At 43.0% G+C, this 72,089-nt stretch overlaps 1 protein-coding gene across 1 annotated transcript; it reads left to right on the top strand.

Moving 5' to 3' along the window:
- The first annotated feature begins 15,251 nt into the window (after positions 1 to 15,251).
- On the top strand, positions 15,252 to 43,205 carry LOC126557751 (homeobox protein B-H2-like). Its single transcript, XM_050213629.1, has 3 exons — positions 15,252 to 16,463; positions 42,637 to 42,815; positions 42,922 to 43,205. Exons 1-3 carry the CDS (start codon positions 15,266 to 15,268, stop codon positions 43,099 to 43,101), a joined length of 1,557 nt encoding a protein of 518 aa, XP_050069586.1. The 5' UTR covers positions 15,252 to 15,265; the 3' UTR covers positions 43,102 to 43,205.
- The last annotated feature ends 28,884 nt before the right edge of the window (positions 43,206 to 72,089 follow it).

Consider the following 72,089-nt stretch of genomic DNA (forward strand, 5'->3'; position numbering starts at 1 on the left):
GGAATTGGAATAATTCTATTGGATTTCCGTTCTTAGTAAATCCTAACCGAGCGTCAAAGTCGAAGTTCTCAGTTTGATTTTCTCGTCTACCCAACAATAACGTGGATCAAAAACCTACCTTCCTTATAGGAGACCGTAAGTTTCATAACAACAACAAGTCTAGACTTGCCGATACCACGTAGTAAGACAGTCAGTCCTCAACTACGGGTGTAGGGCCCTGATTGGGCTCACCTGATTTTACAAAACCCAAATAATACAATCGATAACACTGCTTTGCTGTTTTGAGCGTTGCATTCGTTGTAATATAGCGGAGCTTTTTACAGGAAAAATAGGATTAGTGTACGTTTAAACATTCTTGACAGAAAAACTTATCTGCGATCGTTTGATCCTAGGAACGAAACGAACTTAATAAGTTCGGAATGAAATCATCGTCACTTATTAGTACTCACTACTGAGAAACAGTTCAAATGGAATTGAGCCCCGATTCGGTCGTGAGAAGTCCAGCGCCGCTAATGCCTTAACCACCATATTGTCAAATATTTATTTAACACGTTGAACAGGTCATGTCACCCAAAAGTGGGTGACAGCAACATCTTGAACGGGTAATGTAACCCACTTTTTGGGTGACAACAAAACTGCTCCTCTCTTCGTGTACCATAGGCACTATTACTATGAATTTTCTGATACGGATGACTCTCGGAAACAAATTGCGCTAGGTTCTGCTCTATTTTATCTTACCTTATCTGTTCGGTTTTAAAAAAGCAACGAGATAATAATTCAAATGTATAGTTTATTAAAAATGTGCCTAATTGAAAGAACAAGTATGACTGGGGCCATTGCTCAGTCGTATACGATTTGATCGCACAATTATGTATGACTTTCGACAGAGCAGGTCATACGACAGTTTCTGTCATACGACCAAAAAAACAAAAAAAGATTGTCCAAAAACTGATCAACTGAATAATGATACCTGCCTAAAACCAGTATAAGAATATCAAAAGTGTAATTCTTCCTTTTTTATTTCAGCACAAAGCTCTTGCTTGATTGCTCACAAATCATACATCTGACCTGTCATATTTTTAAACGTCAAAGTGACACACAAGATCAATTTAACTAGCTATACTTGACAAGGTAGCATAAACTAGCGTTTACAAAAGTATGTTAGTAAGCGGCGTCCGCTCTTGGGCAATTACCGTGACCTGACGAAGAATTTTGCTTAAAATGGCTTGGCAGTCAACGTGTAAAATAAGCAGCGTCAACTTTCGTAAGAATAGCTAAATCCGTTTCAAGATTTCAAGAAGTGAGCTTGTAAAATAAGGTTATAGAATAGGACTTCACTGTATTGAGCGTTTCTAATATCATCGGATTGAAGCAGCTCGGTGGTGTAGGCGACATCGGCGCCAGTCTTCAAACGCCAGGACCGAGGTTCAAATCCCATCCGGATCGTCCTCCTGTAGGTCACTATTCAACTAATATGGTATCCGGCAAGTCTAGTAAGCCATTCGATGGACGGGCGTGACTTAGTAATTCGTTAAGTCTAAAAGAGGAAGATGGTAATCTCATCGGGTCCTTTCCAAAGGAACTGTCGATCCTTAAAGTGTACACTTTTCTGCTTCCAGTGACTTAAAATTTTAATAATACACGATTTTTAACACAGGTAAATACACCTACCTCGTGGAACTGGCGTCTGGACTGATGTTTAAAGCGCAATAGGACAAAACAACAACAAAGGATTGATGAACAAGAAGTTATTTAAACTTCGTCTGGTTCGATGAGGTACAAGTTGAATCAATTATGATACACTAAGATAAAATTTATCCATAGTCTCTGTTACATTTTTTGAAATGCTCTTGTTTTTCCGATTTTTTTATCAATTATGCTAGGTTAATTGATTTTTTGTTCAAACAAAGTAAAAAAAACTTTCTTTAAAGAAGGTTGAGTCATGAAATTATGTTGTTTTTTATCGCAAATTCACCGCCACAAGGACAATTTTACAAATCGTTCTTGTTTTGCTTCACTTGAAATGAAAAACTTTATTTTCATAGATCAGACTTTTTGGCTGCAAGTGACCGCATTTAATGTCTGGTGCAGCACAAAACGGTACTTTAGAAGCGATCGTCTAAACCAACGAATCAATGTTCATTCCCGCACACTAAGAACGAATTATCGTATTTAAAAGTATCATGATTGTACTTCATTTGAACGTTCAGAAATCATTTTCTTGATTAGCATATGGAAGAAAGCGGAAATCGTCCATCCGGTTCCCCTGCGCAAGGAAACACCTGTTGTAAACCACCAGCAAAAACAACAGCCAGAACATGTTCATCTACAAACTAAGCCCTCCTAAGTAGAATGCCTTGGGAAAGATTACATTTGCCTTGCTACAAGTACCAGCTGTGCCATCAATTGGGTAACATTAGTAAGCTTCGCTCAAAATACAGTTTTAACATAAATTATCGTAATGTTTGCATGCCGCGAAAAAAACACCAAAACGGTTTGCTTTATTTCATTTCACTTCAGATTCTACATAAAGTACTCATAAACATGCGCCGACTTGCCGTAAGGATTAGATTGCGATTACATGCATTAGGACGGCATAAAACTAACTCAATTAGAGTAAATTATATCTTTTTTTTTCCTTTCGCGAGCCTCTTATGACCACTTTTCGCACATTTTTGCTGCGTTTTTTTGATACATGTATGGAAATGGGCGCTTGTACAGATTTGTACTAGTTTGCAGCAAAGCTAATAATGTGAGAGCATGCTATGCTTCATTCCACATAATTAATCTTCATTATGCTGAGTTTGCTTGCTATTACATATGAGGAAAATTGGAATTTCATTTAATATTTTTGGTAAATGATAAAGTTTAATGAGAAATGAAGTGTTACTTATCGGTTTTGTATTACTAAGTATTTTGTTAAATAAGCTATCTTAAATATTTATATTTCTTTGCATGAGCGAGATAACGTCACAAACTAAGAGAAAATGCCTTGATAAACATTTAAAAAATCAGCACAAGACTAGCTCCAAAATCATCAGGCCGTAAAAAAAACAAAAAACATTTTTCTATAAATGTTAAAACTGCAATAACAATGCGATCATGCCGTTCTAGCGGAACAAAAAAAAAACGGAAAAAGTTGTGCAGAAATGCATGAACACACCCTAAATCAATTTACTATTTCAGCGCCTATTAACCAACTGCTTCATATTTTTGCATGCTCTTGAAGTTGAAAAAATATCTGATGAAAAGCAAAAAGCATATTACGAGATAAGTTAGGAAGTGGCCTTCCGTAGGTACGCTTTTCGCTACATGCTGACTCCCACCTGAACCTGCATTAATGCACGTAATGCCAATTTTGCAATTAACATCAATCTAAAATATCACTAATTAGTTCACTTTTCTTAACCTCAAATTTCCACTCGGTGCAAAGCTTTCGCTCGCTCTTTCCCTCCTTTTCTGCATTTATTGCTTTAGATTTTTCATCCATAACCCTCCAAGCTCCATGCTTGCTGCACTCGCCTGTCTCAGCCTGCAAAACCGTCAGTAAAAAAAAAATGTTTTTTTTGGTCCACCGCAAGAAGGCCAGGAAAAAGCTCCTCCTTGAAAGCTTGCCCATCATACAATCGGTTAGGCCAAGCAGACAGGACGCGACACGGCGATGACTGCGGTTATGATTGCCTCCGTCTGCTCCCCATTGTCGCACTTACCTGCAAATGTTAAGTCACAGCTATTAGAGAACGACAGTTCTTTAGCACGGTGCACCCTACACCCTGCAAGTTTCATCTGCCCTTTCCGAATCCCCTGTACATAAACCTCGTTCGTCGGCCATCGTTCGTAGGAAGAAATTTCAGCACCAGTGAACCACCTATTCAGTAAAGATGGATCTAACTCCATTCCAACTCAGCCCTCCACTCTGGCAACCCACTACGTACGGGGCAGCAGTTCAAATGGTTGTTTCCGATCGTAGCGGCCGTCGAAGTCGTTGCTCCCCAGATTCCGGCACCAGCGCCGTTTGCCCCTTTTAGCCGCAACACAGGATAGACACAGCATTGCCTGGTTAAAAATCGATACTTTGCCTTCTCAACGCAGCCGCAACGTTGTCGGCAAAGATCAAAGAGCAGCGATCGGAGGAATGAGCGATGCCCGTTTTGTAGTTAATGCTATAACACACCTTCTTTGCCAACCTGGCGTTTTGGACAAAACGGTTTCGCCCGGTGTTATAAGTGAAATGAGAGAAGCGATACGACGAAATATTAGCGACCCTGCAGTATTTCAGGAGAGTGGGATGAAGTGAGAGTCAGCGTGGAATCAGTGTCCTAGTGTCAGAAGATCATCGTAATGATGTTGCAGAAAATGAGACGCTGTGTGGACGGACGCATTGGGCTTTGGAGGTAAAGACAAATGCTTGTTCCAATCTCGAGGCGAGAGACATTTAAGTGAATTTCAATGAACATACACCGATGCAATAAGACAATCTATGTGTTTGTGCCATTCTGAATTGTCTTTTTTATATAAAATTTACAATTGTCTCCTTTTTTTAAACAATACAACGAGTAAAATGACATAATATTACAATTATATAAAATTGAAAGCACAAACATACACACACACAACATTTAGCGCAATAAAGCCATCCGCCTTTTAATTTCTCTTTGCCGACTCCCGTCACACCTTCTTCACTAATTTTCATTTTGACATTACATTGTTGGGATACCAAAATAAGCACTTGTATGTGTAATAAGCACGCTGGTGGTCGTTTAGCATACGTGTCATTTAGAAAGCAAAAGCGGTACGTCAAAAGTCATGAGGATGTGTAAAACATGTTGCGCATGAACAGATGTGGATATTGCTTTCGAGGTTATAATAAGTATGGATCTGAACTATTGATATTTGGTAATCAAAATTGCAAACTGGAGTTAGCAAAATCAAGAGCACAGCGTGAAATGTATAAAATTTCTTGGGTATTGATTAAATACTTTTCATAAGCAATTCAATCAGGCCTTTCTAACAGAAAAAATAGCTTCTTCTTCTTCTTCTTCTCGGTCTGCTCAAGATTGAGCTCTTGGCGTCGATATGGCCAGGTCTCCAATCAGTTTCAGGAACCTCGGTCTAGGGCTGCAGTCCGCCATCCACGGCTGCATCCGATCTCCGACAGGTTAGACTCCACTTGATCCAGCCAACAAGCTCGCTGTAATCCTTTACGCCTCATGCCGAACGGGTCGCTGACGAGCACCTTCTTGTTGGGGCATGAGCCCGGCATCTTCATCACGTGCCCCAGCCAACGTATCATTCCGGCTTTGACTACCGTCAGGATATCAGCACCGCCAAACAGCTCAGCTAGCTCGTGGTTCATACTCCTTCGCCACACGCCCTGCTCGCACACACGGCCGAAGATAGTCCTTAGCACCCGCCGTTCGAAAATGGCGTCCTCCGTCAGTATATTCCAAGACTCGTACGCGTAGAGGACTACTGAACGTGCGGTAAATCGTGCATTTAATGTGTTGTTGGAGTCTTCTGGATCGCAGGAGTTTGTGGAGTCCGTAGTAGGCACGATTGTTGTCCGAAGTTACGATCGTACCAAGGTAGCAGAACTTCTCTACCACCTCGAAATCGTCGCCGTCAACTGATACTCTGCCTCCGAGTTGGTTTCTATCACGGTCAGCAGGTATTTTGTCTTCGTCGCATTGATGCTCAATCCAATTCTATTGGCCTCGCGTTTCAGTCGGGTGTACGCCTCGCGCACCGCCGCAGTTGTTCGTCCGATGATGTCGATGTCATCCGTGAAGACAAGGAATTGGAGAGATCGGGTGGAAATCGTGAGATTCGAACGATTCCGACAGCATGCTCGAAACTCTCACCTTGCACTGCACCCCGTCCATAGTGGCTTTAGCAGCCGTACCAGCTTCCCAGGGAATCCGTACTGCTGCATGGTGTTCCATAGTTCGGTTCGATCTATGGTATCGTAGGCCGCCTTGTAGTCAATGAACAGGTGGTGCGTAGGGAATAGGCACTCCCGGCATTTTTGGAGGATCTGCCGGTTGTCGATTTGCCTCCAACAAATCCAGCTTGGTAGCTTCCGACGAAATCTGTAGCAAGGGGCTCCAGTCTGCAGAAAAGTATTTGGGACTGGATCTTATAGGCAGCATTCAGGACTCTGATGGCCCGGAAGTTAGCACAGTCCATCCTGTCGCCCTTTTTGTACACCGGATGTATGACACCCAGTTTCCATTCGTCAGGTAGTTCTTTCTGATCCCAAATCTTAACAAAAAATCCTTCCTTCGAAAATCTTAACTTGCGGAAATCCTTTCCGGACCCATCTTGAACAGTTCGGCCACCAGTCCATCGCTGCCAGTTGATTTGTTACATTTCAGCTTTTTGATGGCACTAATGATTTCGTCCAGGGATGGCTGGGGTACCTCGTCATCGTCATGCTGGCTGTCGTAGTTCTGCACTCCTCTGCTTCCTGCGCCTGGTTCGGTATCTCTTGTATTTGCATTTTAAGATGTATTTTGTATTTTAAGATGTCTGTCGAAGTAGCGCTTCCACCTGTTGATCACCTCTCGCTCGTCCGACAGGATTTATCCTTCCTCATTCATCCTTATTCATCCTTTGCATATTCATCCTTTAGAACATGCGAGTTTCTCTCGACTGGGATAACTGCTGCATCAGTTGTAGTTGCAGCCGGATCAGATACCTCCTCAGTCGTCTGTAGTGTTCCACGTTCTGCCGGGCCTTGTGCTCTTCTCGGATAGTGCTCGCCTGCACTCATCATCAAACTATTCCTTCCTCTGGTTACGAGTCACGCGGCCAATTGTTCGCTCGGCTGTGTTGTTCATGGCTTGCTCCACCATACGCCAGTGGTCATTGAGGGACATCGCCTCGGTGGTGGTGTCCTCCGGCAGCGCTTCCCCAAGCGCGTTTGCGAAGCTCCTCACCACATCAGCTTGCCTCAGCCGATCTATGTTGAGCCTTGGGGTAGGCTGATAGCGCGTCTTATTGCCGACGCTCAGTTTTTGATGTAACTTAACCATAACCAGGAAATGATCTGATTCGATGTTTGCTCTGTAGGTCCGTTCGTCGATAATATCCGAGAAATGACTTCCATCGATGAGATGGTGGTCAATCTGGGAATATGTCTGATGTGGAGATCTTCAGGTGTAACTGATACCAGGTAGTTAGGATAGTCAGGTCTCACAACGGGGATAAGGACCCTGATCAATGCTGTCGCTTCTACCACCAATTCACCCCCAGCTATAAAATGTTTTCCTTAAAAACCCCTCACACACACACTTAACACACACAGAAACAAAGGCTTATTACTGTTCCCTCTGAAAAGGCCACACGGGTAGATTTTGCTGTCTGTTTTGCTCCTGGTCACACTCCATCAAATTTCCTACCACCTGCAAAAAAAAGGAAAAAAGATCAATAAAAAGCTCTGCAAGCATTTCAAATGAAGGAAAGATGGTGTGCCTTGAAAATAACATGACCGTTATCCCATCGTTACACACTAAGCACAAATCAAACTGTTCACGAAATTGAATGACGCTCTTGAACGAAGGAAGAGGGACGGGTGAGTCAATTTGACGAGGATAGTGTTACCAAGCGGCCACCACCAACAACATTGGCCCAAAGTTAGCCAAACGTAAGCCAGCAACACTGGAAGTATCGGAACGTGTTGAAGTGCCAATGGAAATTGTTCAATTACTTATTCACTTTAATTAGTTGCGGTCCATTGTTTCGCCCCCTCAGGGTCTACCATCCTGCCGCATCAAACGCAATTCTTTTTGCATTGCACACCCGTTGGAATGATCCTTGTTTTCTTGCTTTCTTTTGACGTGCGAGAGGCCCTACTGCTTATCGGACTGAGCCAAATTCGTAAAGTCATCGCCAGGGCAGCTGAACTAAGGCACTGCGTTCGATTTGTTGTCCCGTGCTGCTCTACAGTCGGCCTGTCGGTCTGATTGAAGCCACGGTCATGGATATTAAGTTCTCGTTTAATTTCCACTCAGTCTCAGGCAGTGTTTAGGGGTTTGGAGAATTCTGGGTAAATGTCACAAATACAATTGAAAGGCTTGGCTACGGAGCTGGGACGGTTTTCGGTGGGTTCGATCGGTATATTTGATGCAGTTCGAAAAAGGGTAATTGTACACAAAACACTGTAGGACAATAACTATTTACACATAAATTAGAATAGCTTCAGACATCGAAGAAGGTAACCATTCCTAAAAAATACAGATAAAATTCAAGTTCTGGGTGTTCTTGCGAAGGACGTGATTGATTCTCAGGTACACCGAACCAATCGAGTGTATTTTTATTGGTAGAAAAACAAAAGAATATTATTGTTGTTTGTAGCAAACATCACATCTCAAAACCAGAAGCCATTTCTACAGTGAAACGTTTTCCCCGACCGGAACGGTAGCAATGTTGGTGCACTATTCACTTAGCACTATTCTCACGTGCCTTCCAATAAAAGACGCTCTGTGCCGCTCGGCGACGGCAATGCACGCTTGAACCGTAGTGCTCAAGGGTGCTGTAAAATCCCCAGATGCCCAGGTGATGGTCGTACGAACCTGCGCCTGGGCCTGGGCAATGCAAACAAAGCAAGGAAAAGGAGCCGCTCGGCAATTCTCATTAAACGGGTTAACCATCCTGGGCCCGAACGAATCGTTGACCGATCCCGTTGCCCACCACATGCACAAACGATCGCCGACTGGAACGCGGCACCGATCAGGTGAGGAGGAGGAGGAGGAGGGGGGGGGGACCGATATTTGCTCTTTGCCACCAACTACATTCAATTAGCATCCAACAGTAGCTTCCGTTTCGATGGTTGGCCATCAGTCCGCTGCAGTAACACCCTAGCCCTGGTTTGGCGCGCCCTCGTAAACCAGCCCAGAAGAAGAGCGGGAATCCATCCTAGCAGCCAAAATTAAGCCATCCAAAGCGCATGCTTTCGTATGTGTACGGTGGCGGCATCGGCCGCACTCAATAAAAGCCAAATCAAAGCCCAAAACGGTAGCCACGGTAGCCAATAGGGAAACGATTTTCTAATCATTACCCTTGTGTAAACGGGTGTAACCGGGCGTAACGTAGCCGGTGCCTTTGTTCTTGTGTCGGCTTTGTGGAAGTAGAAGAATCGCTTCTTATTTTCTTTTGGTTCGTTTGTATGTTGTTCCTAAGATCCAATTTACCTCTTTAAACGATCAGCATTTAAGTCTTGTCTTTATGTACGTATATTACATTAAATGGTTTGCATTCTTCGTAAATGCGTTTCCTATCTGCGCTTCTCGTTGATTGTGAGAAACAGTTCCGATACTTTCGAATTACCGCTTTCATTTAATCTTAAAATCAATTCGGAATTTAATTGTACGATTGATTTTCGATTACACATCTCCAAAGAACGCTGTATAAAGCGTGAATCGATCATCGAAAGGATGTAGATTCTTCAGAGAATTTGACGTAATAAAGGAATGACTCTACTGCAACCACAAATAAAAATCAATTTCCTACTAATAATAGTCCTACCCTGACAAAAATTCGCAAAAAGATAAGCCTCGGAGTTGCACAGAGTTAGAATTCCTTCTTTATGTCAACGGTTTACTTTTCAAAAGGCCATAAAGCAATGCTGCACACATTCCGTGTTCGGTAGAATGGCTTCATTAGGCATCCGGAACGAAAGCGAGGATGGTAGGACAACTTCATCAACCGCAGCAGAGCCACACACACACACATACACACAACCAGATCCACATTAGTTCCTTCTTTTTTTATTGCACTGCTCCTTTTCTACCTCAACAAGCAATGAATACGCGGTGGCTGTGCATATCGTTGTGTTTCGAAATTGGTTCTGGGCTTTCGATCATTTTCCATGAGGGCTCGTATACGCACCCGACCGGAACTGATTTGCAATTAGATCGACATTCAGCCGGAATGGCTTACCACGGTTTGCTGGCCCAAGCTAGCAAAGGCTTGGTTGGACAAGCGGTGCAGCGGCAGCTACTGGTCGAAAAACCTACTCAACGTTTGTCAACCAGATGCATTATGAACCGTGACTGACGACAGTGCGACAGGAGCCGTAGCATCAAATTGGGAACGAGGAGGCCTTAGAATACTTCATCAATTGGTGATTTATTCGGGATTGCTGACGCTCTCGACATTGTGTCGACCAACGTGAGGAACAAATTATCGTCATCACTGTCAACATCATGGCATGATTGATGGGAAAAGAGAAAGTGTCCATTTTGGGCGATACTAGAAAGCTCAACGGACGTAGTTTGAGAATACGATTATCCAAAAGATGCATTTTATTCATTGACTTTGGGGCATTTATTTGAATCAGCTTTTTCTGTAGAATGAAATTAATCAACAAAACAATTGTTGATTTTTTTTTTTTGAAGCGTGATCATAGGCATTTTCTAGAAGCATACACATTTATTAACTTTGCATAACGTGCATGGTTGCTAGCAGCTTTAAGTTTATTAGATTTTGTATGGAATGATTTCGCAATTACCCTTGATACATTGCTCATCGACAGCAATTTCTCGTGCACCATTCATCACACTGTAATAATCGCTAGAAATTTCAAATGACCCCAAACATTACAGGTGATTTTCTGCAGACAAACATGCATCGTTTGCCATCATGTCTGCTGTGCTGTTCCCTTGAACGCACTGTTGTTCGTGTTGTGTTGTTGAGTTTATTTTTTAATTTTCCTACCCAAATGAGTGAGGAATGATTGCGTTGGAGTGTTCAATTTAATTAAGCGATACTTTCCACTTGCAGATGGGCCACTAATGCGCCACCGCCACCGTGTGTTCACGCAACTTCAATCTCCATCATAGTCGTCGTTTGATAAGCGTCCCCAGTGCTGTACGAATGTAGACGGAGTGCGATCAAACCTTCATCATGCAACAGTCAATAGGAAGCCACCAATCGGTTGCTTTTGATCTACTATCGCGCAGCGAAATAAAACGGAAGGGCGAATTGATTCCGGCCGGATTGATTGTACCGTACACTCGATCAACCACCATTAATTCGTTCGCTAATGATTGCTACACTGGGCGCAGTGTCAATCGCGATGATACCAGGACGAAACCCGATTCAATCGATGCACTTTTCATTACATTACATTTTAAAATCTCTCTCTCATACACACACACACACAAATTACTGTAATCAGCGAAAATGTGCGACGACAGTACAGCTAACCATCAGTTCATCCGGATGACATCCGTTCAGTGCACTTTCCAACGATGGTTTCAAGCCCGAGTGGGTGGGGAAAGAACTTTTTCAATGATGAACATATTTTGTTAGCCGCTCAGTTGCTTCGTTTCAGGTTTTGCAATGAATGTTAAATGCACAGTTTATCGATTGAATGACAGTTTTGTGCGATGAATGATTAAGCTGTTGCTGTGTTGCTTCACAACTAACTCCTGTACGGTGGCTAGACTGTGAGGAGACGTCAATCAAGCATATTTATGAGACGTTTCATTCGTATGCATTCTCTCTCTCTCCATCTTACTTGCCAACAGACAAATGAAAAGTATACATTTTTTATTTTAATTTTATTCTAAGCCTCTTACTTTGTAGTAGAGTGGTATTAAAAGCTAACTTTCTGATGGAGCATTGTGATGTTGAATTATTAAAATGATTTTGTAATATTTTGCTTCGACATTTGCTGTATTTACACCATGTTCTTAATAATTTTGTCCACGAAACGAATAATAAATAGTCCAACCAAGTACTCCTCAGTCATTTAACATAGCTCCAATTTTATAAGCAGTTGAAGAACTTCAACTCATTGGCTGGAGCTTTATATTTTGTTGCTCTGGCGACCGGAAATTGTTCTACGATAGTATCGCGATGAATGAGGCCGCTTGTTGTTAGCGTTTGTGGCTAAAATACAGTTTTAAAAAAACGTTAGAGGTTTCTTGCTGTACACAATTATTATCAACGCAGATTGGCCTGTCCCAACTCTATGGAAAGAGGAACCATTTTGTCGCATAAATGAGCAGTTCAGATTCAAACGGATACGCAAAAGTGATTAGACAGGGTGTTTTAATTGACCCACACATTAATGACAGCTGGCAATACAAGCACACCATTGAGTAATTAGATCGAATGAATCATTTCCTTTGATTATTTGGTTTCATCAATCCGAAGAATAATGATGTCAAGAGTAGATAAATTTTGTGAAGATATTTTCAACTGAAAAGTTTTAAGGTTTTGTTTTTACCAACCAATTTACCAATATTTGAATTTACTTTCATTTTTTAAGTATTTTTATTTCTCCAAATACTTAAGTTTCACATTGCAATTATCTTTTTACATAAGTTTTTGATTTACTTTAGAATTAAAGCTTTATTTTTTCACAAAATAATTAAAAAAGATCCATAAACTCACAGAAACAAACAAACAAACACACAAATGTATTGAATAAAATTGTCTAAACACGTAATATAGCAATTAAGTTCTGATGACCAACTTGTTACAGCAATGGTTTTACAAAACAGTCCCATAAGGTCAAATTTGAGAAAACGGTCCTCTGTCTCTCCAAGAAAGGAGTGATTATAAAGTCATTTCCGCTCCTTTCTTTTTCGTGTAACTTATAGCTTGTTTGATTATTTTGGAAAGACCGTAATTAAGGAAGTCTATCGTTGTTGTATGATTTCGACATCAAAAACCCTCATTTTGTTGTTTGGTCTATATCGTTTTACTAACATGTATCGTTCGGTGAATTACTGACACATGATGGATTGAAATGACTTTTTAATCTCACGATTGCCACATGCTTATGTTGTTGGTTTTAGGAATAGGGTAAGTGTACCAATTGTTGTGCTATCATAGGAAAAATGAAAAATATAGCAAAACCCTAGCGATTTGCTGCCCCAAATTAATTTATTAACATAATCTATCATGTTTGCTAATTTTTCCATTAGTTTCATGAATTTTGGAAGCCTAAATTTTCATTCTTGGTGTCAAAAAGTCATCCATTCCTTACCGATTTGTTAAGAAAGGATTTTGTTTTTTGTTTCAATTTACTATATTAAAACTAGAGCGCACAGTCACTGAAAAATGATTAGAAAAATTCGTTTATCATTCATTCAAACTCCAGCAACATCGTTTTCGGTGGTGCAAGGAAAACCGACAGGAAAATTGTTTTGCTATGCTTATGCTTGCAGCTTGATCCGTCATATTAAATGTCAAAGCTTGATTTGTCAAGCCAAGACAAAAGATTTTAATTTATTATATGTTTTGCACTAAAATTAATAAATAATTCTATATTTATAATGTACATGAAAATTGCATATTTTATTTTAAACTTGCAACTGACTGCACAATTTGCTGTCATTTTGTATCAAATCGAACCAAAATTTGTCGCTCAAAACCATGATCTTAAATCGGTGAAAAATGTGTTTTTTAAATTATTTTTGGTTGATACTAGCATATGATAATTCCTAAAAAGAATTATTCTTTTGGTTAAAGTTCAATGTTTTGAGAGAAATTGATTCTAAATGTGATGTTTGAATAGCACAACAATCGGTACATCGAAGGGGTTTAGGAAACTGTCTGTAACATTCGTAAAACTTGCTCAAATTACAAAATGTAAACGGGAAAATACGTGGAAAATATGTGTCTACGAAATAAACCTTTGTTTGTTAATGTTTGTGGTGTAACAGTTTTGTCACAATCGTTGTTTTTGTGAAAACGCTGTACAAACTCGTTCATAATTGGTACACTTACCATAATTATTTTTGGAATTATTTACAGTTGTTTTACTCGATCGTTCATTTTGGTAGAGGCAAAATAATTGTTTGTTTTCGAAAGACAAAATTGTTTATAATGTTTCAAAAAAGAGAAGCATTCATATCTTCAACTCAAGTGACTGATTATGTTGTTGCTGTCAACAATGTGTTATTCAATTATCCGATTTTTATTCCACAAAAAGAAAGAAGTATAAATCCCTCAATAAAACCGATGAGCAGATTTGTTTTAAACAATATCAAACAAATACAAAGATGGTAAAATTTCAATTTAATAAGTGTCTCCTGTTAATCTTAAAAAGTTAGCTGTAAATGATGAGCAACATTCGTTAAGATTTCGTATAACATAGAAAATGCTTTGTTCGTCGGCAGCAACCATCGCAAAACGAAGACAGCAAGTGGCGTAAATAGATTGAAGTAAATCGATAAAGACCCGGTGGCTTAGAACAGCTGGCAATCCTTCAATCTCATTTGTAACAAGAAGAAATAACGCTCTAATGCAAACCACCTAAGGCTAAACAAAGCGAAACATTCAGAAAGACCCCAAGCCAAGCCAAGTAACTTGGAGGAAAGTAAATCACTGTCAGAGCACAAAACGAGCGAGAAAGAGCCCGGCACAGGCAAGCAAAGGACGGAGCAACGATGGAAATGCTCTCTGGCGCGCAATAAATAATACATTTAACTTCTAAAACACTTTTGCACTTAGTCTCCTAACTACATGCGCTCAAAAGTCAATTAACCAACTTAACAAATTAGCCACCGGAACCGGAAGGCAACACGGGGAACGGTGCCCTCCGATTGGCGGACAAGCGTCGAAGCACCGCCTACTTTTTGTACGCGCAGCGACGAAAAAAAAATGCCGGCCTTACGCAAACCACGCAAACGCAAACGCGGACCCGTGGCGATGCTGCCGGTCGCACAGTACGAACAAGTTTCACTCGAACCGGCAAAGCGAACGCCTCGTGGTCCGGCACGTTTCGAAGTCGTGCTCGTCGCAAACAAGTGCGTGGGTTACGTTGCGTCATTATAGCCGTGTGTGCGTGCGTGTTTTTGTTGTGTTGTAGCTCCCGGGTTTTGTTTATGTAGCGCGCGTTGGCAAGGTGCGTTTTCGTTTCGTAGTGTTTTGTCCGTGTGTGAAGCAAAACCGGGGTGCAACTGTGTGCTAATGATCCGCGTTGTGTCACGTAACAATCTGTACGGAAAAGGCAAATTTATGATACAGTGCGTGCGAGTTTTCCAATCCAGAAAGAAGAAAGAAAAAGTTGTCCAACTTTGGTAAAGTATTTTACGATTTTCAAGTGCAAAGAAAGAGTTTTTGGTGAAGTAAAAGTGTGCGCCGCTTGTAAAGACGCAGTGGAATGTACCTGTGTGTTGAGTGACAGCTTGTAGGCAAAAGTTTGTTTCGTCGGCCTCCTCCCAGACCGTGATCTCATCCCGTTGAAGTTGTTCGGGTTGTTTGTGTTGTAATTGTGACGATAAATTTTAATTCGCACGGCCGCCCGATGCTTGAAGAAGCTGATTTACGCTCGGGAAAGATGTTGTGTCGGACGAGCAGTCCTCCGCCGCCGAGTAGCAGTCCGGCTGGGTCGGAAATTTCGGTCGGTTCCCCAAGTCCACCGCCCATTGGCAGTGACTCGCATCCTACCCACCTGCCCCATCCACATCCCTTGGCCGTCACACATCTGGTTCACCATCATCCACTCATTCACCCGCACCATCCACACCATCCGGCGCTACACGCCCATGCTGCCGTAAGCGCGCTGCAAGCTCGTGCAGAAGATTACTTCACACCTCTCAAGCGATTGCGCATGGTGGAGGGTGGCAGCGGTGTTGAGCTGGGAAGTCCTCCCGGTGGCAGCCCGAAAGAGTCCACCAGCCGGGGCTCTAGTCCCACGACGCCTGTTAACAGTGCGAGCAGTACAAACACCATCACCAGCACACCTAATAACAGCGCCACATCTACCACCACTACCACCAGCACAACCAAATCGTCCACTGGCACGACCGCTGCCGAAGGAGTCAAGTCGTTTTCAATCGCCGATATCCTGGGCCGCGATGCGGAGGCCAACAGCCGTGAGGCACGGGAACCAAGTCCTCCGCCGATGAATCCCGCCTTGCACCATGCTTCCCACCACCACCATCACCTGCATCTGGCGGCTCATCATCCCGGTGCACATCTGGCGGCTGCCCATCATCATCACCACCATCACAGCAGCAGTACGTTGCAGCAGGCGGCCTCCAAAATCGTACGACCCTGGGACCATCTCCGTGGTCCAATCCCGGTGAGGCCGTTCCTGCCACCGGCCTTGCTACACTATGAGCATCGGCTAGCGCTGGACTACCATCAGCAGCTGCAGGAACATTTCCGGGCTCAGGCCCAGCTGCTGCGGCACATGAGCATGGACATTATCCCGTCGGAGAGTGGGTCGGAGCGGTCCAGTTCGGCGGCGAGTGATTGCTGTTCGCCGGAAATCGGACGTGGATCAGACCACCAGAGCCATCAATCGTCACAGTCGTCGTCATCGGGGGTGGGTGGTGGATCAGCCGGGGGTGCCGGTGATGGAAGTGGACGAAGTGGTATCAATGGCGGTGCTAGTGGGCCCAACAAATCTAGCGGCAAAACGGCGCCGAATGGTACACCGCTCGATGCGCTGTTTCAGATGACCAATAAGAATTTCGATGAATCGAATGAAGACAGTGGTGAGTAGAAGCGAACTCTCTTACTTGAGCTTTAAGCTTGAAAAGACTGTGTTTTACTGAAACAGTATTCAAACTATAATTTGGCCATCGATTGGTATTGATCTTTACTGAGTCATACGTATGAAGAGAACTCCTTTACAAGAGGAACAATGTTTTTCTTTGTCTCTGGGACATTGACGCGTCTCAGGGATTTCCCACAAACAAACATAAACAAACATACTGGTTTCAAAGTTGTTTGTGGAGCAATTTAATGTACAAACACATCTGCAGTAGTTGCGATTGCTCAAATATTAGCATTGTCTAGAGGCTAATAGTTGCGAAAAAGGAGATGCAAATAAGCAAAACAAATAGATGTCAGGGACTTAACCATAGGATTGTAGCAAGGAGGACTTTAAGCAAAATGGCTATGTAATAGTAAGACAAATAGCCGCCATTTTTTTTATCTTTGTACTTTTGAGCTTTTGCTGTCAATGTTGAAATGTCAAAAATTAAATCAATTATCAAATACTAGCAAAATAAAATATCTACTGATGTCCTGCACGTTGCAGAAGACATACTTGAAATTAACTAGACTTATCTGCCAGCTTGTGCTTCCCATGCTCATGCCTTTTAGCGACTTTTTCATTCCCCGCCGTAAGCGTGTGGACCACGATGGAAAGCGTTTGATAATTTATGATATCTACTCATGCAACATTCATGATAAGCGCCGACTTTAGCTAACCAACCGGTGCGCGCATAATGTTAGCCGTACGAGCGAGTATCTGGACCGCTTGTTACCCTCTCTACTAGCGACTGGTGAGTTGGAATTAAAATTAGATTACCAAGAGACTTACAAATGAGATCCGATTACCATTTCTCCAACCTCCGGATGCACGCTCGGTGGTTCGGTAAACGATGTTCGTGTTCGTTGTTGTTTTAGAGTTTGTTGGTATTTTTGTTGCGTCCCTTCCCTTCTGAATTGTTCCCCAACCCGAATGGGCATCCACCTCACAGCACACACCAGTCGTCCATCATCAAGTGGGAGCGACGCTGTTGCGACGCTGATGCGCGATTGTAACACGATTAAACGCAATAGACTACGCAATGGCGTTGAAGAGTTGGCCCTAGCATTTGGGAGCTGCATGCATGGCAGCGGCTGCGGAAAGGCTGAGATTGTCCATTGTTTCTGCATGGGGAGCTTGCTAACAGTATGCGGAGCATAAATGTACAACGAATTATCCTTTTCTTTTTTGTGCCACGCCGCGACAGTCAGACTCGTTTGTTAAGCTAACGAGCAATTTTCATCGTCAGTTCGGTGAGTTCCGGGTGGGGTAGGGGTAGTAGCTCTTCGTACAGTGAGGGTCTAAGATTTACTAGTCTCAGCCCTGGTAAGCAAGTTTCACTTCCGTCACAATCGCACTGTAGCGTGTTATCGAGGATCGCTATTTTTGAAGAGCTGCAGACTGATTAACTAACAAGATGCTGCTTAATCAACGACACGACCATGGTGCCTCTATGTCTAAGGTTTAATTACTGCTGTGTGTGGTTTTATTTGCATTGCTTTTCAGCCTGAATTCGTTTGCTACTTGAGCATTATTTTATTTTATTTATTCACTTGAAACATTATTCCGCTATTGCAAAGGTTGTTCATAAGTAAAGTTGTAGCAAATCGAACTTGACGTTTGGGCAAAGCTAAGGCACAATAATACCAACTGCCAAATTACCAAACAATTTCACTACAAATTGTCCATGAATAAAACCTCGAATGATCGTGATTTAATCGAAATTATGGTTTCTCAAAACAAAACCAAAGGCCATCCATAACACACACTGATGCTGATCAAAACGGTGGCCTTGAACGTGAGAAACAGCATCATGTTCGCCGTGTTTGAATCAATACTGCTCCGAAGCTTCTGGGTATCGGCGACTCGGAAACCAGTTTTCAGAAGTGTGCAATAAATCAAAATCCAATTACCAAAATGTTTTTCGACCAAGGTTCGGCAAGGTGAAGCTAGTGTTGCGTTTAGAGAATGCCGCAGGATCAATTTGAACGCTACCGCAGCTGACCCAAACGATCAATGTGTAATCAACGATACTGAGCTCCCAAAATTTCCGAACGCTCCAAATTGGTACCACAAATAAGCTTTGCAATCGGTAATTCAATGTTGCGGTTATTTTGTTATTGATTCACTAAGCACTCGGCTGAGAATGATGGGATTCATGCGTGGGAATTTTTTTACAATGACAAATTGGATTTTATTGCATTTGTTTGCGTTTCACTAACGAGGTTCTAGGAGGAAGCTTGGGAATTGAAAATCAGACATACAAAAAATATTTGTATAAATAAGTTGCATCGAAAGCAGAAGCATACACAAAGTACAAATCATTTCTCCTCTGCTCCAGCTCATTAAATGTTTTGATGGTTTTGCAAAAGGATCAGCACAAGATATTCCAACTGCTCTCTCAGCAAATCACGAAAAAAAAGTGTTGGGTAAGGTGAAAGAAAATAATACGTTATGTGCAATTGGCCACGCTCGATTTAGACCGATCCAACAATTATGTTATTGTCGGATGGAAACGACGTGTTTTTATCTTTTCCTTTTCCAGACACCTTTTTTTGTTGTTTGGTTGATGTTGTTGATAGCTCTCGACCCAGGGTAAAGGCCACTTGTTCGCCAGCCGCCGAACCAAACACTAATCAGGTGCATCCTGTTCCTAACGCTCCAGGTGAATCACTCAAAGCAGCGCAGGAGAATCAAACAGGTCGACCGCATCGACGTCGGCGAATAGCACAAAATCCTGCGCGAGTGCGTGATGAATCGATTGATTCGTTATGGCGCAGTCTACTGAGCGGAGAAACGAAAATGTGAAGAAAACAACAAAAAAAAAACCTCCCGAAAAGACTCCCGGTTCGCCGCAAACCAAAGGTTTGGTGCGGCTGTGATGGAACGAATCGAAGGTAACCTCGGTGCGATCTCCGATCACGATCGTAGCCCGATGATCGCTTATTGTCGCCACCAGCTCAACAACTTGCAACTGCTCCCCTAAGCACGTCCACCTTGAACATTTCACTGTTTCGATGGCAGCTGACAGTAAGCGGGTTTGTTAAATTTGTGCTGATCGGGAAGCACAAATTCGAAGATCGAGAGAGTTGCAGTTGATCTGCTTGTAAAGTGCCACTTTAAATTATCACGTTCCGGATGTCAAGCCGTACCTTCCCGATGTATTCTTCTTCCAATGGTACACCTTCAAAGCAACAGCGGCCAAAACCAGCGGCTACCTTGCAGCCGAATCGGCGACCGATCGGCTCGTCCGACCCTTAAATTTGGGCTGACTGCACTGACACTAATGGTGAAGCGACCAACGCTCGGCTGGCTCGGATGTTGTTGGCTGTCGCTTTAATTGTTTTGCCCCGTCGGCAGTTGTTTCCTGGTGGCCAAATTAAACGGACGCGTCGTTCGGTTTGAGATGCAAATATGTAATTTTGCTAACGGGCGATAGGCCGATCCATCGGTTTCTGTACAGAAAAGCCACATGTGTATCGTGTGTGCTTTTTCACTATGCCAAATCGTTTGTATTCTGGAAGTGGAAGTTCTCAATAAAAATGCTTGGGTAAGAAAAAGGATATTTTCAGAGTAAACTCTTGCACTTTGGTATATTAGCGACTTTTAGAACGGTCACATCGGGCCGGACTGGTGGTGTAGGCGACAGCGGCGGCGGTCTTCAAACGGCGGGACCGTGGTTCAAATCCCATCCAGACCGTCCCCCCGTAGTGAGGTCTGACTAACCAACTACGTGGTATCGGCAGTCTAGAAAGCCATTTTCGATGGCCGGCATGTTAGAGGCCGTTAAGAGCCAAGAAGAAGAAGAACGGAAACAAAAAAAATCAGATCTATTCCCTCCAGAAACAGGTGTCTATAAACCTGAAAGTAATTGAAATTGTAATGCTTTCACCACCTTCATTCAAACGCCAACATTCAACTGCATAACAGTCCATTCGAAACGGACCCATTAGCGCGATGATCACTGTATTCAGCTCAGCTTTTTCTTTGCTCATGTTGTCTTAGAACCGCTTGAAGCTCCGCATTGACTTCGACACACCGAATTCAAAAATTCTACCCAACGTACTATACTGTGGTTTTTGCTCAATAGGACAAGAGCGTCCGCTTTGATCGGCAATCCGTAGAGAAGCTTATTAGCGCTCGTTCTCCTACTTAGCTCCGCTCTGTATCTCCTTTTTTCCTTCCGTCCCTCCTTCCGCCACACCGTCTGGTGGATGGTTTGGCGTACGCGAGTTCCGTCGGCGAAGGCTCGCTCAATCGATCCGGTTTCACAATTGGTTTGAATAAAATCTCCCTTCCCCCGAATGGCGCTGCCGCTACCTGCCGCCCAGCAAGGAAAGGATACGAACCAAACCAGGGGCACGGTGTGAAAAGGGGTGGGCAAGAGGGAGAGGGGGGGGGAGGAATACAAAATGTTCGTTACATCAAAGACCGCAAGCCGACAGATCATCAATTTTTCATTGATTGACTTAATCACTTTAGTACCGGTTGATTACAGTTTTCGGTTCTTGATCTCCTTGTTATTCGTTTGGAGGGAGTAAAAAAAAAAGGGATCGCGTTGGACAAGCGCACACGCACACTACCGGGCTTGCGATCGTGCGATCGCCCTTTCGCCGACATATACCAATAAACGTTTAACTCTCCGTTCTGGCGAAGAAGACAAACATTCCTGGCCGTGGTTGACCGTCGCCCGGCAATCATAATTCTGCATCCAACAACAACAACAAAAACAGGGAAACGACGAAGCATTAATCGACACCGCTGCCCGGAGTGTGAATATCGTTGTCCAAAGCCGAAAAATGCTGGTGAGCACCAGTGAATTAAGATCGAACGAGGGACATAGAGAAAGAGAAAGAGAGAGAGAGAGAGAAGGATCCCATGCGGCGATGGTTGAAGATAAAAAAAAAACATGTGAAATGATGTCAGTATTGGCATTCATATTAACACGCAAGTTGAGGATGCATTTTAATGTGCAAAGCAGATACAATGTGGTTTGAGAGCGTCTGTGCTTCAAGGAAATCACTAGCCCTGGATGTCCGGGTGACAATTGAAATTGGTTTAATTAATTTAGTCATTAACAACAATGATTGTCGATCCATGCATGTTCTAAAGAGGCAAGATTCGTATCTTACTAAGCTTAGCTTAAAATATTTCGCTTCAAAACTCACCCTGACTGGTTTGATACAGTAGACGGTGCAAGCACCAGCCACAATCGAAATCTGTTAATAGCTATTAGCCATTGATAATTTCAACCCTCTCTTCCTAAATCATCGTTATAATGGTCACGGCGATCGAACAGGTTACAGCTCGTAGAAGCCATGTGTGTGACGCCGAATTTGTCGACAGGCTAAACTAGGCGGGTTTTTTACATCCCCACGCCGACGCAGCACCACAACCCTTAGCTCAACAGCTCCACAGATTAGCAGCACCGTCGTAACCATCAAACAGCTTGCCGCCCCCGGGGCAGCACACGGGTATTCGGATGAACAGCATCACTCATACAACTATTAGATACAACAATAAAAGTCATAATAAGCCAACAACAAGCAAACCGACCGCTGGAACTCGCAACCGTTGCGCACGAAGAAGCGAACGGTGGAAACGTGAAGCAAAGTGATTTCCATCGATGTATGGTATCGAAGACTGTATGGCCGAAGGAAGGCTGATGATGGGGTTTTGGCAGGTAGAAAATCAAGCGCATCAAACGAGATTTAAATGTGTGCCAGCGGAAACGCTCGCATATGACGAATGTTGGCAGGCACTGGGGAACCAGGAAGTGGACCGGGAACGATCTGGGGCAAGGTTTGGAGTGGGTCGAAAAAGCACAAAACATGTGATCGTACGCATCGAGATCGTCATTTTTTGCAAGCGTGTTGGTGCCCCGCAGTTCAGAGCGCTGCTGCGCGTCTTGTGTAGGATGACTGTTACAATCTCACCGTAAACTGCTAACTAATATCCTCTTAATATGAATTGTTCTTCGCCAAACGCTGGCTGCGAGATTGCTCACTCATTCGCTGGCCACCCTGCCTCGTGCCTCGCTGTGAAGACGCACACACCTTGGCTAACGTTCGGCGGAGTCAGTGCGGCTCGGCGGTTCCAATCCGGTTCTGCTGTGGCCTGGCCTGCTGGTTGCTCTCATTCCTGCCGCCGGTTGCCGGTTGCTCCCTGGCGGTGTTGATGAGTGAACAACCACCAGAAGGGGTTTCGCTATCTCGCTCGGCCCAGTCATCTTCCACGGCCATGCCGGGGCGATTCCGGCCGGGGCAGTGGTGAAGTAGCCAGAGGTTGATGATGATGATGTGTCTGCCTGTGTGTGGCGAGGCCTCCGGTATAAATGGTGGAAGCAGAAACAAGGTGATCAAAGGCCAACGCCGACCGAGCCCAAAGGTGTCGGCTGGGCTAATTGGAAGAAGATCAAAGGATGCCGCCGACTCGGCCTGGCACAATGAGCCCATGGAGCTTTTTGTGCCTCTTTGCGTTTCTTCTCGGACAGCCACCTCACACTCTCAGTATCTTTCTAAAAAAAAAAAAAAAAGGTGAGAATGAAAAGATGACACGGAGCAAGGAGATCGAGTTGAGCTGGCCTGAGGATAAAGCGAAGTGAGATGATTTTCTGATGTTGTTTCCTCTGCAGTTGCTCAAAAGCTCGCAGTCGCTGCCATCTTCGCCTAGTGGATGCTGTTTACGGTTTTCTCTCTCTTTTGCTCTCTCTCTCTCCCCCTCTCTCTTGCTCTCTTGCTCTCTCTGGAAAGACCACATTGAGCTTCATTACACTGGGGCTGGGAGTGAATTCGATACTTTTTCCATCCACAATTTTGCAGAAGATCGATGCCAGTAATAACTCTATCGGGGAGCGCTTCTGAGCTCTGCTTGGGAGGCCTCACCGTAATTTGCTACAATGAGTTTTCCACTTGCGTATTGTCGGAATCGTGCCGTTGTTGGACTGCGTGAGTATGTGTTTGATTGTACACATTTCTGACAAACATGGAAGAATGAGAGGCAAGGGTACAGTGGATAAGAGAGAACGGAAAAAAACATCTTCTCACACACCGCGTACGAACAAATTGAGTTTCAATTAATTTTCGATTTTCGCTAAACGATCATCTAGCTACTTTCATGGAGGTCTTCTTGTGCCGTGCTCTGGTTAAGGCACTTGTGTTGGTTGAAGGAGGTCGAATGTGTAGTTTTTTTTTTATGTAATATGAGATTTATAACTCAAAAATATTCTTTTTTTGTAATAGTAATGAACCAACAAATGTGCTGCGGCAATTTTTGCTTCCACAGTGAATCAGACTAAACACATTTTTTCACAACTGCGCATCTCATTAGCATCTGATGGGATAAATTTTCCATCGATTTTCAGCATAATTTCTAGAAACATGTTAATGAGTAAAGTTAATTATTTAATTTTCACAACCCTCACAATTATAACAAGACAATTATTTGCCTCTTTGTGCTTTGTCGAAATACGCATGCGAATTTTTGTTTTGCAATATTTATCAGCTAAAATGCGTCCAATTGCCACCGGCGTAGATAACCAAGATTTCTTACCATTTTGTTTCCACAACAACACCTTGTCTGTGGTAGAAAATGTTACTTCTACATCACGCACATACACAAACGCTCCGTAAATCCCCGATCCAATTAAGTCTTTAGCCGGGTGTGAATGAAAGCGAAACTCCAAATTTTCTGACAGATCCGGTCTTCAGTCTCTTTGAAGTTACATTTTTTCGATTGCGCTCTTCTTCTACCCTATCGAAAGTATCATCCATTCTGAGCCGTTGTTGTTGGTCTGCTGTTGTCACTGACTGACAACCGACAATCACAACAAACGAGACCAACGCCGTGTCTCGAGAGTGGTCCTTCACCTGAAACCTGAAGCGCTGCGTACTCGAAAACGATTTTCCAACGGCCAGCAAAGTTACGAGAAAGAATCTGGGTTCTGTACAACTTACCGCTAATCCCCGTCACTTCGTAACAAGCTCACCACTCACTCAGCTGTCAAATTAAATCACCTTCTTTCGATGCCATGTTGCTTTCGTTGGCAATCGTAGTAGTTCGGGAAGGAAGCATAGAACTTTGCCAACTATCCTATAGCACATCAATGCGGATCTGTTTAGTGGATTTGTTTCGCTATCTACTAAACATCGTTTAGCACAATTAATTCTAGTACAGCAATTTGTAGAAAATGTACCAAAAACTTGAGCATCATTTGTTTTGGTAAAGCCTTTTTATTTTCGTTAATTTTCCCACCAAAAAGATCAACTGAATGGGAGATCTTCCATCAAGAGACTTCTGAGTGTGTCTCACCGTCGGAAAAGTCCCACCCAGTAATGAATGAACAGCAATTATTGATTTGTTAATTGATTCTGGACAGGCGATATCTCCTACGGGAAGGTTCGGATGGTCATCTCTTTAAAAGCGTCTGCAGTGATTGACCGCAAGTATCATCATTACACACACACACACACACAGCCGGCCCGTTTGTCTTTGATCTTTCGAGCGCTTCCTCTTTGTTGGCCGCGGAAAACAAAAAAAAATAGCACCGCCTCATTCTGATGCTTCCTTACAAGTCGGCCTTAAAGCTTTGCCGCTCCATTCTTGTCTGACCAGAACGGATGAACGAGCGGGAGCGAGTAGGCGAACGAAGACCGGAGCGCCCTTAATTCGATAGTGGCGGCAAATGCGTGCCCTGTAATTATCGTGCCCAGCCCGAAGGAAGCTGTGAGATTTGGTGGTCCCTCCAACCAGTCTTACCCGGCTCGATCGCGCTCGGATCGAACCCGATCGCTTCTAACACCTAACACCACTGCCTCCGAAATGACCAAACAAGCCAGTGCAAGCTCCTTAACCAGTCAAACGTCATAATGATGCTCGCAAACACTCTTTCCGACTCCCACCTTCGAATCAGCTCGATCATTTCTCGCTCTTGTACACCGAGCAGTGACTCGGACCGTCAATTGAAACGTCAATTCACTTTGAGAAGGAAAGAAAAAAAACAAAGCGTGAAAAATGAGCTGCTGCACCGATTGTGCGATAAAAAAGGATCGCTGCTCCTATATCGCACGCAAGTAAACGCAAAATTGCACAAAAGCAAACAGTGTGCGTGTCTGTATCTGGGAACATGGGAGAGAAAGAAGAAAAAAAAAGCACAAAAAAAGGTTACGAAAATGAAGGAAAAACTAATGCACACACAACGAACAAAAAACCGACTGAGCCCATAATTATGTTTATTTATGATCACTTACCATTCGAGCATTGTTATGCAAATAAGAGCGCACTGCTTGCACCACTAGTGCAGCGAGAAGGAAGTGCAAAAATGAAAATGTGAAAGAAAAATGGAAAAACGCTGAAGCGCTCCGAAAAAAAAAAAGCCGAAGCGAAACAGTGAGGCTTTCAAGACCAGCTGGCAGCAGGCAGATTTTTACCAATACACGACCACCAACTTTTCACTTCCTGGGGATGTACGTTTACGCGTGTGTGCCTTGTGCCTAGTGTTGAGCGTTCATGCTTCATTAAACTATTACCAACTACGTGGAGCGGAAGTTTTGCCCGGTTACGGTTACGAGGTGAAAATCGTCTTGATACACGATCCCACGAGATGGTCCCCGGGAAGATAATCGATGACACATTGAATACGGTGCGAAGTGATGATTTTTAGTGTAAACATACGGGATGCGGTTTGAAAAATCACGTGTGACGATTAGCCGGGGAAAAATCCCCGGATGAGCATCCTTCCGGGAGCAATCTATCTTCGGTTCTGTAACGCTGCACGTACAATCACGTCTGATCCGTCGATTATTGGCTACTTAATCAAAATTGCGCTCGGGCCAAATAGAAAGTGCAAACGGACGAGAGCGCACCCTACCGGACACCGAAGTGAGCACAATTTGCAATCGATCCATCGGTGACCGTATCGAACGCCATAAATCAATTGGATCGAATTTTTGTTTTCCACATCCGCGCACGGCTTCCGTGCACCGACTCGCACCGTCCCCTCGGCGAGTCGGCGTAAAGAGGATCGATGTTTTTTTTTCTGTACAATGGCGGGAAGGAGTGATAGAGATTGTTTCATTAATCCCCTATGTAAACAACACTTGACACTTGGCAACCGTCGCAACACCCAACGACGAGCCCAAAAGTCAACGTTCCCGTTTTGCTGGCCCCGGCGGATTGGTGCTGCATGTTGCGAAGCAATAAATGCCGACTGCTTTACGACCCACGCTGAGCCATGGCCACTTCGTGTTTCCTTCGCTGCTCCTAGGGAATGTAGGAGTGCGGTGCGGTGGAGAGGACAAAAAAAAAAGCCGGGCTTCTGTTCCGCTCACAAAGATCCAAATACAGCGGCGAAACGGTGAACAAATGGAGGCGACACGAACGCCGTAACACCGAAACGATGTGATTTATGGTCGAGTGATTATTCTTCATTCCCAGCGTTTATAGTGATAGTGTGCGTGTGTGTGTCCACACGACAGAAACTTCCGACTCCGATCCCATTCCCTGGGCCCCCGGGGGTCCTTCTAGCGTCTTTATCATCAGCATCACGCATCCAGGGTGGAAGTGTGTGTGTGTGTGTGTGTGTTTTACAATTGCGTGCTGGGCCTCGATCGTTTCGCTGGGTGGCTTGTTGACATGTTTTAGTAGCATCATCACCACGAATCAACCGCCATCATTCGTAACGGTAGCGAACTATAGTGAATTTAATTTGACAGATGATAGAGTGATGGCCGTTTTATAACCACCATCATTCCTATGACAGATGACCCTTTCCATTCGACTGTTACGCTGATAACAGTTGATTACGCGCTCGCTTCTGATTGGTTCGTCTTTTGTGTTGTGCACTCATGCAGCGATGGGCAATACAATAAAACCACCCCAATAGCCGTTAGAGAATCTGCTGTTTTCGATACTTTTGTTAGGTACAGTTACTTCCCGACTTACGCGGATAATGGGGACCGGAAAAATCCGCGTCGTGTGCTTGTGCCCATGATATAAAAAAAAAAATTAAATTTATCCGTTGATTTGGAAACAATGAGTATTTTTCAAGCATTATTGCATTAAACGAGTATTTTTGGCTGATTTATTTATTAACAACAAACTATTTCATAGTTTCAACCAAGTCTTGCCATGTTTCAGAAACATTCACTATTCAATTTGTACTTTATAAGAAATTAATGATCAAAATTATTAAAAAAATAAAATAATTCAAATGGCTTTGCCACCAGTAACAAAGTAAAACTTCATAATTGTTAAAACTGAAATATTTCTAAACCGTTTGCTTGACATTTCTTTCGTATATCACTTTCATTACGGGTACTTGTCATTTTTTTTTAATTTGCAGCACTTTTGTTAAATAAGGATTAAAGGAACAAGATGCGTCCTCTTCATGAATGCTTCTAGTGACTTTTGACAATTCCCAGGTGGAGAACTTAATTTAGTATAATAAACCCAACATGCTGTCAAACATGAAAATCCGCGTACCTCCGAATCCGCGTAATTTGAGCACCGCGTAAGTAGGATATTGACTGTATACAGGGTTTCTGAGTAGAACTAGACAAGTGCGAGACATTTCTAGACAACGGCTAAGATGAACTGGACAACGGGTAGGTTGAACTGGACAACCGCCACGCTTTCTGGACAGTCGTCAAGTTGAACTGGACAAATGTTAGGTTGGTGTGGACAAACGTCAAGTAGAACTGGACAGTCATATTTGAAATGGATGATAAAACGGTTTGAAGCATATCGAAAACGCTTGACAAATGTTAAAAATAAATAAAAATAAATAATACAAATTGCTTTGCCTCCAGTAACAAAATAAATTTTCATAATTGTTAATGCTAAAATACTTAAAACAAATGTGAAATAAAATGTTAAAACTAAAACTGCTGAAATACACATTTTTTCTAATTTCTAATTTTAAATAATTTTCAAACGTACGTATGCATTCACATCGAATATAAATCATTTTAACCGAATACAATTACGAACAATCAGAATGCATAGTTTTCTTTAAAAATGTAAGGAAGTAATAAAGTATTTGCAATACTTTCAAAATTTTATCTTTTGACAGAAGATGACAGAAGAAGTTTCTGTTTATTGCCGCTGAGTTCTTGTAGCTGTTGTCATGGATATTTTATAGAATCAAAAATATAAAATTAGAAATGAGCAAATGTATTCAATACATTTGTATTGCCACTTTCAAACATGTTCAATGAACAAACTATAACAATGTTATTATTAAATGTAAATTATAGAAAATGTATAATTCAACGGCTACTTTTAAAATATTTGCTAAGCGTTTCCGAAACGCTTCAAACCGTTTCACCAACCATTTCAAATATGACTGTCCAGTTCTACTTGACGTTGGCCCACTTCAACCTAGCGTTTCTCTAGTTCAACTTGACCACTGTCGAGAAATGGCGACGGTTGTCCAGTTCATCTTAGCCGTTGTCTAGAAATTTCTCGCACTTGTCTAGTTCTACTCAGAAACCCTGTAACACTCCAATATTTGGAAAAAATATCACTAACATCCTAACGTACAATTGTATAGCGAGTAATGGATAAGTACTTTATCTGAAATACGATGTTCTAGGACTTCTTCGAACAGTGACAGGCTACATTGTACATCGAAACCGTAGCTTCGTAGTATACTCGGGAGTTATGGATTGATTCGCAGCACCTTAGTGTACATACTATAGCGATTTTCTCGAGTCTTAATTCGATATTTCACAGAAAGAGTCTGAAAGGCTTTGATTAATTGCACTATTAGACCACCGAGTAGATGATCTTGCATGTGGTCCGTTTTCAATCAATTTTCCATTCCGGCTCAACGGCATTGAATGACGACGTATGGGTTTCAGTGAGGCACAGCAAAAATGCAGCTAAATGCCAAGAAAATCTCCCACGGTAGACGATCCGCTCTTCAACTAGGTCTGGGCGGTAGGAAAATGTTAGTGAAAATAGTCGCCCACAACTGACTGGACGCGGTTTGTCCACACATGCCATCGTTCTCCGTTGGAGGTCCTACTAGTTGGGATGAATGATGCATCCGTACCGTCGGCATGCCGGAAAATGTAGCAGAGCGTGCGTTGAACATTTTTCGGGAAATGAAAATCTCCTCTTCTGCTGTGTTTTTAAATAAATTGATTGAAATCATTAATTGCTGTAAGCATGTTGATTAGACTAATTTTATACGATAAAATTACGCCGAATGGTTGTTTTGCATTTGACGGATATCTGGTTTAATATGATTCGCTCCTAAGAAATATAAAAGAAGCTATCAAACTCGAACATTTTAACGAAATAGATGGAAAGGAAACCATAACAATGGATTTACTGAAGCGTGCATGTGGACGGCCGGTGGTAACCGGTACACAAAAGCTAAAGCAAACTGATGCAATTGGGGGGGGGGGCATTACTACAAACCCCATTTTTTCTTTTTCTCCAACCGAAGTTCCAATGTGACGAAAGGGAGAAAAAAGGCCAACTAACGAGCGGGTACGGAAAACTAAACGATCGCATCGGATGCGATCGCCACGCAGTTGGACCGCGAATTCCGCGTCTTTTCCCAATGGTGAGCGTTGCTTTTGGTGAGTCCAAGCGTCGCCGACGCCATTGGTTATGGTTCGATGGTTGACAAAACGGACAGAAAGAATGAATCGTGTTAATAGACACGGGAAAGCAAAAGAACGAAAGAAAAGGAAAAAAACCAACATGAACTACCACTTTTCCCTTTTTCCTTGATTCTTCCAAACGATCAAAACATTATCTAAACTACCCAAAGTCCCCCGCATCAGTGGCCATCTTACGCGTGACAATAATAAAATTACCGACCAACCTTTACCAAGCCCAAAAGGACGAATGGGAGCATCGGGCTCATGCCGACCCGTCGCTCGTTTTTTGATTAATTTTATAAATGACTTTTAGTTTGTTTTTGTCCCCTACAGTAACTTCCAACTTCTCTGTGTTCGGAGATTGCGTGAGATTCTCCGAGGTTCTTTTTTTATTATTTCTCGCACCCGCGCTATATTTACACGGTTGAGGGCATTTCAATTTCCTGTGCACCCAAAACCGCACGCCCGACAGCGTCTAACTGCGCTACCATTCGTGGTGTTCCCCTTTCCGGTGCAAATACCCTGAACTTCTACGGCACGCAGCGACACAATTTCGTTTAATCAATTTTGTAGCGTTTGGTGTGCATCCTTCTGTACAATCCTGATGGAGTGATTGGCGGTGTAAATGGTTATGTTTTTAGCATGTCTGGGATAGTTGATCAAACGAAACAAATGAGCTCGTGTCAAAGGAACCAAGCTTGTTTGTTGTTATTATCAGCAAAAGATGGAACTGATCTTTGAAGTGTTCTTGAATGATTATTGGGCACTAAATTCAAAGAGCATTTCTTAAATTCTTTACGACATTGGGATGCTTCCATCTGCACGTCTACTACACACTCGTATTCCGTCTGTATTTTTGTCTACCGACCAGCCACAACGAACCACGCTGTTTGTCGAACTCATAGAACACATTCATCCGCCAACGTGCAGAATATGTTTCGTAAATAACCATGTCTGGGAATTCGAACGCTGCTCCGCTACGAAAGTAATGTTATGGGAAAACAAAAAAAAACAAGCACCTAGACACATCCACACCTGTACAGCGCAACGGGTTAAGCTGTGTTATGATGAACTAATTTCTTTGATCGATAGGAAACCACCGAACGGAAGTTAGGTGTTTGTTTTCCACTATTCCAAAGCAATCAGACCGTCTAGACTGCAGACGTTTTGGATCATTAGATTTTTGCAACCGATTTCACTTGTACACAATACACACCGCGTTTCGGGAGTTCATCGATCGTCTGAATGATTTAGTTTTTGCCGCAAATATCTACATGCAACTTATTTTTAGATTTCACGGAAACAATTGTACTTAAGCACATCTAGTAAGTGCGTTGACACTACCAAAACTCCGCCATTCTTGATCGAAATGAAGTACACATTGCAAGGTTCCAGACCGTAAACAAAAAGCAAAAGACACGCGTAAGAAATTCTCTGCTGCATCTTTGAATCTTTGAATGATCCGCGTGTGTACCTCTTTCGTTCTGTCGTTCGTGGTTTGCAGCACTGCATTGCTGCTGCTGTGCTGTCTTTATTACAATCATTTCCTCAACACTATTTCTCTCTGCGTCTTTTTTTGTTTCCTTTCCGATTGCGTTCATTGCTGTCTGTTGTTGGCGGCAAAGATCTAAGAGGTTGGAAAAAGCGAACACACCCTTAAGGGTTAATTTTTCTCTTCGATTCCTTCTGGAGCCAAACTTGAGCGTCGGTGTCGTATCTGGACTAACCAGCGCCACGACCAATATCACCTGGAGGTTTTTAAGTTGCAGAAATTAAATCACAATGAACTCTTTGAAGGTGTTCGAATTATGACTAGCAGAAATGTGTACTTAATGGCGTTCCAGTTTACACCAACTTATGTCACTTTGACAGCTAAAGCAGTAAGCATCTGTTTTGACATTAAATCTTTAGCTACACCAAATCCATTTACATGCTTTTGTAATGGATTACTTAAAAACTGAAGCATCCTTGCGCGACAATTCGATCATCACCAACCCTTCAACTTCTTTCGATCACACAGCCAGCTCTAGCTGAGTTGAGGGAAACTTAGAGTGAGGGAAACTCCTCATACAAAATTACCGAGACTTCGCTTACACTCCTGCCACTTCAAGCGAAACGGCTTACAGCCTGAGGCACCGACCATAACTGAACGATGACGATGATGAACGGTAACACTTTTACGAAGAATAAATGATTTTTAAATTAATAAACCTCAAAACGGCCAAGGTGGCGGTTTGTTGTTGTTGTTTTCTTCTTCTTTATTTCGCTCTTTCAAGTTATGTTTTCTTCCTCCGTGCTTCGTTGGGCACGATTAAGAAGAGAGCGCCTCGACGCTCGATAATGACCAACCAAAAATTACCCTCATCATCATTCTGCGGCTCGGGTTCCGACAAGTCCTGTTCACTCGCCTTTTACGCTGTTTGCGGATAATGGAGCAGCCTTGGGAAGTTGAACCGTGGGGGAAACCTAGACGTAAAAGTGAATTAATCACTTCTCATCAAAAACTTCCGATGCGCGTGTGCAACTGCGTACGGGGCGCATTTTCTAGCGTACCCGTTCAGCTACAAACTGCACCTGGAATGTTTCAAAGCAAGAGAGCGATTGCATGAAGATTTTCCTCCTCAGCAACTACACCCACATTTGCTGTTGCGATGGGTTCGGGTCGGTTGCACCTTTCCCTTGGCGGTATCTTCAAGTGGCTTCAAGAGAGTGACTCAAATGTTTATGTTTAACTTGAACAATCATAATTACCATCTACTTATCGTTGCACGCAGAAGATATAGCTGCCTCCCATCGTTGGCTTTGTTATCCCGTGAGTGCTACCTTAAGTAGCAACAGGGTCGGTTAAGAGCATCTTCGAGAGCATCCAGCGGCGCTCGACTGCTGGCGGAACCTTACCGTTGCTCCAAAATTGGGTACGAAGAGCAAAGGCGCCCTTGACGCGTCAACTTGGCTGAAACAAAAAGTCATTTCAACCGTTACCATCGGTACATCGGGCTCTCACCATGAACGCGCTACCCATTCGTAAGCGTATAAAACCTTTTTGCCCGTTTCCAATCGCTGCCCGAGTGCTCCAGATGGACGACACCACTTCAAGCGGTAGAGTTGTGGCGTGGAACCATCGCTCGGCTGCTAAGGATCCGCCGTTGGTGAAATGATTTTTTTTATTAATTTTATGGCTTTTAAACGATAGTAAATTGATGCTTAATATTAGCATTTATGACTGCCGCTGTCGGTGTTGCTTTGTGTTACGCCGCCTAGTTCGCCAACCGTTTGCTTCGTTCGGCGCCGTCTCTCAAGTTCTATCCAAGCCCAGGCATTCTTCCAGGCAGACGCTTGAAAGTGAACCTTCCAGCAGTCAAAGGGGGTTTGCTCAGGTGAGTATCTCCGAGCGCGCTCCGTATTCGTCTGGACGGGTGTGTTAACATTTTTTTGTCACATTTGGACATTCCAACCATCACCGTCCATTCAAAACTGGTTGCAATCTTGGCAATGATGTGAGTTTCGGTGCACTTTCTGGGCCTTTGGTTCGTACGTTTGAAAACCCAGTAAAAAGATAAATTGGTTCCAGTTGTCCATTTCATCACCAGTTGTCCATCAACGCCATTTAGTACGGTGTTGGAGAAAGGAGAGAAACGGAAAGAAACGGTGCGAAAAATACTGATTTGCATGCATAAAGCAGAGCATGATGTTAAGATTTACGACCAGCAAAGAAGCTGAATAATGAAGGAATTCTCGAGGGAAAGGAAATCATTATACAATAACCGCATCTGATCATCTTCGTGTGGAGAAGGTACGTTTATGTGTCATAAATGTTTTCGACATTCGACGAGAATTTTGATCAATTAGAATGTTGGTTCGTAGGATGATTTTGTACAGACTAGATGAAATTATTAGCAATCAGGCTGTCCCTCGCAAAATAGAAGAAAAAAAATATTAAGAATACTTTTTAGCACTTAGCACATTTAAACCAAGGAAAACAACTTCCAATATTTAAGATAACTTTTATATATACAGGGCGTTCGGGATAATTTTAACAGTCACCTACGGAGAAAGAAAAAAAATTTTATGGCAAAATGAATCATCGGAGAATTTTTTTGTTTTGTTTTAGAAATAGTAGCTTACCATGTATTTTATTCATTTTATTTAAAATATCGGCCTCCACCCGTCTTCGGAACCGGGAACAAGCCCTGGCGACAGTTTCGCGGGGTAGGGCCGCGAAAACGGACCTGAGCTCCGCCTTGGTGTTGCTGGAGGTTCTGTTGGTGTCCCGTTCCACCGCGCCCCACACGAAATAATCCATTGGATTAAGATCCGGGGAGCTGGAAGGTCGCACATTCGGCGCGGTGAAGTCGTTGAAATTGGCCGCCAACCACTTTATCGTTTTGGAGGCTGTATGGCACGGAGCGGAATCCTGCTGGAAGACGTACGGTCTGCCGTTGGCCACACTCGTGATCCAAGGCTTTACCCGTCCGCGTTCAGCCTCAGCCCCTGCCTCACCGTCTGGGAGAACTTGGTTTGCGGCACCCGTGGCACGTCCGCCGGACAGTAAGCCAGCCACCGGTTGTTCTGGGTGTTAACCGTATCGGCGGCTGTCGCATCCGGCGCGGATCATCATGATGCATGTGATCCGCTTCCACAATGTACTCTTTTTTGGCATTTTTTTATCACGGGATGTTTTCGCTGCTTGTTCCGTACGCTTTTAGCTGTCGAATGACGTATTGCTTGTTTTCCTATGCCAACTCCATCACGAGTTATAAACAAAACTGTAACTGTCAAAATGATCCCGAATGCCCTGACACTTCCCTGAAATGTCACTTCTTTCCGCATCTATTGCATGGTCAATAACGTCAACAAAGCTAAATATATCGGTGGATTTAGCTCCTCGGAGGCACTAGGCGGGATGGAAGTTGTGCTGACCGAGGGAAATCTTTGTAGATTCAGGGCCCCAAATGGCCACTCACTCCGCTTACCGTTAAACCCTCCACTGCCCAACACAAACCATCTCTAAACCTTCGCTCAAATTTGTGACCTACAATACTAACGCCAAATTACCCAGAAGTACTCGAACGTTACCCTCAACATAGTCGATAAGATAAAAAAGCACAGCTTCCCATTTCCCACACCAGCCCGTGTTGAGTGATGCCACTTCAAAATCGATCCATACGACTCCGCGCAACGAAGCCTACAACGTGTGTTTCCGGGCTGAAAGTGACGGCATGACAACACTGAGCACTGTTTTACAACCCGGTTGCACATTTGCATATATATGAGGGTTACAAAACGGTTACATGGGTTTTGGTCGGCCAAGAATCAAGAATTCGAAAGCAATCCGAGCGGCAAGGCGAAGAGAAAATTTATGACCTGTGCACTCACTCCTAATTTATTGCTTTCCAAAGTATCGACCTTTTTTTTTTTTGCTCGACCCACGCCGCTAGCACCTTCTCCCTAGACCCACTTTCTACGCCGTCGAACAGTCAAAAGTGATAAACAGCAGAAATGTAGAGCAACCTCCGATTACAACACCGAGAGTGTTTTGACAGCAAATGGTTAAATTAGTCCTGCGGTGAGAACAACTTTTTGTCAGCTTTCCGGCAAAATCTGGGGAAACAATACGCGCGCACTCGGTTTTCCCGGTTTTGTGTGTTCTTTTTTTAAACGTTGCCATGATGATGTACTTTTTTTTCTCCTACAGCTCAAATTGCAAGTTCATTACATCGGTACATGGGTGTACCAACAGTAACAGTTTCCGTTTCATGACGTCGCTGGTGGTCAAAAGACCGCCGGAGAAGAAAATCGCCCAAGCAAGTGATGGGAGTCCGATGGTTTTCGGACAGCAACAAAAAGTCTACCAAAAAATTACTTCCCATAACTGAACATTCCAACATCTTTCACAGGCTGCTCAATTCTCGATCGACGCCTATTCTTCCGCGCTTTACGTTTTCTTGTTCGTTTAAGTTAACTTTATCACGTGGCTTTAGGAAAAACAAAAAACAAAATTCGGTCGCTACCGCAGGAGGTTGCTTGCATGGGCACAAGTTTTAAGAGCTTGTTGTTCTTTGCAGTTTTGCAAGCGAAAAACAGGGGGGTTTTTATTGAAAATTAGCGCCCAATCGAACAGCAACCACGTACTTTGTGCCGCTCGTACGTGTCACGGGCGGAAGTGTACCGATTCCTGCGACTCGTAGCCAACTTAGAAGGCTCGTTAAATGTGCCAGTCACGAACTGATTTGAAAATTTCTGCCTGTGACTCAAAACGGAGGGAGCTAACAAACCACCAAAAAGAACCTACGAACAGTAGACGAGACGGTTGAAAATCGATCGATAGTTCTATTCGCACGAGCATGGACCTCCGGCTAGGCACATAAGGCACATTGGCCCGAAACAGTGGAAAACGTCGGGTAAGGGCTTTACTTTTTTTTAAACTTCAGTATCGCTCGCAGACAACTTCCAGGCGTCCAGAACGCGAAAACTTCACTTTAAAAACGAGCGACATTCACGCGAAGGGTCCACTCTCTGTGTGTGTGTCGGGGAAGTAGTATTTCGGCGTGTCATAAAAATAATTACCCTTCCTTCACATCAGCCCAACCCCTTCAGAGCGATGTGTTGTTTGCTGGTGGTCGTGCTAATTTTTTCCAACCCTCATGACTGCTTTTCACTCAGGAAAATGCACACTCACCCTGCCGAGGCAGCAAGAAGCGAAGAAAAACGATGTCCCGTTGGAAAAGCTTACAATTGCTAATGGAGGTATGGCAAAAAGGAGCACAACCGAGCCGCTCCAACTGCCGCACGTCTACATGCACGTAGAAAGTTCGATTTAATTACAGTGTTAATTGATCATTGTTTGAGGTGCGCGCTTATTGTGTTCTACCCGGCGCCCGTCGCCCGGTGCCTTGTTATTCGCTGCCTTTCGAGGCTGGCAAGATGGTAATTGATTAGCCTTCACGGTGCAGCCAAACACCAAACAGTAAAAAGAGTGTCATCGTTGCGCCTTAGATAATAGTAACAGCAAACGAATAAGTTGGACGCAATTTTGGAAGCTTTTCGCAAGCGCCTAATAGCAATCAGTTAACGTTTGCTAACGTTGGAGGAAACTAGTATTTAAATTTATGAAGGACCACAAACTCTTTCAAGGCCATCTTCGAAACGTAACACTTAGGAAAATTAGTATCCTCAAGGCAGCGCTAATTAAATTGCTCCGTCCGCTAATAGGTCGGCGTCCCGGTTGAGGATCTCCCGGTTAAGTAGATACGAAATGTGAACCAAACAAATAATGGAATTGCGTGCGCCTAACAGGATTCTCATCATGTGGACCGCGTGAAATTATTATCCTAATGGATGCCTTTTGTTTGAACAGACAATTAGAGGAGGTCCTTTTCGCTGTTCAACAACTGTGTGCCAACCGGCCTCAGCCAGTGTGACAGCGGTAGAGTGGCAGGTGGCAGCTATGGGAGGGGAAAGGGGGGGGGGGGAAGTACTATCATTATATGTAGCCTTCGTAGTCCATTTTTTGTTGTGTTTGACGAGTGACAATTTGCTTGTGGCAGTGTCTAGCATGAGGTCGTACACTACATGTGATTCTCGCTCGCCAGTACACCAACAACTGTGCAGTAGCTGCAATCGACTGCATCGTTAGCATTAGAGCAGGCACCACTCCCTGAGGCACCTCGTCGGTATAGAACGATTGGAGCGCTTTTGTGAATGACGTGGTAGCGCTACTTTGCTACTTGGCGTATGTCGTTCATCATATGCTGGGCTGGTGGTGATGGCGGAAGAATGAAATTGACGTGGGGTTGGGCACGATGTGTGGAGTGTGTAGAACTCTAACAATCACTATCCAACCAATACGCTGTCCATAATTAATTGATTAATTAGCAGCAAAATCGTTAGCGCAGCGGCGGCAACAACAGCAATAAAAGCCTTACGTCATCCTTGCCAAGCAAGCAAGTCCACCAACTCTTCAGTAATGGCCGTTTCTCTGGCTGGCGACACCTGGTAGGACGGATTCGATTGCAGATACAGCTGCTCGCCATCGCGTCACCGGCACGGTTGTTCCTTGCTGAAGTGGAGTCGCTTGTGAAATCGTGAACGAATTGTGTGGCAAAAAAAAAGAAAAAGAAATTGGTTGCAAATTAGGCACGTCTCAAGCTGGTTCCAATTATGGTTTTATTGGAACCCAAACCGGGATACAATTTTGGAGCTGTGGTTGTTGTCTGGGTAATCCTGTTGTTTGGCAGAGCAGAACTACTAAGAATTGAAAGGAGTGTGTTAATTAAGCCACTTAATAATCGAACGCTGTGGGCATTTCCACGGTTGATGGATGGTATTTTACTGTCAAAGTTTGCGTGTAAGTATTATATCGTAATAAATGTTATTTATATAACTTAAACTTATTGAAATTAAATTCCACATTTGGTACAGAAATTGCTCAATGCGACAGATAAGTTCACTGAGGAAAGAATAGAATTAGCGACGGGAAGTTTGCATCGAAATGTTCGCCAGCATAAAACATAACCTGCAAAAGACACAAGTGGCCACGGCACATTACAAAAATCGGTAACAAAGCGCCATCTCTTCCGACTAGGGCGTGGTTTTTTGGGAGCCCACATCAAAGTCGGCATCGGTAGCTCTCGCTTTTCGTTCGTTTGCGTTCGTTTGGCGCTTGCTCTGTCTTGTGAAACATTCCCAAAGCAACCATCCTCCCCACCCCTCCCCCGCTTCCCTATGTCTCCGTCTCCCACGTTATCCTCACTACTAGTCTACCCTCTGCTCATGATCAATTTATCAACTTCTTACGCACCGCAGCGCAAGCGCAACGTGTAAAAAAGTGAGCTTTTTTTTTTTGGTTTTGTTTTCGTTCCAACTGTTGGATGCGCTTTGCCCCAGCACTAGTTAGCTTCGCCACACAAATACAAACAAGCCCGATCTTTCCCTTCTAGCTGGATCGGCTCCGTTTGGTTGGTTTCATTCACTCGCAAGGGACAGTATTTGTCCAGCAGTGTTTTAGCTGTTTGTTTTACTGTTCGCCACCACTTGCTGGTGCGTGTGGTTGTGTGTCGGCTTCACGTCCGGTGGTTCCATTTGGCCGTGGTGTTTGCTCACGCGGAACGCCATCGATTCGCGGTCTTCGCCATTACTGCGGTGTTACTATTTGCCTTTGCGTTTTGTTTTCCGTGTCGCCGAAGACATCCTGAACCATTGGAGTATGTTATGTTGAAGGTGTGTGTGTGTGTGGTGCGAATGTCTTTTCTCTATCGCTTTCACCCTTGCTCACTCTTGCTCATGGCGTTTCTCATCAATTTTCGGCATTCATCTACCACGGAGCAGTGGCATCGATTTTGGTGCTACAACACTCCGGACTGCTAGCTTGGCTAAAAGTTCGCACCGAAGGAAACCCTCAAACTGAGGGAGGTCCCACACGTCAATCTGTCAATATAGTGCAAGCTCCCGTGAAACGCTTTAATGTGCCCTCGTTGGGCCTCGAAGAATCCGTCGTAAAAGGAGCACACGGTGGCAGCGAGGTGTTCTTTGTTCGTGATTTTTACGACCCTACCGGTTTTTGTGCGCTGGTGGCGGGTCCCAGGCTTGTGAGTCACAATACATGCCGGTCGGGGTAGAGAGAATTGACACCGAAGCTAATTATCAATCCCATAAAGTGATGGTCAGTTAGAGTCCCTGCAACCCTTTTCTTGCCGCTTCTTTTCGCGAATGGATGATTGAGTATGGGATTTTCGCGGAAAGCAATAAAATTCTCTCCACTCTTTCTCTTTTTCTCTCTCTATTGCACCGGCTACGGATGCTTTTTGAACGGTATCGGATAAATCTGAAAGCATCTAGAATTGAAATCTAGATGCTAAACCGAGTAAGAAATCATAAAATGGTTCGAAAGCGATTCACACAATCCACGGAGGTGGTCCTTGGGGCAGACGAGCCCAAAACGAGGGAAAGGTTAAAAAGGTACCAAGAACCATGTGTGTGTGTGTGTGGGGGGGGGGGCCTTTTGACAAGTTTATTGACAAAAACGCCAACTTATGCATCGGCCGCAGTTGATCTGCCGGTTCGTTCGCTGTTAGCAGCGGAGCTTGCCCGAAGATCAAAGAATTTGCCGAGCTGTGTCGCCGTGTTGGTGCGTTCGTCTCGCAGTTAATCGGTTCATTTAACGGGAACAGAACAGCCGCATCCAGCATGAAGGCAATTAACCACCCCGATCCTATCCAATTCGACCCGATCCCCGCCATCGTTGCCGCCCGGGGTGAGAGCTTGTGTGAGTGGGAAGCGAGCACAGAAAAAAAAAGTGGATCGACTGCACGCTTCTGAGAAGTGACGATTTGAAGCCGCGAGCCTAATTAGCTGCCGCTCGCGTTGCGGTGCGGTCAATTTGCGACGGAATCGATTTGAATGGCTTGAACCCACCGACGGCCCTAGCCGAACAAGAGCCAACCAGTTGCCAGTTGCCAATTCGTGCGCTTATGCAAAAGCGGCAAAGATGCAATCGCGCACTGCTGCGTTCTTTCTGCATCGTTTCCTTTTTGTCGCTTGTTGCCGTATGCAATTATGCTTTCACCAACACCAACACCAACTGAACTGGCAAGTAGTTGTTGCATTATGATGTTGGAAACCGCTCCGCTCCAAAGTTGTTTGATGCGGCGCACCATATTCATCAAAGCGCTTTACATGCCAACTAAATCATTATAATGTTTCGTAATTAATGTTGTACTTTGTCTCGATTTGGGGAGGGTTTAGTTGGGTGTCACATCGACGCGACTTGAAACTGCGGCAACAAGTGACTGTACAACAGCTAAATTCGTCATCACCGGTGTACGATGGTGCCAAATCACATTCAGCTAAATGCTCACTAATTATCTGTTAAAGTAATAAGTATCCGACACTTGCTTTTAAATCACAAAGAAGATTTTGGCCGTTTCGAAACCTTGTCGTTTGACATCTTTATTGTTCATCTGTGGCGTACAAATAATTTCACCGACATTTGTGCCGACTGTTCTGCCATCAACTGTCCCCTAGCTGGACCAAAGCCGGTACATCCCGACCGGAATTGAATTTTAAGAAAGTGAAAGATCTCGCAGCTGAACGTTGAACGGCGGTTCCCTTTTTTCTTTCGCCACGAAAAAAACATTCTCTTCATTTTAATTTTAATAATTTTATTGCATCGCGAACGAGCTGATCCCGTGGCGCGCGCGAATGGACATGAATGAAACAAAACATAACGAGACGAGAGAGCGCGAGAGAGAAAAATTAATAAAACGTAATAGTAATAAGCATGTCCGTGGAACATCGCATCCGCATCGTTCGTTCGAACGGGGCATTTCCACATTAATGAAAACGGCGCACTTCGGAACACTGGCTTTACGGTTTGCGTCCTTCCTTTTGCAGCCCCCCCCCTTCCCACACATCTCGTCCCTTTCATATCCGCCGCGGATCGCAAAAGGCGGCTTGTTTCGGCTAACCAAAGAAGCTAACCGAAGTGGCCACAGATCCAAGCTGGCCGAGGCCAAAAGGAATAAAAAAAAAACAGAACAAAGGGAAAAGCTTGCCGTAATATGTTATCATTTAATTTAATATTGCTTCCTTGGCATCGGTTAGCGAGTGACGATTCGTATAGCGGCGAGTCATTTCTTTTTTTTTTTTTGGTTCCTTTTCTTGTGCCGGGAACACGAATACTGGGTGTTTTCCTATTTTTTGATCATCCTCCGAAACCCATTGCCATCGATACGTTTCTCACTCGGATGTTAATTAGTGTCGTTGTCGTTTTTGGTGGTTCGCGCAGTGGTCAGATTTTGTCTGTTTTTATTTTAGAATTTTTTATAAATTCCGAAATAAGCGCAAGTTTGCTGTCGTTTATTTTGTCTACTATTTGAAACATAATTAGTTTATTTTATTGAGGGTATAATTAGTTAAAGAAAATAATAAGTTACTCTAACTTAATTTAAACTAAACAAACGAGTTTTTGATACTCCACTGCTTCAGATCAATTAAATATAAAATTAGATAACAGGCCAACAGCCAAGCTTTAAAATTTTTCCTCCTTTCCGTGCAAACTAGTTCCACCAAAATAAATAAGAAAGTGCCCTCGTCAATCGTCAATCGTCGGAATTGAGGAGGAAATTAGATCTCAATAAACTTTTATGATTTTATAGCACAGCGTTAAACGATAGTAAAAAAAAAAGAGCACAAATGAGCATGTATGCGCGTGTGTGTGTCAGTGAGTGTGTTGTGAATCCCTACACTACTGGGCGCGAGATTATTGCTGCCCGCGAACAAGCGGAAAAGCGCAATGTAAAGATCAATCGACGATCGGCCCATAATCGAACGGTGGTCGGTGTGCCTTTGATTGAAGTGAAGCCTATCCCGACCTGGAGGCCTTAGCTTTTGTTGTTTGTCTTTAATTTTAGCGTTGCAATTAACAAATTGTACTAATGTTGCCCTGACCTTTTCTCTCCTCGCGGTATTTTCCACCCGTGTGGGGGGTTTTTTTTTTTTGTTTTGTTTTATCTGTTACAGAGCAATCGCATTTAAACCTGTTCGCCAACCGACCACAGCCAAAGAAGAAAAGGAAATCACGGACAGCGTTCACCAACCATCAAATCTTCGAGCTAGAGAAACGGTTCCTGTACCAGAAGTACCTGTCACCATCGGATCGGGACGAGATAGCGGCCGCCCTGGGTCTTTCAAATGCTCAGGTAAGTTTATTGCGCGCCAGGAAACTGCCTTTTTTTGGCAAGTAATCAACGGCCAAATCCTAATGTCCACCTGTTGTTGGTGTACTTTTTCTGCCACCTCCCGCAGGTTATCACCTGGTTCCAAAACCGTCGAGCCAAGCTGAAGCGCGATATGGAGGAGCTGAAGAAGGACGTCGAAACGGTGAAGGTCCTTTCGGCACACAAAACGTTCCTGGAAAATGTTAACGATATGAACATTCTCAAGAAAAAAATCATGCACGACGATGGGGGCAGTCCACAGAAGTAAGCTTCAAATCACAACCGCAAAATTCGCAACCCATGGAACTTACCGTAGTAATTTTCCTCGCAAACAGAGCATTCTTCCTGCAGCATCCCTTCTGTCTGCAATGAGTGGCACAGTGTTGTCTTGTGTGTACGTGAAATGGTTCTACAATTTCGCAACACTTGTGCAAATAGGGTCGTTCGAATGTGCGACCGACCGACCTGGGGGCAATATTCGGTTTTAAACTATGTTTTAGATACCACGGCCACGGTCTGTATAGCTTAGTATTTATGTGCGCCAAATGAAAGTCTGCCACCGTGTGGTGGTCGCCGTCTGTGTTCACCTGGAAAACAATTAAGGAAGGATTGTTTTGGTGGGGAGTAGAGTTGTTTCCTTGCCGAGTATCTTCTATTTTTGTTTGTACATATAGTGAATAGTCAACATGTGATGTGATGTATTTTTTCGTTTGTTTGTCTAACAGAAGCAAGATGCAAGACTGCGATCAGTTTATAGGTATATGTAAATGTGTAACACCTACAGTTGTGTAATAATTTTAGCTAGAATAACGCGACCGCACTCATTCAAAGATGAAGAAAAGTATTACTATTGATCGCAACAGTGCACAACAACCTTACGTTTGCTGACCTCCTCCGATTGGGTTGTTGAGTTGTTGTGTGATAACTATCAATCAAAGATCATCTCTGCGAAGGTCCGAATACTTGTTTGTATGCCTTGAATGAGATAATAAGTACATATATTTCATATTGAAGAAGAAAACTTATGGCAAAATGTGAATCATCAGTGTTTGTCAGGAAATCGCGGAGATCAGCTCTGTCCCAACTAGGCAGCAGCAACTAGATTTATCAAGGCTACATGTTTTGGGTATATTAATTTAAACGCATTAGCAAAATATCTAGCAAAAATCCACCAACATACTAACGATAGCAAAATTACTCGCATAACGTCAGCTCAGCTTATCAAGGCCCAGTGTATTTCGTGATTGTAAATTTTAGATCTAACAAGCAGGCGTTATAGGACGGTTGAAGCAAGCGATCAACAGCTCAATATTGTTGCCGAAGTGACGAATAATTGTGACTAATGATTCTACATAACTCTGTGCAAAACCACACAAGCGCACAAGCGATTGGAAAAGAAAACATAAGAAATACATGAAAATGATCGTAAGAGCTGCCATGGCTCTAAAATTGAAACCTCTCCCACCCCCGAATGTGTACTGTTGGACGCGTGTTGTTTTCGAATTGTTTGGATCGTTGTTGTTTGGAACCAATTTCCTCCTTCTGCGTTCAAGCACGAAAGCAATGTGCAACCACGAAAGAAAGTAATGAAGTGTTGACATATCTAGGTAAGCTTCATTAAACCGCAGCGGTTGAGATGGGACGTTCGCTTTCATTATGATCGTTACATTTATTGCTTGCCGTGTAGATTGTTAATAGATTAACGCCACAAATGTTTGTGATGACATGACAATGGATTTCTTATTATGCCCAAAGGATTTCGAATTATTTTTTTTGTTTTTCTAAGATGTGAACACAATTGACAATAAAATTACCATTTTGAAGTACTTTATAAAGTGAGACTGAGATGCTACACATGTGACGCATGTAAAATGTGCTACACTTCGCATGCGTGGCCAACAGGGACGGATGTGTTTAAGAAATTTTTCCTATCCTTAGAGTAAATAAAAATCACACTTACACACAAGCACTAGAAAAAGCTACGTATTAAAACTATTAAAACTACTTAAGAGCATATAACACATGTGTCTTAATACATACTTCTTTTTATAGCTTCCTCGTCACAATAGGTTTGTGGTTGAAGGGAAGAAATTTGTATTTTAACCCGACAAGAGCGGAACAAAAAAGGGGTGACTTATCTTTCATATGATTGACTGTCCAGGCAATTTGAGGATTTCTGATGGGGATTTTCCATATTGGAACGTTAGAATTCGGTCTTGCCTTGGATAGGGGGACTCGTTAGGCTTATTGGTGGAGCAAGTCTTTTGACCGATTTTGGATATTCAGAATTCCCTGCCCTGGGTAACATATTAATAACCAATGTTTACAATAGTAGCTATAGATGAATAGCTAGCTATTATATGAAAATGCTAATTTGTTTCCTATGGGTCGCTTGCCTGTAACAAGCGAACGATCGCGGTGCAATGATCTGTCAGAATTTGTGGCAAGGAGTATCGCTTGTTTTTATGACGAATTCCTTTTTTAAATTAAACAATATTAAGATGTTTAACAGGGTGCTGCGAGTTTTACCTACTTTAGTGCGATTTTCTTTATAGAAAGTTCATTTAAGCGCTGCAAGTGTGTCTAGTCGCACAGATTGTCAAATTGATACACTTATATTCAAAATCATTGACATGAAAGTGAATCTGCCGAGACGCTTTTCAAAGTATTTTTTTTTTTTCTGGCAGAAATGTGAAAATTGGTTTAAACATGCTACTGATGAAATTCGGAAAATACCTGGGGAAGTCATAAAAATTCTTGGACTCATTTATATCCAACAAACTACTTTAGTTAGAGTAAAATAATGTATTTCTTTAAACGCTCGATCGATAGGAAAATGCTCTAATGTTATCGTTTTTGTGGCCAGGACAATGGTAGAGCCGTTACAGAGATGTAAAATGACCATAATTTTATGCAGCGAAAAAGGCTTGCCAGGCTCTGATCCACTAGTCTTGTCGTTGTACTTGTACCGGATGGCACTGTGGGGACTCAATATTAAATCCTGTCGTTTAAAAAACTGCTTTATTGTCTCGCTGGTTTTAATAGTTCTAGTTATTCAATAATCATAGTTACCTTGGTTCAAATACCAAAAAGAAGTGTTTTATTTTATTAAGAAAGCTCAATATTTTCTTAGTCCGTTCCGGGAGGCGCCCCTGTGGTAAAGGCGACAGCGGCACCGGTCTTCAAACTCCAGGACCGAGGTGCAAATCCCATCTGGTCCTACGTGCTTAAGCAATTCAAGTAAGCAATTCGATGGCCGGCGTGACCTTTAGAGGTCGTTAAGCCAAGAACAAGAAGAATGAATGTTTTCGTATTCAAAATTCTGCAAAAAAAAAAAAAATTTCCAATGAATTTATTTTATTATATTATAAGTATGACGGTTTACCACCGCCCTAATGTCACCACGGCCTATGATTACTATGTGTAACATACAACATGTTTACAATACATTTGCTCTCTTTTATTTGCCTTATCCTGGGCATGCTCGATTGTGGATGAGTGCTGAATGTGTGGTTGTTGATGATGATGATGTATGTAGATGTATGAAATAGATGTATTTTGTAGGCCCGCTAATATTGGTGTGGCTGTTGCAGCGATGGTGTGTGGTTGTTTCCCTTTTTCTGTTATTGTTTTGTCATCCCTATTAACAAAAATGCTTCTTCTTCTTGGTTTAACAACCTCGAAGGTGATGCCGGCCATCGAAATGGCTTACTAGACTGCCGATACCTCGTAGTTGGTTAGTCAGTCCTCACTACGGGGCGACGGTCCGGATGGGATTTGAACACCGGTCCTGCCGTTTGAGGACCGGCGCCGTTGTCGCCTATACCACCGAGCCGCCATACACATGCCTTGCCAAACATGCCTTAATAACCTCTACTTAGGGATTTTCCATTAATATTGTAATTTTGTAGGGGATTAGTATTATTCAATACTGAGTTAGTTGGCAGATTTTGTCATTAGGGATGGGAACCCCCAATAGACGAAATCTGAAAACTAAGCTTCTACTGACGCAAATAAGTATTGAACAATCCCTTCTTTTTCTTCTTCGTCTTCTTCTTCTTCTTGACTTAAAGACCTTTGGTAGGTCTCACCAGCCATCAAATTGCCTGCTAGACCGGCTAAAACCACGTAGTTGGATAGTTGCTCCTCTTTACGGGGAAACGATTGGGGTAAGATTTGAACCTTGGTCTTGCCGTATAAAGACCGGCGTCGGCCTCTCCCTTAGTCCCTATTGTCTCTATTATCGCCCTTTAGAGTTATGTTTGGACTGTTCAAACTGCCCGCGAGTGGACAGCTGAAATAAGAATTTGTCTGTGTACAGTGTTCTCTAGTGGAGTCCAGCAGTGACACTACAAGCTCGACCAGGTTAACATCGGATTCAACAACAAAGGCACTGTTAAAGTTGCCCCCGAATGATGGTGCCCCGGCATCGGACCTCTCGTGGCACTAGAAAAAAACACTTAAGACACAACAACACAACAAATAACAAAAAAGGTAAGGAGGATGACGAATAAGGATTTGAAGGATACAGTGTTTCTCAGGTCATGCAATAAATGTCTCCATGTCTAAAACAATCAACGATTTTGACAGAATTAACAACCCGAATAATCTATTTTTTATTATTGTTTCTGGACAATGAATTATAAGAATTAATTTCGAAAGCTACGGACACCACCAGACCATAAAGGCGACAGTGGTGCCGGTCTTCACACGCCAGGACCAAGGATCAAATCTCATCCGGATCGTTCCTTCGTAGTGCGAGGACAGAGTATCCAAAAAAATGGTACCTAGCAAGTCTTGTAAGTTATTCGATGGCCCCAAAATTAAGAAGAATTTACTAAGTTGAGATGCTGCTGGATTCGATAAGTAGCTGTAAGCTAAATTGTCCTACAGTAATCATTTTGTTTCATTTTATTCTTGGAATTAGAACTATTGCTGTACTGCTACTTGAGAAACGAAACTGAAATGTTATCGCTTTCCAACACCAACCGTATCAATAGGTGGGATTCTATTTTCCCTTCAATTAGTTAATTTTACTCTATTTATCCAATCAGACCTTCGGTTATGATCTCAATTAACTTCAATCCAACTACAAGTCTCTTGGAGAGAAAATCAAGTATCCATTAGTGCACGTCCTGCGTTTGGTTCGGTTTCGTGTATCAAATATCCTGAGATATTGTCCAGCTGACGATATAGGAGCGGACAAAAGCGGCGGCCAAAGCATTCTATTTAAGCATCGTTTTCCGCCCCAAAACATAGCGATCACCCTTTTCGGAAAGGGTGCTGTTCCGACCTGCCTTGATTGGACCACGCTGGCGAGAGCTGCATTAGAACCGAGAAAAAAACACCCAAATAATGATGGGTTAGCTTATTATCCTACCCAATGAGCTCACCCGCCTGTTTACAGCTGTTTGGTTGCCACCGTGGAAACACGAAACGAAACTAAGAAATTATCCAACAGCGGACACCGAATGCCACCCGGTGCGACAACCGCCACGTCGGTGATGATGGGGAGGATGATATTTGAAAACAAAACCACAGTCTTACAGAGACTGCATGGGAGAGTTATGATGGCTTTATTAAATAATTGAGTAGAAGCTCTGCTCGAACGGTGCTCTGAGCATCTTCTCAAACTCACCCTTCCTTTTTGACGCGCGTTGGTGTGGTCTCCAACTGGGCCCAGGTACGGTGGGCTGTTGTTTGTAAGGCATCACTGGCGAAGGGTGGATTTCGGGGACCACACGCGGTTCCAATCCACACAATCGGTTTGATCCGGGTGGCGTACGAAGCGAACCCGAAACACGAAAACCGAGAAATTATCAAATTTAATAACGATTCGTTACACACGATTCTTTTGCATTGGTGGCTGATATGCTCCAACGTGAAAGCGATTCTCTGGTGAAGGTGTTATGAGCGAGAAAAGTCGAACGTTCACGAAGGTGCTATTAGTCGCTGTTAATCGAAATGCCCTTGAACAGCAACACCAAACCCAACACACACTCACTGGGCCACCGGGAAACGACGATGCTGCTTAGGTCACGACAATAACAAACGCATCCTTTTTTTGTTATTAGTCTTGGGGTAATAACAACTGGAAAAGTGGTTACCAGTTCCATATTCTAGCCAACTGAAGCATGCTTTTTCATTCGGGAATCGAACCAGCTGCTTATGTATACGAACAATTGTATAAAGCATCATTTTCACAGACCAAAGTTCTTTCTTATAAATGGTGTATGATGAAACTGAATAAACCAATAGGACGGCTTACAATTGGCAGATTGAATGGTATTAATCCAAACCTATAATAAGGGTAAGGTTTCACAATTGAAGAAAAATGGTGATTCGTTCTTTTCCCACATGGTCTTCAACCCACTTTGTAAGAAAATAATAACATAACAGGTTGGCTGATAAGTCCCCGGTCTGACACATAGATGGCGCCGCTAGTATTAAATGCATATTATTTTTATATAGCACCAACCTTCAAATGATTCGTGTCAAAATTTGACGTCTGTATGTCAATTAGTTTGTGAGACAGAGCGTCTTTTGTCAAGCAACTTTTGGTTGCTTGACGAACGAAAAAAGAACGAATAAGAAAAAAGTGTTGTTCCACCAAGACAACGCACCGTGCCACAAGTCATTGAGAACGATGGCAAAAATTCATGAATTGGGCTTCGAATTGCTTCCCCACCCACCGTATTCTCCAGATCTGGCCCCCAGCGACTTTTTCTTGTTCTCAGACCTCAAAAGGATGCTCGCAGGGAAAAAATTTGGCTGCAATGAAGAGGTGGTCGCCGAAACTGAGGCCTATTTTGAGGCAAACCTGAAGGAGTACTACCAAAATGGTATCAAAAAATTGGAAGGTCGTTATAATCGTTGTATCGCTCTTGAAGGGAACTATGTTGAATAATAAAAACGAATTTTGACAAAAAAATGTGTTTTTCTTTGTTAGACCGGGGACTTATCAGCCAACCTGTTATAACATTCAGCTGATCCACATCAACTTCAAGGAATTGACACAGTTTCTAAAATAATTCTGCTTGCAACAGCAACAAAACGAGCAAGGGTGAGCAAAGTAAATTGTTACCCTTCATAACTGAAACCCGATAACCACATTAATGATATCTTTATTGAGTCACATACCTCCCTTCAGAGAGACACTCAAATACGCCATTTTTTTTAAATAATTGCAATGTTTTTTTTTTGGGTGGTGAAGAGTACCGGTTGATGGAGAGTCAATTATAGTAATACAAACCATAGGTTAAGTAATGGTTTAGGTTGCATAGTATAATTGCTTCATTTCATCACCGAAAGAAGTCTTAATCAATTTAATTGAACAGTACATTCAAACAGGTAAGAGCAATTGATTAAATTTACATAAATGCATATTTGCATATCGTTGTGTCGCCATCAAACGAGTTAAACTATATTGGTGACAAAGTGAGAAGCACAAACAAACATTTTATGCAATTGTTTCAGAAAAAAAATCTGTTTTTCCATTTGCTAAAACCTTTTTCAGGAAAAATAGTCACTTGTCTAAACTTGCCCTATGTAAGGTAGCAAAAAGGTTTGCCGTCAATGCTAAGGTTTGCAGTGAATCAATTGATTTATTTTCCAAATCAATATCAATCACACCCTCTTGCAGCTACAACCAGATTGCTCAACAAATGAACGAATGAATCGAAGAAAGCATCCGAACTTCATCCGCCCGAGCCTTCCAACCAGGGGAGTCTGGTTGAAATGGACAAGCAGCCTCGCGTGATGTCCGGCGTACCGTACTGCACCCCATAAATAAAGACAAACTGCCTTTTAAACACCATCTTAGTCACACGATTTGTTATGTAGATGCGATTATTTATGGACACCCCGGTGGGAGTTTCGCGCACGTGATGAACGATTCGATGGCGATTTCTGCCAGCACAGGAATGAGAAGCTCCGACCGACCGGACATGCACGGTGAAGTATTTGATGTTGGAGTTTAATTAAATGTAGATAACGGAAATAGACAGTATTTCCTCGTGAATTTGGCCTACCTTAGCAACAATTATACAGAAGTTCAAGAAGGGCAACAAGATTGGCATGTTTGGCCAATCTTCTTTGGCCCAGGTCACAAATTAGCAATATTGTGTTCCGAAATAAATTCACAAGCATAAAGAACGAAACTGTGTGTGTGTGTTCTTAATTAATTCGTACACCTTTGCATTGAATTACATGCATATTGCGTTGCCTGGGTCCTGCTGTGAGTCACGTGTCTTTCGTGCGATGTAATAGGGTTCGCTGTTGAGTTTTTTGGCATGGTATCTTGTTAACTTACCAACTGGTTAGTAATACCGCTCATGTTGGTTGGATGGAATGTCTTCAAAAAATACAAAATAACTATAACAACATTCATGCTGACTACCTTGTTTGTTGGGCTGAAAGCTTGTGTAGAAGAGCCAACGTATGGGTGGAAGATGACGGATGTGTTCTTATTAAAAATTCATCCTGCCACCCTTTCTTTCAGTGCTCGTTGATTGATCCTTTACTTTGGTAGGATTCTTTTTTCCTACTCTCTCCAAGCTATTACCAGACATATATACCGCAAACGCTGTGGGGACTACCTGCGGCACCTTAGTTTCGGTTCTGACGGTGCGATACAATATGCTTGCTGCTTCGTTAAATATGTAAAATATTGGCTGAGCTCATGTAATATCGGTATTAATTTTATGTTGATTTAGCACTTTTTTCCTCACTACAGGTTCGCTCGTTCTCAAAGAGTGGTGCGTCTTTTGCTCGCAAGGAAATGTGCTCGAAGTGTATCGTGCTTCCAAGGTAAGGAGGATTCTATTCCAATTAGTAAATCGATATTTGCTCGAAACTGCCCCATTTCTTCGAATCGTACCATGCACACCCAACATAAGCACACTCACAGTCGATTGGTACGAATATTTCAGTTTTAATGAATTTATTTCTCGTGGAAAACTTCAACCAGGTAGACTACGATAGGAACTGGAGCATGAAGATAGGATTGCATGTGGTGCGTTTCGTGGTTACGTGAAGTACTAACAACGTGGAACTGAACAGATTGGTAGCGTTCAGGTCTGTTGAGTTCTCGTGGAGTCTCGATATCGTCGGCACGAAAATTTCGTATGACAACTTGACAGCTATCAACCGGCAAACTGGGCGGTGGTGGTTTCTGGGTAGCACGCTTTTTGTGCCCCTCACTGACAAACCAGATACCTTGAATTAATGTGGCGCGAGTAATGATGTTCGATGGTGGGATCATATTGGTATGCATTAGTCTAATTAGTCTAAGGGGTGGCCCGGTGGTGTAGGCGACAGCGGCGCCGGTCTTCAAACGGCAGGACGGGGGTGCAAATCCCATCCGGACTGTCCCCCCGTAGTGAGGACTGACTAACCAACTACGTGGTATCGGCAAGTCTTAGTAAGCCATCTGATGGCCAGCGTGACCTTAAAGGTCGTTAAGCCAAGAAGAAGAAGAAGAAGAAGAAGAAGTATAATTAGTACGGTGTTGCACATGGATCACTGGAGGCGCGAACTATTGGGAAGAATCTATTTTAGCAAAATAGGCTTGTAATTATAACCAAACATCTCTTGATAAAACAAATGATGAAATGAATCCAAAATTCTACTTCCATACTTTGACATACACAGAGTATCAAATTAATAAGAACATGCAAAGGTTTTTCAGCAAAAAAAAGTCTATTTTTTGTATTTACTGAACTGATTTTACTGATACTGCCACCAGGAGTCATCCATTTATAGAGTGTATGACCTTCAAATATAGTTACAGCATACGTTATTCAAAAGTATTCGTGGTTATTCTTCTGAAATTTATTTGGATGTAAGTATTCATAGTAGTAGATAGTTGGAAACTATCAAAGAGAATTCCGTAACGGAAAATCTACCACTGACCAGATCTTCACCATGCGGCAAATCTTGGGGAGCCATCTTCCGCAGCAGTTGCAGAACAGCAGTTGAACACGTCTCTTCCATCTCTTCATCACCATCTCTTCATAGATTTCAAGGCCGCATATAATAGGATAGCAAGGGTAAAACTCTACGAGGCCATGAGCTCTTTTGGAATCCCGGAAACACTGATCAAGCTTGTTAGAATGACCATGACCAACGTCACATGCCAGGTGAAGGTGGATGGAAAACTCTCAGGGTCCTTTGCTACCACCAAAGGCCTGCGTCCGAGAGATGGGCTCGTCTGTCTCCTATTCAACCTGGCGTTAGAGAGGGCCATCCGTGACTCGGACATCATTGGTCTGCGGCTCTCCCAGGTAGCAAAGGCCTACCAAAGGATCGAGCAGGCGACAGAAAACCTCGGGTTGCAGATTAACGAGGCAAAGATCAAATTGAAATCCGGATCTACATGGGGGTGATATACGGATATGTACCCGCAGATTTGAAGTTGTTGAAGTTGACCTCTATAGTCCCAGTACTCACATACGCCTCTGAGACATGGACCCTGTCCAAAACAGACGAAGCCCTCTTAGCCGCGTTCGAGAGGAAGATGCTCAGTAGGATCGTTGGCCCCGTATGTGTGGAAGGACAATTGAGGAACCGCTACAACGATGAGCTGTACGAACTGTACAATAACCTCACCGTCGTGCAGCGAATTAGGCTCGCCATGCTCCGAAGGGCTGGCCATGTTGTACGCATGGCACCGGACAACCCAACTCAGAACTCCTTTTAGGCTGTCCACACGGACAGAGGATTGAGATTGAGGTGGGAGGATGGCGTGGAAACATCCGTCATCAAGGCCGGGATAACGGATTGGCGGACGACGGCGCGAGACCATGAGCGGCTTCGGATTCTGCTGTGATAGGCTTAGACCGCAAAGCGGTTGTAGCGCCTGATAAGTAAGTAAGTAAGTAAGAATTTATTCAAGCATATTTAATATTTATCATACGATACCACTTGATTAATATAATTTAATCGGAAGCATGATTTTGAAACAACGAGAAGCTATAAACTGCAACACAATGTTAGCAGTCAATATACTTCAACCATTTTTCTATTAGAAATTCCTTTCTCTTCGGTTGTTGTTGTGTGTAGCACTTCACAAACGATATAGTAAAGTGTGCATTCGATAAATCTCAATTTGTAACCCATTTTAGCCCAACTTGTATCTTCCGAAAATTGTGCCACAGCAAAATAGAAGACAAAGAAATACAATCGTTCGTCTGCTTTTCATCTCGATTTACTAATTGCTAAAAATATATTTAATATCGCTTCCGAAACCGACCAATCAAAACCGATCGGTCGGCGTTACGGTGAAACAAGGTTCCACTTGCGTCTTCTAATCGCCAAAATCGCTGAAAACTTCAATCCAATCCATCTATTTCGGCTTTCCCTTCCGCAAAGCGATCTTCAGCGACCGTCAAAGATCGTAGAGCTGCAGCCGCTGTCAATCGGCCTGTAATTGCCTTCGTTTAGCCACGATCGTTTGAGCGATGATCAGCCATCGGTGAAGATGATCTAGCCGGGTTGCCGGTGATATTAGAGAAGAGGAAATTCGACAAATAACGCAAACCAAACGCGGGCAAACGCACCGCTTTGCCAGACGGTGGCATACTCTAGTCGGAACCATATTTATGATGGATCGACTGCAACGGTCTTAGGAAACCAATTTTCGACGATCAGCTACAAGCTGCCGATGAGGTTTGTGTTCGATTAGCAGCAACAGGAACAGCAGCAGCAGCAGCAGCGTTGGCAGCATCAGCCGCAAGTGTTTACTCTGGAACATTTACGCTTCGCTTTTCTTTGCTGGATCGTTAATTAAAGATTTCAATCTTAATTATTTGGTTTTTACTTTTTAATTTCATTTCTTCTCAATAGAAACTAAGCGCAATAAAGAGAAAAATGGTGTGCAGAGATCGTAGTACGGACGTTTTTACTAGTGAATTTGCTAATTTTGTTCCGATCCGATGTTTGTTCATACTCGTAAATCCTCTTAAAAAGTTCAACTGGTTAGTAATAGTACTTTAAAGTAATGCTGATTGGAGCAATGTTTGTACAAAAACTAAATTAGGCCTTGTGCACGTTCAAATAGGCCTATTTTATGCAGGCAAAAAAAATGGGACACACTAAATTGAAAACATCATTGTTCGTGTCGATGGAAATCTCGACGTAAAAGGTCGTGAGAATGCAAAGGAGGATCGATTGTTGGTTGATGGCATAATAAAACTACAAAGCAACAAATAAAAACAAGAGTACTTATTTTAGATGATTCCAAAGTACATCTTTTTATCAGTTATATTCATTTTGTTTATCACAATCCACACAATCCTTAAAAATAATTAACTATCAAGTTCATTCACAGTACAGTCCATTTAGCGACAGTTTGAGTAATTGAATAAACCATAAAATTGCTACAGTTTGTCAATCAATTTAAGCCCCCGTTTTATATCATAAATGTAATAAAAAATACGTTGTTTGCCATCAGACTTCTACCATGAACAAACTACGATGCTTATTGTTAGGCCTGCAGCCTCTCGCAACTGGATGAACAAACATTCGAAACATGTATTTTTCTAACTCTAATCAGTGGCAATACTAACGCGCTTAATTTACCCAGTTCTGTGATTTTTCTGCCCCCTTCAAAACTCTTAAGCCACATTGTGCAACATTTTCCATCAGATAGTTCTTAGATAATGGAAACCATCGTTACTCAGGTTTATTATATTTAAGATGTTTTTATGAGTAGCTCTGTAATCCATAAGCCTTATAGACACCAAATGTTACTATCTACTCGTCGCTGGTTTGGTGTAAAATGCAAATATATGTAAGCCTATTACTTATTAACTTTGCTATGACCTCAAACAAGACCAAGGGGAATAAAGATAACAAAGATTTCAAAAAAGCATCTCTTTATCAATGTTTTTATTAATTATTTGCTAAAACACCACAAAAAACAAGCATGACAATTTGTTCATTACATCGATTTGAACGTTCGACGTGCAAAAAGAGTTTTCCTTTATAAAATGTCCCCTTCCTGAGAGTAGATCTTCAGTATCTTTACGGAAATTATTCACCCCTGATGATTGCGTTTTTCGTCTGGGTGAAAAATCGACTGTGAAAGCAAAGTGATTTATTTGTTTGTTTTACTGTTTAATCATGTTCAATGGAGGGGATGTCTGTAAACAATTTAGAAGGAAAACTGATTTGTGCCTATGCAATTACTAGCAATTAAAACGAATCATTTTGAAGGTGCGTATTAGCCACTGATGATTACGTGAACACAGGTACTCGGTTAAGTTATCGCAAACAAAATTTTTAAAGATATTTTTTATCACATTTCATAGAAGATCACTATGGGAAACTAGTTTTGAAAGCCTCTCAGACTCTTGGTAAGAATTTTTTTTTATTTTAGTTAAATTATTTTTTGTGATTTTGTGTAAATTTTTCAAGGCATTGTCTTCTTGTTTTTTTTGCCTTATTCCAGGCTTGCTTGGTTGTCTTGGACGCTTATGTCGAATGCGACTTCATCGATCCAACATGCATAAATACTCTTTATTGCAGTGCGCTTTCAACTACAATTGGTAACAGTGATCTGGAATCCATGACTGGATCAAACAACTGGAATAGATCTATTGCCGGAACTAGGAGTCGTTAGTCGTAGGCTCAACATCATTTCAATTTTCAACAACTTTACTGTAACAAGCGCTTCCTATTCCTCTAGATCTAAAGTTTAGAAAATTACTTACTTACTTATCAGGCGCTACAACCGCTTTGCGGTCTTAGTCTGTCACATCAGAATCCGAAGCCGCTCATGGTCCCGCGCCATCGTCCGCCAATCCGTTATCCCGGCCTTGATGACGGATATTTCCACGCCATCCTCCCACCTCAATCTGGGCCTACCATGCCTCCTCTGTCCGTGTGGACAGCCTAAAAGGAGTTCTGAGTTGGGTCGTCCGGTGCCATGCGTACAACATGGCCAGCCCATCAGAGCCTAACTCGCTGCACGACGGTGAGGTCATTATACAGTTCGTACAGCTCGTCGTTGTAGCGGTTTGTTTCCTTCCACACATACGGGGCCAACTGTCCTTCCACACATACGGGGCCAACAATCCTTCTGAGCATCTTCCTCTCGAACGCGGCTAAGATGGCTTCGTCTGTGTTGGACAGGGTCCATGTCTCAGAGGCGTATGTGAGTACTGGGAGTATAAAGATACGATACAGTCCCAGCTTCGACCGTTGTGACAGATATTTTGAGGTGAAATGTTTCCTCAAGCTGTAGAATGACCGGCTGGCCGCCAGCAACTAGCGCGCAACTCCGTCTCTATGCTGTTTTCGGTGCTGACTTTTGACCCGAGATAGGTGAATTTTTGGATGACTTCAAATTTGCGGTCACCTATCCTTACATCACCTCCACGTAGTTCCGGATTTCTTAGTAGAGCCGTTGATGGTGCCACCATCAATTTGGTCTTTGCCTCATTAATTTGCAACCCGAGGTTTTCTGCCGCCTGCTCGTTCCTTTGGTAGGCCTTTGCTACCTGGGAGAGCCGCAGACCAATGATGTCCGAGTCACGGATGGCCCTCTCTAGCGCCAAGTTGAATAGGAGACAAGCGAGCTCATCTCCCTGACGCAGGCCTTTGGTGGTAGCAACGGACAATGAGAGATTTCCATCCTCCTTCACCTGGCATGTGACGTTGTCATGGTCATTCTTACAAGATTGATCAGTGTTTCCGGGATTCCAAAGAAAGTTTTACCCTGGCTGTGCTATCATATGCGGCCTTGAAATCTATGAAGAGATGGTACGTGTTCAACTGCTATTCAACCATCTTCTCCAAGATTTGCTGCATGGTGAAGATCATTTTAGTAAGCTTTTTTTAAAAATTCGTCTATTATTGTTGAGAATTATCATTGTATCTAATAATCAAAGCATTAGAATCCGTTAAGCTCATTAATGTCAGCATTTGTATGTTTAGTGATGTTTTCATTTTTTATGCACTTGAACTGCTTTGTTATTTAACACACATAGTTGAGGTTCAGGTTTTTTTTAGGCATACTTACAATTAGTTTTTATGGATGCCCCAAAGGGACAATTGTTGTAAACTACATAAAATAAATATATAAATAAAAAAGAAACAATAAAAGAAAAAATCACGTCACAAACAGTTGCACTATCAAAGCCTTTGCTTGTATCGAACCGAAGAATAACAAATATACAACCAAGCAACACAGATCAATGTTCAAAATAGGAAAAGTGTCGATAAAGCCAGGAGGGAAAAAATCAAAAAATAGTTAAACTTACTCTGTAGCGTTGCACAACCTCTACAACGTGTGCCTAATTTATATCCAGCACAAAAGACATGCACTGGACATATTTTGTTTTAATTGTAAGAAGAAAGGATAACATAATTTGAAAAAAATTTATATTAAGAAGGCAAGTAATAGTTAGAAAAATATGTTTTTATAGAATTAAAAAATAAATAGACATCGAAGGGGTAGGTGTTCCGGTGGCCAGAACGATTGCGGACCCGCTGATCGTCTCAAATAAGGGCCTGATAATGAATCCCATCCAGGACTGACTATACAAGTTACGATGTGAGACATGGAAACGGGTAAAACTATATCAAGGAAAGTCAGTAGTGGCAGAAAAAGACCCCTTGAGGTTGTAGAACCGAAAATAAGAAGAAAAAGAATAAGAAAAGAAGAAGACGACACAGAAAAAAAGATCATAATGATAACGAATCAAATCTAATATTCCAGACCATTCGCCCGTAATGAAGACTGATTATTTAACTACTTGATACCGATATGTCTAGTAAGACATTCGATGACTGGCGTGACCTAGTAGATCGTTAAGTTAATAAGAAGAACCAACGAAATGATATTAAGCTACGTTTATATTTGTATCTAGTTTATGTTCGAGTGCTCGATAGATACACAAGCTATGAGTAAATTTTCACTAAAAGCTGGTGAATGTTTTAATTACGTTCGGGTGCCTCTATTTTTTTTATTTATCAGTCCTTTCGCGTTCTACGAGGAAAACCGTGAGGCAAATACTATTACTCTGTTACTCTGGTTTGCGGCATTCGACCCTTCTACATCTACAACGCAAACATGCCCAGAAACACGATCGCCGACCAAACACAGCGCTCTGTAGCTTCCGTGATGAGATTTATATGCCTTTTGCTCATAAAAACACCCTTCGCACTGCGATAGGATGGGCACTTCATTTCAGCACCTCATAAAAACCCGGCGTGAAATCGACCATCAAAAATTGCTTTCAATCTCGTCCACCGAGCCCTTGCCACCGAGTCGTTAAACGAGATGAGGAAAGCGGATCGGGAGGTTGTGGTGAGGGAGGGAATTCGTGACAATCCATGACGAGGCACTTGTTCCTGTGCACATCCCGGTGGGTTGCTTCCATTTAGCTACACTTGTTGGAATTTGTGTACATTAGTTTAGTGTATGATGATAAATTCTTATCACCGTCCCGAGAGGCGTCACCAACACAAATCAGTGAATCTGTTACGGACACTTGTACATTTCCTTTTTTTTTTTTTATTTTTTGGTACATCATATCTGAAAAGTTGAATATTCTTGAGCTCCGAAGCGTTTCGGTGATAGAAGCAGATTGAACGCTATGTGTGTGCGTGTGTGTTGATGGCTGATAATTTATCTTATAACGATTGTTTGTCACGATTGTTTGCTTTTGAAGAATTTAATTATGTTGCCTGCAAGAGTTATTTTTTCAATTTTTATGACTAGCTATTCTGGGGTGTACTGAGAGCCAGCATTAGCAATGACACTAAATTCTTTCTACAACAAATACGTATTGCACTTACTTCTTCTCAACAAATATTGCTTGAATGGATTTACACCAGACTTTTGGCTGAATCTGATCGCACAAACAACCGGTGAACGAACGAAAAAAAAGGAGAACTTCAAGCTCTCGCTACCTTCTCACTTGGTGGGCCAGTTGGGCGTGAAATCAGTGCAGGTTGAGGCGAAAAACAACACATAAAGTAGGAAGTGTAAAATACGATGGCACCAGGGCCTCATTTCGTGTTGCCGCTCATTCATTATCCATTTATGCTTATGATGCTGAAAATGTTCGCCAGCAGCAGCAGCAGCAGACGCGCTGCACTGCGAAGCTATGATCAACGGAGCCGAAAAATATGAATCTCTTTTGCTCTGCTGTATGGTGGACTGTAGATGGGTTCACTCAACACCGACCGGGAGCAGTTTTCGTAGCAGCAGCCGGAAAATTATGCTCTACCTTTGGATTGTTCCGATCAGCACTCGCGGAATGCAAAATGCAAGTTAGACAATTAAAATGAGAGAAAACATTTGATTGCTGAAATTAAGTACCGTTCAGTATCGATTTGATGGTTGGTTTCATTATAACACATTCTTGGCGGTATAAATTCTGCTACATCTTGCATCGGGAAACTTCCGATGATGTTAATCCTTTAATTCAATTCTCTATTTTGCGCTCTGTGTGCTCGTGGTAAACTGGTAAAGGAGTGTTATTTTACAGCAAAATAACTAAATAAAGAATGTTACAGTAGTTTAATTAATTTCCGTAATGAATTTTAAATGTTTAATACATTACAAATCTTTATTTTGCACAAAAGAAATCTACTTCTTAAGAACTGGAAAAAAAAACTTTTCAATCGTATTACCATCCCTTCGTAGGCTCTCTCTCTCTCTCTCTCTCTCTCTCTTCCTCTTCCGCTCTTTGTCAAATTATAGAAATTCGCACGCGTGAGAGCAGACGCTCGTACGCGCAACGAAGTCCGCTCTTTAATAACATATTTCAATCTCTTTGGACTTTAATTTACATTATGATGCGTGTGTTCCCGTAACTTCCTCGCCGGAATCTTCAAACTTCAGCAATCTCCAGTTGAGCGGGCCTACTCAATATTGATCAATGCAGCGAGGTTCGTTGTTAGGCGCGAATGCTCGCTGGTCTTCCAGAGATTTGGAGGCTTGTAGCTGCTGCTTTCGGTGCCCGTTTTGCTGGCACGGAGGCCTCCCAGATTGCGCGATGAGTGAGATAGAGTTATTACCTGATGAGAGCGGGCAGCGGGCTGTACACAGGTCCAGGCAGGGCAGGGCACGGGCTTTTTAGTTGGAGCCAGCCGCCCCCCTCCGTCTTGTACCGTATTATATCGTACTTAAACACATTGTCGGCGCCTTTGATCTTCTACCAATTAGCTTAACCGACACCTAAGGCCGCGGCTTCCTTTGACCACTTAAAAAACATGATGGAAGTTCGAAGCCCAATCGGGACCGCCCGTTTCGGTTTTCGAGAGGGGGGGTTTGTGAGTTTCGGTAGGCTCCCTTCCCGAAACGATCGTGGGTCATTTCGTTTCGTTCATTTTCTTATGTTACTGTCCCAGAGGAGAAAGGTTGCCCTTTGCGAAGCCCATGCATGCATGCTTATTGTAGTACTGCTGCTTGTTCTTAGCTTGAGCACACTGTGTCTTAGTAATATGTTGCCTATCTTCAGCGGTCCTTTGCAGAAACCAAGATATTCACAAGCGCAACGTTTTCAAGGATGTTCCTACCGATGCGATGGCGAGTATTGCGTTGATGACAAGCCTCTCCTTGGCTTCGGATCATCAAAGAATCGGTTCAGGTTCACTATCTTGGATATTTCATCTTCTTGCATCGTGTGCTGTGGCATTCGCCAGCAAATTCTGTTTCAAATAACTTCAAAGAGGATGTAATTCGTTGCGGCCAGCAACATTTGGCTACAATGCGTGACGCCAAGTTGGTAAAATCGAATTTTTGTTAGGATGTAGAACACAGCAGAATGAACATCGAATGCACCCTTCTCGTGGGAAGTCTTGAAACTTTGGATCTCTCCAACATTAACCAAAAAGGTGATGAATAAAAATTAGAAAATCTCATTTCCTTTAATAGATGAAATTTCTCCTGTAGCAGAATTCACAATCAAGCAACAATTGGGCAAGTATTTGTTGCTATAAATGACCATAGATACCTGCAGCTGCAAATCTGTCCACCAGAGCTAGAGGATAACAGGAGCACATAGGAGTACGCAATCCAGCAGTACGAACAAATATAAACCGGCCGTGGTTGGACAAAGAATTTGTCAATCTCACAGATAATCGACCAGAAGTCATTCCCCAACCTTCCGATAGCAATCCAGATCGCACTCCAGAGCAAGCTGACAGCCGCCCGAGCAAACGCATTCCATTTGCCCTCAACAACAGCGTCAAAAAGGCGACAAGAAGTTGATTTTCCAAGTGAGTGCACATTTTACGTTTTCTCATTTTCTTCTCAATCTTTTTTTACGAACAATTTTGGTCACAGCCCTACGCCGCGACGGTGATGAGGGCGATGGAAAGATTTCGGGTTTAGCTTCGGTTGAGTGATTGTCGGTTGAGGGGTGCTGTTGCCGTGTATTTCTTAAGGGGTGATTCTAACTGGAGCACGCCCCGACACTAAACAGCGACTGGTGGCTTCTACCATGGCCTGGTGCTAAACCATGGTTCTACCGCCAATAGTAGTACAAGCACGGAGGAGTACTCCCATCAACCATGGCAAAACGGAACAAAAGGTAGCGGTGTGTAGCGAGGCCAGAAATGAATCCGTCCCAGTATGATGGTGCGGGTCGGCACGGAAAGTTTGCCAGTATGTTTACAATGTTTAGCGTCATTATGTTTCGGTGGTGATTTGACAGTTTTCTCACCCCGCAAGTAGCGGTTTTCGTTACGCCTGGTCGTTCACGGAGGGTTCATCTTACCCGATGACAATGTTTAGCCTAGTACATGTGGATCGCAAATTCATTATTTACTGAACTGGCATGGGCTGAGATTGGAGTTTAACACCGCCAGCACCGTTTTAGAGAATGGAGGGAAATGGAGATTTCCACCAGGCCCGTAGCGTGCGGATTTCGAAATACATTTTGTCAAGCTGAAAATTGATCGTTTGCTAAGAGGAAAATTGGATTGGTGCGTGGTCAAAATAAGGTGAACGAAAAAGCGTTTTTTTTATTGGTTTAGTGAAAAATGTAGCCTTTGCATTTTAATATTGAATTATACCACAATGCTTTGCGTGTGAAGCACATTACAAATGCATTAATTAATTTTAAAATTTAATGCTAAATTCATCAACATCGTTGAGAGGCTCAAATAAAGGAAATTAAATGTTTTTTTTTGTATCTCAATAGAATGGCCTGACCTAAGCTTGATTATTGCTAAGTGTTTTGATTCTTTTATCCATAAATCTTTTTTTTCTTAGCAATACTGGCTGGCTGACTCGCAAGAACCAAATCTCAATTTGTTTTCTTGCCATAAATAAAATAGAAGTACTTTCATAGAAGTACAGAAAACTATGTTCAATTTTTTACCAACAGTTGATTTTTTATACAGTTAAAATTGGACAATACTTTGAAGTGACGTCATACTCAATAAAAACACAAATATGTAAAAACTTAGTTAAAATTGGGCCTGCTAAAGTTTACAAATGAATTTATTATTATTGAAATGAAATTTATTATTGAGTATGACAGCACGTCGCCATATTGTCATGCAAATTAATTTCATGAACTATAAAATAAAAAGAGGTAATTTTCATGTATTAGTGGATTTAAATTGCTAATAATTTTTATATTAATACCACCTTTGTGACTGTGAGTCTTGCATTTAAGGTTTTAGCATAGCAAACTCTACATCTGTCTAATTTTTGAGAATAAATTAAATATTTGTACAATTATTTATTTATTTATTTATTTACAATTGAATATGACGGTCCAGTGCCGTATTGTCAACACCACTTGTGTTGAAAAAAAAAAGTACAATTATATTGATAAGGCATTTCCTCCTTATTCTTTGCCTTATCCCGGGCATACTCGGTTATGGTTGTGGTGATGGTGATGATGTTGATGGTGATGATGATGATGATGATGATGATGATGATGATGATGATGATGATGATCTATTGGTGGATGTTGTGCGTTTTGATGGTCCAGGACTATTGTTGTGTCTATGTGATGATGGAGGTTCATTATATCCGAATTCCGGTGGTGTTGTGGCCGTTCTATTGTTGATCTTTACGATATGGTCTGGACTGTAACGAACAAATAGACATCGTTAAGACAGCACGAACATTTATTTGTCTGCGTACAGTGCTCTCCAGTGCATTCCAGCAATGACATTCCAAGCTCAATCTAGTCAACGTCCAATCAAAGGATGATCGACAAGCTCTATCCCGCAGCAGCGAAAGCGACTTCACTACTCCCGAGACTGAACCCGCCGAACACCCCGAACCCGACGCCAACACTGTCAAACTCAATGTGCCAAAACTGGACTGGAGTGGGGAACACTGCACTTTGAACAACGCCTGCCTCCCTTTTACGGCAGTGTTGGAATCACCCTCGAGTGCTGTTGCCCAGTCATCGGATCACCCGTGGCACTACAAAAAATACACTTAAAACATAGACAACACAACATTTAACAAAAAAGGAGTTGGGGAATACGAATAAGGATTGGAAGGATACTAGGGATGTGGAATAATAGGACAAGACCGTTGTCTCTGGCGAATCGGTAAATGATCCTCATGTAGGGGAGGTCACTGGTAGCCAACACTTCTCTAATTTCTGTACCCGGTCGTCTGCCGATATTCTCGACTGCGCTCATCAAGGAGGGTCTTGCGGTTTCAAATTCCACGCAGGACCACAGAAGGTGATCCACATCGTGGAATCCGTCACCGCAGCCACACACTTTTGTCTGAGCCAGAGTTATACGCTGTAGATGAGCATTCAACGCAAAATGATTCGACATCAGTCGAGACATCATTCGTATGAATGCCCGGTCTACAGAGAGCCCATCGAACCAAGGCCGCAGGGACACTTGCGGAGAGATCGAGAAGAGAAAACGCCCGAGTTCATCCGCCTCCCACATGCTCTGCCAGCGAGACAGGAAAAGTTGCTGTGGAAAACGAAGGAACTCCTGGGCCAAGATAGGTCGGTCGTAAAAAGCGCCTTCTTGGACGCCTGTTTTGGCCAATGAGTCAGCCTTCTCATTGCCGGGAATTCCACAATGAGAAGGGACCCAAATTAGCGAGATCTTATACGCATTTTCGAACATTGAGCCAAGCAGTTCAATGATTTTTATGGTGAGGAAATCCTGACTCTTAACAGCCTTCGGAGATCTCAGAGCTTCAATAGCACTAAGGCTATCAGTGAAGATGAAGTACTGGTCCGAAGGTCTCGCTGCTATCATCGATAGTGCGTAAAATATTGCGGCTAGCTCTGCGGTGTAGACACTACATGGCTGCCTCAATTTGAAAAATGCTTCGGTGGACTCGCTAAAAACACCGAATCCAGTGCCCTCCTCAGAGGATGATCCATCAGTGTAGTACTGGCTTATTTGGTCTAAATGACCATACTTGTTCATGAAAATACCCGGCACTACCCTCGGGCGAAGATCATTAGGTATGGTCTTAATTTCCTCGTGCAATGAGGAATCTGTTATTAAAATGGAACTGTAGTTCTCAGGAAGGGCAGCACGATTTAATGCCTGTGGAGCGCTAGGATGCACTTGTAGGGCAACAAAATCTTCATAGATCTTGAGGATTTTGCTCTTAGAACCTGTCTCTAGAAGCGCTTCAAAATTTTCTATTATCAAGGGATTTGATACTGAACAACGGACTAGAAGGCGAAGCGACAGCATTTCAAAACGTAGTTTGAGCGGCATCACTCCGGTCATCACTTCTAGGGACATGTTGTGTGTGGATTTCATGCTCCCTAGTGCGAGTCTAAGACAGCGGTACTGTAGCCTTTCAAGCTTGAGTATCAACGTATTGGATGCCCAATGGAAGCATATGCTTCCATATTCCAATACGGATAGTACCGTTGTCTTATACAGTCTCAGGACGTCTGATGGATGTGCGCCCCACCAGAATCCTGTGACTGTCCTTAGAAAGTTGATTCTTTTACTGCATTTTTGCACCAGACGGGTGAAGTGAGTACTCCAGTTTAGCCTAGAATTGAACCATACACCAAGGTATCGAAAATTGTCGGTAATTGATATCTTTTCACCATACAGAAAGACATCAATTTTCGGGTCATATAGCCTTTTCTCCCTGTTTTTTCCCGTATCGCTAAAAGGAGAAAAGACTACCATCTCAGTTTTCGTTGCAGAGAACTTGATACCAAGGTTTTCAGACCACTCGGAAAGATTATTCAGAGTGGTTTGTAAAGCCAGTTGTATTTCGTCGGCGTCTCTGCTTGCAACAGATATAACGCCGTCGTCTGCCAATTGTCTAAGACTGCAGTTTGGCGCTAGACAAGAGTCTATCTCACTAACATAAAAGTTATATAACAGAGGGCTCAAGCAGGACCCTTGTGCTAGTCCATGGAAACTGGTCCGTTTTAACTGCACGTGACCATTGTTGAAATTCATAGCTTTTTCCGACAAAAGGTTGAATAACAAGTTATTCAACTTTGGTCCCAGGCCCGCATTTTCTAACTTTTGACTCAGTTTGTATGGAGAAACTGAGTCAAATGCCCCCTGTATGTCAAGGAAGATAGACCCCATGTTCTGCTTGCGTGCACGGGCAAGCTCTATTTCAGTCACCAAAAGCGCTAAACAGTCATTAGTACCCCTGGCTTTACGAAAACCAAACTGAGTACTTGAGAGAAGGTTGTTGGTTTCCAACCATTCTTCTAACCGTAAAAGAATCATCCTTTCAAGGAGTTTCCTCAGACACGAAAGTAATGATATCGGCCGATATGAATCGTGTCTTGATGGCGGTTTGCCAGGCTTCAAAATAGTGACAACTTTCACTTCCCTCCATTCTTGCGGGACGCTGTTGAACTCCAACATATCGTTGAAGATTCTTAACAAACGTTTCTCGCCAGGCGCATTTTGATGAAAATTCTGCGCAGGAACGAAATCGGGGCAGAGCTTGTGGGCAAATTCATTTAGCCACTCGCCAGAAAAGCTTTCGCTCTCGTTGATGTTGTTACTGTTTCGCATCCTTCTAGCCATCCTCCAAAGCGAATTAAGTGAAGCGGAAGGGTCTAGGTTATTGACGTATCTACGCCAATAGCCCTTTTTCTTCGCCTTCAACAGGTTTTTGCACGATCTCTCCAGTCCTTTATATTTTTCATATAAAGACCTTGAGCCCGTGTCCCGGAATGCTTTAAACGCCTCCCGCTTCTTATTAAAAGCCGCTTGGCAATCCTTGTCCCACCAAGGAGTGGGAGGTTTTTTGAATGTCCTTGCTTGGTGGGAGCGCCTTGTTTGGGCTTCAAGAGCGCACTTGTTTATAATTGAAACAAGTTTTTCGTACTCCTGTACTGGAGACAAATCTTCCAAGTCAAGAGAAAGCGAAGCGGCTACTAATTCACCGTATCTCGTCCAGTCGATGTTCCTCGTTAAGTCACATTTAACGGGGATTCCACCTCCTGGACATCCTCCCTTGATGTAGGAAATTTCTATCGGCAAGTGATCACTGCCGATAGGGTCCTGGATCACCTTCCAACTAAAATCCAGGGCCATCGCTGATGGACATAGAGACAGGTCCAGTGCACTCGCCCTACTCTTCGGTGTGTGCATCCTAGTTGCCTCTCCTGAGTTGAGGGTTGAAAGCCCAAATCTGTCGCAGATGTCTCGGATAATTGGAGCGCGAATGTCATCCTTATCGCAACCCCAGTCGATTCCATGGGAGTTGAAATCTCCCAGGATCAAAAGTGGTCCAGGCAAGACCGCTGCTAAATTTCCAAGATCCTCTTTTCTTTTTCTTTTCCAAGAAGATCTTTTCAATTTTTTCTTTTTCATTGTTGGCTATCGGGGGGATATAAATGGATGCAATTGTCACGTGAAGATCGCCAAGTTTTGCCTTGACTGCGACAGTTTCAATAATATCTTGTCTAGGAGTGGGTATTCTGTTGAAAGCGTGACTCTTTCGAACACCAATTAGTACTCCCCCACCCCTTGTAATGCGATCTTCACGGATTATATTATATCCAGGGAAGGTAAGATTGATTTCTTCCGATAGCCAAGTTTCACAGAGGGCGAACACATCGCAGTTGTGCTCGCCCACTAATGCTTTAAAGGAGTCTAGCTTGCCAAGCAAACTCCTACAGTTCCACTGTAAGATGGTAGCCTTTGGAGGAATTAATCGTCCAATCGGACCATCATGCTTAAGCATGGCCATTGGGCCAGCCACTGTTTGATCATCCCCTTCAGGAAAGGAAGGGCCCAAGTAGCGATCATGTGCAGGTGCTGCGGGAGGTTGAGGGTCATGAGGAGGGACTCTAGGATCTCGGAAAGGGACGGGGTAGGGGTTTTCGGAGAACCCCCGATTGGAAAAGCCAAGCTTTCCAGAGGGGCTTCGGTCCGGGGGGATCGCTTTTTCTTGGGCTCCTTCCTGGCAGTTTGGGGAGCGGGAATGGGTTGTTCAGCATCTCGTTTCTGGACTGGGGTGGAAGCTTTAGCTTTGGCGAGACGCTGTTGTGCCAAGGATTTAGTTTTTGTCCTTAGGACTTTCCTTTGTACCTTTTTATAAGGTACTCTCTTCACTGGTCTCAATGGCACCTGTTCAAGTGCAGTCGGGCTGGACGTGTCATTTGCATCTGTACCCAAAACAGCAAAAGGGTTTGATGCGTTTGCTCCCTTTAGAGCATCGCTGTACGATCCGCGTGCCCTCTCGGAAATTGTTTTCGTCTGCTCCTTTTGGAGTTTTCGGTACACGGGGCACAAAGCTACCTCATGCCACTCATCCCGACAATGCGAGCATTTCTGGGAAGGGGCTTTGCACTCATCGGTGGCATGTGCCCCTCTGCATTTTCCACAAGAAGTTTTGCGAGTGCAAAACGGATCGGCATGCCCAATCCGACTGCACTTTGAACAGGTGGCCACCCTTGGTACGTACGGCCGGTCAATGGGTATCCGGAGGCCTTCTAGAATGAGGGCCTGCGGGAGTACCGTACCCTCAAACGTAACCCTGATTGAGGAAGTCGGAATGTATTTTTTTTCTTGCTTACTTGAAGCATCAAGCTTGAAGAGCTTTTTTGCTTCAAGCACTTTTATCTTGGGCGAGTTTGGGGTTTGAAAAACCCCAAAGCCCAATTGCACCACTTCCTCCTCAGGGTAATCGAAATCCTCGATTACGCCGGAAACCTCAACCAAACTACCGGGAATATAAACACGATAGTGCTCCGTATATTCTGGGTCAGCCGCAATGACGTTGGCTTGAGCCCGGTCCTTTGCGGTAACCCTGATCTTGTTTGGGCGCATCCGAAAAACATCGGCAACGCCCGGGTACTTTTTAAATAACGATGCCGCGATCGTCCTTACATCGAGTTGTTTAACTCGCGGCATAAAATACACTATTGGCTTACCCTCCCACGACGGCGGGTAAGCACGCGCTCGGTGTTCTGATAGCGGCTCGTTAGTTGCTACCAGCGGGGCACTCTTTGTTAGCGGGGCACTTTTTGTCACCTGGGCACTCTTTGCCAAAGTGACACTACTACATGTGGCCTTCGAAGTCGAAGGCCTATCATCCAAGGCAATTTTTTTTGCCGCTGGTGCGGCCTTGGGACGCCCCGGCTTTCTTTTTACCTCCTTGGTAAGATCATTCTCCCGATCAGAGTCGGAAGCATCCTGCTCTACCGCCATGGTAGGGCCGGAGACAACGGAGCGGATAAAAAAGGGATAACACTTACCGTATCACACGATGCACAAATAAACACACACCGACACACACACACTAACTTGTAGCACAAGCGCCGATCAAAGCGATAGCGTTGCGTTGATACGCTTGCTTATCGCTACGATCAGCAGACACACACACTAACACCACAGGAGCACACGTCGATCGCCAGTCGATCGATAGGGATAACGGGACACTCTCCGCACGAATATCGGAGTAAGACGGAGACACCGATAGGTGCGTTACGGGTAATCGCGTTGACTACGCATTCGCACTCGAGAACAATAACCTCTTTCTGCCGTATACAAATGATCCGTAAAGACGCTTTCGAGCGAAACACGTCCTTTCGCTACGGAAGCTGGAGGCAGACTGATATTTGTACAATTAGATAAATATTATAAGTTGGAAAGCATTAAATACTACCGCTTGTTTATTATATAAACTTTACTATTTGCACATTTTTTTACAAATTTCTGCCCAAAACATATAGACAAAATTGTTCTTCAGCTACGGAATATTGTTTTGCTTTACAACCATTGAAAATCCTTGTAAAATAAAACTAATTTTTAACAGCCGTAGCCGAAGAATATATAGTTTTTTGAAAAACTGGTTTGAAGTTTTTAGAGTCTGGAACCATTTCTTTTTCATTAGATTTTAAGTCTTCTTCTTCTTGATTGGCTTGGCTTAACGACCTAATAGGTCATGGCGGAGATCTAATGACTTGCTACTAGACTTGCTGATATTATGTAGTTGGTTAGTCAGTCCTCACTACGTTGGGGGCGGTCCGGATGGGATTTGAACCTCGGTCCTGCCGTTTGAAGACCAGCGCCAGCAATTCTAGTACGCCATTAGTAGTCAAAGTTAGGTTTAGGTTTAGGTTTTAGCGAATAAGTCATTTCTGTAAACCCGCGAGGCAACAGAACTAACAATAAAAATAATAATACATAATAAAAATTAGATGGCCGGCATGGCCTAGAAGGTCACTAAGCTAAGAAGAAGAAGAAGAAGAAGAAGAAATGTTCATTTTCTAAGAAATTTTTTTTAGAAATATTTACGTTTTTTTTTTTTATTCATCAGGGACGGCCAGGCCGTATTGCTAAGAAATATTTACGTATTGCAAAACAAAAGATTCATCCTGACAAACATTTGTGTACTTCTGCAGTATATTTGTGAGATTGATAAAACAAATAAATCTATGTTTTGTACTTGCAAAGGAAATACATTAACTTATGCTTTCCTGCGTTCTGAAATTTTCTCTGAAATGTAGTTTTAGATCGTTTAATTACATTTTAGACAGGTCAGATTTTTTCAAATCTGAAGTTTATGAACAATACACCATTGAAATTATAAGAAACATTCGATTTAGTTTAATTATAGCTCAACGTTGGACGAACGTTTAGTGAACAATTATGTTTGCTTTAATTCACTCACTATTTCCACCTTAATTGTATCTACTCTGCAGCATAATCTTATTGATTTGTGTATGTAGGAAATGCTGTTGCTTTCTAAACGTTTCATTCGATAGTAAGAAACTAAATTAACGAACGCACCTGGCTTCTTTTTTTTCCCCTCAACAGACGCATCATTAACGTGGTTCGACGCGCCTGTGTTCGCGATGTCATGCGTTGCGTAGCCTTCCTTTAAAATGCAACTAAATTAACCTTGACTCCGGAATGAATCGCACGTTTGTCGCCGTCGACGTCCGCGTAAGCTTACCGGCTTCGTCCGTTTCATTACGCCGAATAAAATGGCCTGCTGACAAGCACCTGCACCGAAAATTGTCAAATTAATTCAAAAACAAAACCAGAAATAATCAGCCAGCCAATCCATCCGTTTTGCGGAATGAGATTAGTAAATTTTTAATTGTGCTGCGCTGTTGCAGCGTGTTGCCGTACACACTTACAAAAGGACACAGAGGGAAAGGGGGGAAAACAGGGAGCGGATGGGTGTGATCAACGAGCTCATGGAAAACCGGATTCACCGACGGGTGCTCGAAAACGAAGGTGTTTATTCACTCGCCAGCCAATTCGCCGAGGCGCACAAGATTATTAAAGAGAAAAGCAGGGGGATAAGTCGTGTGAGAACTTCCAACACCACCACGCGCGAGTCGCGGCTGCGTTGGAAGGGGATGCTTTCTGTATCACGTTTGTCGGCGAAAGCTAACGAAAGGAACGATAAATTCCGCTTTTAATTTAATTGAAACTCAAATCCATGTGCCCGTTCTCCCACGTACTTCGTTACTGTTTATTCGCATTCGCTTTTTTTTTTTCATCCACCAAACGGATGCCAAAGTGCAGCACAAAGCGATCTGGATAAGTTTTATTTCCTCCATGCTGTTCGGATTAAACAAAGCACAAGCGGAAAAGCGTTGAAGCAGTGAGCGAAAAGTAAAAGGGAGGAGCTAAGTTGAGCTCCAATCAGCCCTCGAGAGGGAAAGAATGAAATAAAGCAACTTTTGGGGTATCGATCCATCGCTTTGCCAAAGTGAGATGCGGTGAGTGAGTCGTTTTTCCCCTTCTCAGAGCAGTGTTGCCAGCTCACATTTCAAGAAGATTCATTTCCTAAGAAATGGTTCTCCTCGCACCGCGGTGTTTTGATGTTCAGGC

This window comes from Anopheles maculipalpis, chromosome 2RL, assembly GCF_943734695.1.
Source record: "Anopheles maculipalpis chromosome 2RL, idAnoMacuDA_375_x, whole genome shotgun sequence".
In the NCBI taxonomy this organism is placed as follows: Eukaryota; Metazoa; Arthropoda; class Insecta; order Diptera; family Culicidae; genus Anopheles; species Anopheles maculipalpis.

Bases quoted from the DNA above. Each gene is read 5' to 3' on its own strand.
- LOC126557751 (XM_050213629.1), top strand. From the start codon at position 15,266: ATGCTTGAAGAAGCTGATTTACGCTCGGGAAAGATGTTGTGTCGGACG. The intron at 16,464-42,636 runs GTGAGTAGAAGC...TATCTGTTACAG, and splicing joins TGAATCGAATGAAGACAGTG to AGCAATCGCATTTAAACCTG. The intron at 42,816-42,921 runs GTAAGTTTATTG...CACCTCCCGCAG, and splicing joins TGGGTCTTTCAAATGCTCAG to GTTATCACCTGGTTCCAAAA.